Source organism: Octopus sinensis, linkage group LG25 (genome assembly GCF_006345805.1).
Source record: "Octopus sinensis linkage group LG25, ASM634580v1, whole genome shotgun sequence".
NCBI classification, from domain to species: Eukaryota; Metazoa; Mollusca; class Cephalopoda; order Octopoda; family Octopodidae; genus Octopus; species Octopus sinensis.
In genome coordinates this window covers 1,935,560-2,007,648 of record NC_043021.1, presented here as the reverse complement: position 1 = coordinate 2,007,648, position 72,089 = coordinate 1,935,560, and the positions used below count along the sequence as shown (strand labels likewise).

Here is a 72,089-nt window from a genome sequence, read left to right as displayed (position 1 = left end):
TGCTTCTTTGTTTTTTCATGTATGAAATAAAACTTAAATAATTTAAAGGAACTTTAAAAAATAACGAGAACACATACCTCTATATATAATATATATCTATCTATATATAAAGTTATACCTTTTATACTCTCTTTCTCTCTCTATAGATTGATATATCGGTATGTGGATATTATATAAATGTGTGTTTGAGAGGCGGTATCTGCCGCCGGCGGCACACATTCATCAATTTTTGTACAACTGTTAAGAATGACAGTGAAACTGCCGCGGCTCTGGGGAGGTGAGGCAGATTTCCTCTCCTTTGGCCGCCTTCCTTACACGCTCGTTTCGCTTAGACATTTATTATACATCATTACAAGACACTTAATAAAGCATAAACGGGGCTCATTACACAAATAAAATATGGATATACATATATACTATATATTATATATATATATATATAACCGACAAAACGGCGATGGATATTAAAAAAAAAAGGGGGGGAGAGAGAAGACATCTTAAAAAGACTTTCCCCCCCCTCCACACTGAAAAAAAAAAAAGTATTTTCGCCCCATCGCCGCTACTTATATCCTTTATACACACACACGACGGTGTATAGGGTGTATATATACATAAATACATAGATATAGAAGAGATGGAGACGTATATATACGATGTAGCTGATATATATATATGGAAATAACCGACAAACGACAAAACGGTGATGGATATAAAGAGAGGGGGGGGGAAGACATCTTAAAAAAGACTTTTCCTTTCCAAATCTATTCTACATTTATTCGCCTCCCCAACAAATAAACCACCACAATGTAATTCTTTTTTTTTTTTAATGTAGTATATACATATTTTTCCCCCATCCATGTATTAGATACAATATACATACGGCTATATATATACATATATATATGGACACACAATGATGTGGATAGCATATATAAAGCCACACGAGTTACATATATATATATATATGTATGTATATATATTTATACATGGAGCTGATTATAAATATATTTTATGGCTAGTTATATATAATATATACATACGGCTATATATATATATGAAGATTGCCTTATATACATATATATATAGACACATACAATGATGTGTAGAGTATATATAAAGACACACGAGTTACATATATATATATATTTATTTATACATGGAGCTGATTATAAATATATTTTATAGTTAGTTATATAGAATATACATACGGCTATATATATATACATATATATAGACACACATAGAACGATGTGTAGAGTATATATAAAGACACACGAGTTACATATATATATATGTATGTATATATATATTCATTTATACATGAAGCTGATTATAAATATATTTTATGGGTAGTTTATATATATAATATATACATACGGCTATATATATAGACACATACAACGATGTGTAGAGTATATTATAAAGCCACACGAGTTACATATATATATATATGTATGTACGTATATATATATATATATATATATATTCATTTATACATGGAGCTGATTATAAATATATTTCATGGCTAGTTTATATAATATTATATATAATATAATATAATATAGTATATATAATACATAGATACGTATGAATATAACCGACAAACGACAAAAACGGTGATGGATATAAAGAGAGGGGGGGAGAAGACATCTTAAAAAAGACTTTTCCTTTCCAAATCTCATCTATTTCTGCCTCCCCAACGAATAAAACCACCGCAATTCTCTCTTCTCAATCCATATTTCTCTTCCCATCCATGTTCCACACACCACATACACACCAATATACACCATATATACACACACATATCTCTCTCCACACACAGCATTTTCGCTTCATGCCTTCTTCTTCTTCTTCTTTATCTAAGAGCAAAGATCTCACCTTCTGAATTCTTTTCAATGCCATTTCTGTTTTTGTTTTGTTGTGTCTGTTATTTTTGTAGACTTTTTTTTTTTTTTTTTTTTTTTCAAAGGGAGGGGTGTGTTGTTTTGTTGGGGGGTTTGCTGGTTTTTTTTTAAAGGGGGGTTTCTTCTTTTTTTTGTCTTTTCAACTGAATTTAAAGCAAGGAAGCAGAATTTTTTTCTTTCCTTTTTTCGCCGAAAAATGTACGCAGCTTTTGCCTTTTTATTCCGGAATACTACTTAGGCCTCGCTTGTCATGCGTGGAACACACCAGCGGCATCTACCGGCATAGGCAGCAGCTAACGGACGACAACTCCGTACAACATTTTTACGCATGCATATATGTATGTGTGTATGCGTATATATATATGTGTATGTATGTATATATATATATATATATACACACACACATTAATATGTATATATACATACACACATTTATATGTATATATATATATACATACATACACACACATTATATATATATATTCACACACACACATATATATATACATACACATATATGTATATATATATATATACATTTATATATATATTTAAATATTCTCTTGTATATTACATATGTAAATGTTTATATATATATATACATATGAACATATACATATTTATACATACATACACATGCACATATATGTAAGCATATACATATATAAACGTACCGACATTAACGTATTTGTATATATATATACATATATACTCACACACACATGTATACACTCACATACATAGTATATATATATATATATATATATATATACATACACACACACTATAATACATAGTACATATATATATATATATAATTATTTTCTATTTATATATATATACATACACACGTATATATATGTACGATGTGGAGGAGCAAACTCCCGATCGCTCCACCTTTCCATCGTTCCGCCGCGTCTCTCTCGATCCTTCCTTTCTTTCATGTTTAATAAATTTTTCCTTTATTTTCTTCTCTTTTTTCTTTCCTTTTTAATTACCAACACGAAACAAACCTTTGCAGATCACAAACCGACACACAGCAGTTCACTTGAACTATGGAAGACGATCGGGGTTTTAATTATTTCGACACTCCATCAACACCGTCACCATCGCCCATTATTATCATTCGTCACACACATGCAACCGGACTCGCATTCAAATGTTAATACTCATCGTGTAATTTTTATATTCCGGAATTACAGGGGTGGGGGTGGAAAGATAAGAACTTAGGTAAAATTTAAAGATTAAAATAATTATAAAATCATACTAAAATAAATAGATCTTTTTACGTTTCACTCCTTTAAAATTTATGATAAAATTTACATTAATTTATTTCTGGTATTCGTTTTAAATAATTAAAAAGATTTGAATATATATATATATATATATATATACATATATATATATGTATATATTTATATATATATATATACAAATATATATATACATACATACTTACATATACATATATGCATTCATACATACGTATACACACAGTATGTTGAGTATAACAGATACACACGTTTAAGCTTTATTTCAATGAGCGATAATACCCACATTTTAGGGACAGTAAATATTAATTACTTCGTGATTTATTAAAATAAACAGAAATACAAAATTTATTTCATTCGTAAATTTTTCTTACGAATACAAAAAAAAATCCAACCTACATAAAAAAAAAATAATTTTTTAAAGCGCGAATGTTATACCATATTTTTTTGGTAGAATTTCCCTCCCATACATGGCTTCTAACAATTTTTATAACAGACACCATACTTTAGAGAAATTATTCACCGAAATTACCCCCCATTATCATTATAGCTAGCCCTAATATAATTATTGGAGATGAATTTCAACAGAGGTTAGAGATTTAAGAGATAAATCGATGATACAGTTAATAAACATGTCACGGAAAAAGCCATCACTTATTCAAGACTGACGAGGTTATCTTTCCTTACTTTCAACCGTGTGACTCCAGCATGCATTCTCTCTCTCTTTCTTTCTCTCTCTCTCTAACCCTCTCTCTTTCTCTCTGACCCTCTCTGTCTCTAACCCTCTGTCTCTCACACACACATTCTCACTTGCTCTCCGGTCTGGCCTTCATAATTGAACCAGCCGCTCCTATCGCTTTCTACCTTCTCACATCAGTTTCTCATTTAGTTGTCTGCTTCTCGGAGTTTAAGAAGAGAGAAAGAGTGAGAAATAGGCTTTCGAATAAATTCGATAAGCGATCACTTATTCCACACCGACAGGGTTATCTTTCCTTGCTTTCAACCGTGTGACTCCAGCATGCATTCTCTCTCTCTCTAACCCTCTCTGTCTCTCTCTCCTCCTCTCTCTCTCTGGTCTGGCCTTCATAATTGAACCAGCCACTCTATCGCCTACCTTCTCACATCAGTTTCTTATTTGGTTGCCTGCTTCTCTGAGTTCAAGACCCGAGAGAATGAGAAGTAGGCTTTCGAATTCGATTTAACCTCAAAAAATCTTTTAAGATTATTTACACACGCAAACCTACCTACATTTCTGTCTGTGTGTGTATCTATCGATCTGTCTGTGTATCTCTCTCTCTCTCTCAGTATGTAAACGTGTGTACGTATGTATATGTGTGTCTATATATACATACACATAAATGAAGATGAATATATGTATGTATGTGTGTATATATATATATATATATTTATATATATGCATATACTTATATATAACATCATTTTACGTTTGCTTTCCCTTCCATCGTTTGGACAGGCCAGCCTCAGTGCACATCTGCAAAAGTATTGGTTGCTACTTTCTGTATATAAGAACAGGAATTCCAGCTTAGCTCCAAATGAGCAAGACCACATCTGCCACTGAAGAGGAGATATCACACCAAAACACTGTGTCTGGTAGTCTCCTGGCATCACTCAGTGCTTGATTTGATGTGTTTTCACTCACAAAGTCTGGAGGGAGAAAATTTTTCTACAAAACACAATCCTGCACCAAATGCTTTTCACATTCTACTGTAACTCATCACTGCCATCATTTTAGTGCCCACTTTTCAATGCTTGCATTGGTCACACTGTTATGAAATACATACAACCTTAACTTATGGCTTGGGTGCTATTTTCTTTCATTTATTCACTCACTTATGTATGTGTACGTATGTATATATATATAGGGAGAATTCACAAAAAAACAAAAGATGAAGACAGGTGGTGTAGAAAACAAACAGATGTATTAGTATAACGCTCGGGAATTGAAAAGTCTTTAACGTTTCGAGCCTACGCTCTTACACAGAAGAAAACAAGGAGAGAAAAAAATGTGTGTAGTGCCTAACACTCTATCATGGAGAATGCTGGACAGAAAAGTCACACAAGAGAGCTAAGAAGTAGGGGAGATATCAAAGTAGTATTGATCCCAAAATGAAGGTGTGTGTGTATGTAAGAGAGTACGTATGTGCGTGTGAAAGAGGGCTGGTGATCTTGACGTGTGTATGTGTAGGTGTGAAAATGTGGGGATGGGAATTGGTCAGTGCTGGTGTGTGGGTGGTGGTGTGTTGTGTGGTGTGGTGTGATGGTGTTGGGAGGTGAGAGTGAGGAAAGCACAGGTGGGGTGTGGATTAGGCTGAGGGTTGGGGTAGAGGTGGAGTATGTGGGTAGGCATACATATATATATATATATATGTATATACACACACACACATCACCACATATTTAACATATGGTTATCAATGAAAAGCCAGGGGCTGCAGTTTTGGGGCCAGGAGAATCCCTTTATAGATGTATGGTATTAATAAATCACAATGTACTTCAAAGCAATGCAAAATGAAATCAAACCCAGAAGTGATCACGAGAATAAGAAGCTCATTTCCCTGTTGCTGTGGTTTGTCAGCGACAGATAATCATGTCACTTCTGAAACGTGGGTGAGTCAGCAGGTCTGAAGTACGCAGAGAAGTACATAGTCTGAAGTACGCAGAGATAGTGTCTACACTGGTTTTTAAAGGCACTGCATAAGCTGAATAAATTCAAACTCTGCAACAGAACCAGCTCCTGAGCAAGATCATTATCTAATTAACTTACTTGACATAAGCCAGAGGATGCAGTGTTTCACCCAAGATAGATCCCTTTATAAAGGTATTGCATTGAATATATATACACAGATACATACATACATACATATATATATATATATATATATCATCATCATTGTTTAACGTCCATTTTCCATGCTAGCATGGGTTGGACGGTTCAACCGGGGTCTGTGAAGCCAGGAGGCTGCACCAGGCTCCAGTCTGATTTGGCAGAGTTTCTACAGCTGGATGCCCTTCCTAACGCCAACCATTCTATGAATGTAGTGGGTGCTTTTTTACGTGCCACCGGCACAGGTATCACAGCTACAATTTCCATTTGATTTTTTGATGTTGATGTACTTGACTCAATAGGTTTCCTCAAGCACACATATATATATATATATGTATGTATATATATATATATATATATATATTTTATTTTATAGAAGGAGCTTCTACAGGACTAGAAGTGTTTCATTCAAATGAAATCATCAGGAAGCTTCCTGATGATTTCATTTGAATGAAACAGTTCTAGTCCTGTAGAAGCTCCTTCTATAAAATAAATTAATTTACTCTGCTATGTATTGAGTACCTTATTTACTGTGGTTAACCCCGACTCAACCCAGGACCTACATATATATATATGTATGTATGTGTATATATATATATATATATGTATGTATATATATATGTATGTATGTATATATATATATATATATTATATATATATATATATATATATATATATATTAATAATCAAGGTGATTAGCAGCAATTTAAAACCAACAAGGAAACAATTCACCATCACTAAGAGTAACAAGGGTGCAGTGAGCACCAGCATTGCTAGAAATAGGAGTTAGAGACTCCTTAGCCCAAAAAGAACATATGTGTGAGTGTGTCTGTGTGGGGGTTATGACATAAGTGTACAGAATAACCTTTTGCAGAATTAATATGTTCACACAAAATTGTAGTTATGATACCTGTGCCGGTGGCATGTCAAAAGCACCATCCAAATGTGGCCGATGCCAGCGCCGCCTTGGCTGGCTTCCATGCCAGCACAGGTATCTCAACTACAATTTCCATTTGATATTTATTTTAATGTTGATGTACTTGACTCAATAGGTCTCCTCAAGCACAGCATGGTCATGTGCCACTGGCACCGAAGCCAGTCAAGGCGGTGCTGGCATCGGCCACGTTCAGATGGTGCTCTTTACGTGCCACCGGCACAGGTATCATAACTACAATTCTGTCGACCTCGGCGGAATTTGAACTCAGAATGTAACACCAGACGTAATACCGCTAAGCACTTCACTTCGCGTACTAAAGCTTCTGCCAGCTCACCGCCTTTCAGTTTCTGTCAACCAAATCTCTTCACAAGGCTTTGGCTGACCCAGGGCTATAGTAGAAGATACTTTCCCAAGGCACTATGCAAAGCAAACTTCTTACCAAACAACCAAGCCTGCACATTTCTTCCACATATTTTCCTCGTGTGACCAAGCCTGTCTCTTATATTTTATAGCTTTATCTACAGCACTTTTCTACCACAATGTCACCTTCCAAATTATTACTTCCTTACACCAATCACAGATCTCTCCTGTCTAGCTTTCAGCAGGTTGCCATTTAGAAATTCCCAGTTTTTCTCTATGGAGTCAGTCTCAAACTCTATTTGATTTTTCAAATACCATATTTTCAGTGCATTATATAGTGTGAACATGTAGCACAAACATTCAAACATCATCACTATCTTTCCAAATACTGCTGCATTCCACATGGAATTTTTTGGTCCTCCAAAGTCTTCTTTGTATCATAATTACAATTCTGTGTGAACATATTAATTCTGTAAAAGATTATTCTGTACACTTATGTCATAACCCCCACACAGATCACTCACACATATGTTCTTTTTGGTCTAAGGAGTCTCTAACTCCTATTTCTAGCAATGCTGGTGCTCACTGCACCCTTGTTACTCTTAGTGATGGTGAATTGTTTCCTTGACCTACCTTTTTTGGCTAAAAAATTCAACTAATGTATCAGAAAGTATGGCACTCCAAATACTTGTCCAAGAACTCTTACAGCTCAATGGTGCATTAAGCTTTCATATCTTCCTTCTCCAAACCATTTTGTTTGTATAGGTCCAAAACTAGTAACCACTAACCTATACTGTGAGGTACATTCATTGACAGGAAAAGACTATCCGTCTGTTCCATTTTCTAGCAAGAATAAACTTTACCCAAATTTCTTTATTTTCGCTGATTGGGAGGTCATAAGATGCTACAAAAGTTACTTTTATTCATGTTTAGGTCATTTATGTTGCAGAACTAAGACCCTTGATACTTCCACACTCATTGTACCATATCCATGGCCTTCCTGTACACATTGGAAGCTATTATTGTGTTGTCCTACATGTTCAATAGCCACATGTTTGTTAAAGTTTCCAGGGGCAATAATGAGATCATTGTCATTCATGATGGAGGTCATCTGCGGAAAGGCCTTTTACAAGTTGTTCCCCAGCTCACATACTTGTCTGGTATTGGTGTGTATATATGTCACTATTGAATTGTTGAACTGTCAATAAGTAGCCTAAACTTAATTATCATGTGTGTGTGTGGGGTGTGTGTGCATGCCTGTGTGTGTGTGTGTGTCTCTCTGTCTATCTAACTATCTATCTATCTCGATATAGGCCTTAATAACTATATGTTTGGTTGGTAAGAAGCCTGCTTTCTAATCACGTGGTTCTAGGTTCAGTCCCACTGTGTGCCACCTTGGACATGTGTCTGAGGGAAACTGAATGAAGCTTCTTGTATGTATGTATGTATGTATGTTTGTATGTATGTATATATATATATATGTATGTATGTATGTATGCATGTATGTATGTATGTGTGTTTGTGTCTAGATATGTGTGTGTGTGTTTGTGTATATGTTTGTCCTGCACTGTTGCTTGACAACCGGTGCTGGTGTGTTTATGGCCATGTAACATAGCGGTTCGGCAAACAGGACCCAATAGAATAAGATCGACTTGTTCAACAAAACCCCGAAAGAGAGTGCCCCAGCTTGGCCACAGGCCAATGACTGAAACAATTTAAAAAAAGAAGATACATATATATATATCCACATTCATATACCTATATATATATATACCTATATATATATATATTATATATATATATATATAATATATATTATATATATATAAGAAGCAACATTTGAGCGTGGTCATTGCCAGTGCCGCTGGACTGGCCCCCGTGCTGGTGGCACGTAAAAGCACCCACTACACTCTTGGAGTGGTTGGCATTAGGAAGGGCATCCAGTTGTAGAAACTTTGCCAGATTGGATTGGAGCCCGGTGCAGCCTTCTGAATTGCCAGTCCTAAGTTAAACTGTCCAACCCATGCCAGCATGGAAAGCGGATGTTAAACGACGATGATGATGATGACAATGACATACACACATATATATGAATATATACATATAAATGTCTATACATATATGTATGTGTGCGTTTAAATATATATATATGAGACCTATGGAAGTATGCTGTGTGTGAGAAGACCCGGCAGGACAGGTGAGACCATAACCCATGGCCTCTACCTGGGATGTAGCCAGTCCACTTATGCATACCTTTCCTTCTTGGGACACAAAACTCTACTTGTGAAGACCTGTTGAGGCAAGTGAGAGTCAGAATCAAAATCGAAGTCGATCAACATCAATGGAAATTGTAGCTGTGATACCAGTGCCGGTGGCACGTAAAAAGCACCATCCGACCGTGGCCGTTTGCCAGCCCTGTCTGGTACGTAAAAAGCACCCACTACAATCACAGAGTGGTTCGTGTTAGGAAGGGCATCCAGCCGTAGAAACATTGCCAGATCAGACTGGGCCTGGTGCAGCTTTCTGGCCTCCCCAAACCCCAGTTGAACCGTCCAACCCATGCTAGCATGGAAAGCGGATGCTAAATGATGATGATGATGATATATATATATATATACATATATATACATAGACACAGGAGTGGTTGTGTGGTAAGTAGCTTGCTTACCAACGACATGGTTCTGGGTTCAGTCCACTGCATGGTACCTTAGGTAAGCGTCTTCTACTATAGCCTCAAACTGAAAGAAACCGTCGTATATGTATATATATATATATATATATTTGTATATATATACATATATATATATATATAGGTGAAGGAGTGGTAAGAAGCTTGGTTCCAAACCACTTGGTTCTGGGTTCAGTCCCACTGAGTGGAACCTTGGGCAAGTGCCTTCTGCTATAGACTCGGGCCAACCAAAGCCTTGTGAGTGGATTTGGTATAATGGAATTTATATTTGCACTTCCCCCACCCCAACTCGCTTGACTACCGATGTTGGTGTGTTTACGACCATGAAACTTACCGGTTCTGCACAAGAGACCGATAGAATAAGTACTAGACTTACAAAGAATAAGCCCTGGGGTCGACTTGTTCCGGCTAAAGGCGGTGCTCCAGCATGGCCGCAGTCAAATAACTAAAACAAGTAAAAAAAAAGGAGGAAAGTAAAAAGAATATCTGCTTTTATTTTTAATTAATAGAACATCACAAAAATCAACATAAAAACAAAAAAAACCTTATGTAATATATTCATCTAGTAAGTAATATTTCTGTTTGTTCCCCCAAAGCTCTGCACGTCTGTGTATAGAAAGAGAGCTGGAGAGAGTCAGAGAGGGAGAGGGGGGAGAAGAAATATCGTAGTCGGGTCTTTGCACTTCCTTGGTTTTAAATCCACCAATGCATGCAAATGACAATGTTTTAAAGTGCAAAGCACTCCGAAGGAATGTTTTACAACGATTTGTACCCTAATACGTGCGCGCGCGAACGCACTGTGTGCGTGTGTGTATGTGTGTATATATATATATAGATTTTTACTCTTTTGCTTGTTTCAGTCATGTGACTGTGGCCATGCTGGAGCACCGCCTTTAGTCGAGCAAATCGACCCCAGGACTTATTCTTTGGAAGCCCTGTACTTATTCCATCGGTCTTTTTTGCTGAACCGCTAAGTTACGGGGACGTAAACACACCAGCATCGGTTATCAAGCGATGTTGTGGGGGACAAACACAGACACAAACATATGCACACACACATACACACACATATATATATACATATATACGACGGGCTTGTTTCATTTTCCGTCTACCAAATCCACTCACAAGGCTTTGGTCGGACCGAGGCTATAGTAGAAGACACTTACCCAAGGTGCCACGCAGTAGGACTGAACCCGGAACCATGTGGTTGGTAAGCAAGCTACTTATATATATATATATATATATATGATTTGATTCTAGTTTCAGCTTATTAGCTGTGGCCATGCTGGGGCACCGATATATATAATATATATCTCTATATATAATATATATATATAATTAAAATTGTATGTAACAATTTTTAATCTTCGGATTTTTAAATATGCTAAGCCACTGGTTTTAATTGATTAACAACAATTTCTACCCTTATTATTTAATTATATATATATATATATATACTTTTTTTTTTAATGGGGAAGGCCTTCCCCATTGAAATATACACTGCTCTACATCTTGGAGTGTGCTTCTCCGGATTTAGTTTCTACAAACTATGTGTGTGTGTACAATGTTATATTAACAAGCGATGTACTGATTGCCCTGCATACACACACACAGACATGTTATATTTAAATCTGTAGCGAATTACACATCTTATATTATTACATCATATCTTTCGTTTTAGCGAGCACCCCGTTGTTAAGTGTGCGGGTGGTTGTTTTGGCGAATTGAAACGCGTTAACCCACTCCACTTTTGATTCCCTTTTCGAAGGAACCACCTAATATGTGTGTGTGTAACCCTTAACGAGCTTCAATCTTATCTTGTTTGGAGATTCGCATAGAAAATAATTACAATATTAACTAGGTTAAAAAACAAAAACAAATCCAATTAGGTAGGTAAATACAAACAAAAAAAAATGTTCTTCACACGATTTTAAAATTAAGCAAAAATTATTAATTTAAATAGTAAAGGTGGTTTTAATGAATGTGTGTGTGTGGGTATTTATATAACATGCATTAAGAATGAAGTCTATTTAGAGTTTAACGCCACAGCGGTATTTTTTTGTCAGTAAGTTCACTGCTTTTAATGCCATTCCGAGTTAAAATCCGGTTTATATAAATTTCTAAGAATTTTACGAATCGATTACAAGTTTACTCAGAAATGCATTCACGATTTGAACCTGGTTCACTTTGTTCCAAGTTAAGCGGAAGCACTGTTTGTCTACTTGGCCAACAAGCGATGTGTGTGTGTGTGTGTGTATACACATATATTTATGCATACACAATTTATCTATCTACACACACACACACACCTATATATATCTATATATATATATATATACATACATTCACAGGAACACCCACATGTATGTTTCTATCTCTCTCTCTCTCTCTATATATATATATATGTGTGTGTAAGGAATGAATATTGTGCTTATATTGAGAATTTTCATCGCGTATGTAAAGGAAAAAAGAATGTTTATAGTTATATATAAGTTTGTGAATGATACATGTACGCTCGTGTTTGAAAAAAACCACCCGGGTGTAAAGCGGGTCACCAGAGAAGGTTCTAGTTTGTTGAACCGTTACTCAGTGTTTGCTGCTTGTCTTTCTCATGCGTTTCGGTCATCACCCTCCCCTTTCATATACGGATTCTTTCTTTCACTGCAGACCTGACTTATTCATGAGGAACAAAAACCAGTTTGAAATGAATGAGAAAGTATGTAATGTACATGTGTCTTGATAACAAAACTGAACCCTCGTTTAGGCCGCACGTTTACTCCAAGATACTTTAAGCATTTTGATATTAATTTCTTTCGGGGCGTACACGATGAGCCGGTGCGAAACGAGGATCTGGGGGCGTTCAGTCTCGGAACTTTTATTTTCTGTATCTCCTTTTTATATTTATTCCTTCGTCTCACACACCCTTTCATTCACGGTACCCCTGTCACTTCCTATCTCTCTATAAAGCCATATTTTTATCTGCATATCTTTCGCTTTCCACTTGCAGTCTGTTTCTCTCTATCACTCTGGCTTTATCTCACTTATGCTTACGTGGTTTCTAATTTTTCATTTCCCCCTCTCTCTCTCTCTAATTGTTTACTCTCGCGCATACCATCTCTACATCACTAAATTCTTTGCAGAAGAATTTAAATTTAGAGGTAGAGAGTGGGTCGTTGAGTTGACGTGTATGTAGAAGGAAGAAATGGAACCCTTGTCTTCATCTATCAACGAATCCGTTAACCATCACCACCATCTACATTAGGATCACAACCTCGACCACCACCTCGGCCCACGAAACGGTAAGAAGTATGGTAGACCTAACATGCCATCTAGTTTGAAGGGAAAGCCTAAGTGATCATTCCATCCGGCTATAAATACTCTACTCTCTCTTTTTACTCTTGTTTCAGTCATTTGACTGCGGCCATGCTGGAGCACCGCCTTTAATCGAGCCAATCGACCCCAGGTTTTATCATTTGTAAGCCTAGTACTTATTTTATCGGTCAATTTTGCCGAACCGCTAAGTTACGGTGACGTAAACACACCAGCATCGGTTGTCAAGCGATGCTGGGGGGACAAACACAGATACACAAACATGTATACACACACATACATACATATATATATATATACACACATATATATATATACATATATATACACACATATATATATATACATATATATACACATATATATATATACATATATATATACATATATATATATATATACACACATATATATATATATATACATATATATACACATATATATATATATATATACATATATACGACGGGCTTCTTTCAGTTTCCGTTTATCAAATCCACTCACAATGGTTTGATAGAAGAGCATTGTCCAAGATGCCACGTAGTGGGACTGAACCCGGAACAATGTGGTTGGTAAGCAAGCTACTTACCACACTTCCACTCCTACGCCTAAATAGCAGCCAAATCTCTCCCAAAATGCACCCTACGAAACTTCCCAAAAAATAAAGAACATTGTAGATGTATAGTCCGAGATATGTTAGGCCTAAAATTAAGATGGCAGGAATACCTATTTCTTTACTACCCACAAGGGGCTAAACACAGAGAGGACAAACAAGGACAAATGGATTAAGTCGGTTATATCGACCCCAGTGCGTAACTGGTACTTATTTAATCGACCCCGAAAGGATGAAAGGCAAAGTCGACCTCAGTGGAATTTGAACTGAAAACGTAGCGGCAAACGAAATACTGCTAAGCATTTCGCCCGGCGTGCTAACATTTCTGCCAGCTCACCGCCTTTATGGCAGGAATACCTTTAAACAATAATAACACCTAACTTTGGTGATTTTAGTAACCTTTGATGTTTCAAAATTATGCAATCTGCTGCTGCCTGTTAACTGTACCTACTTTTGAGTGTTATGGCCAAATGCTTCCAACAGAAACGGAATCACCACAAAATATGAGGCGGAAGTTAAGAATATGCATACCACCTGTTTTCTGTGTAACTCTAGCCCCTAACCCTATCCCTAAACACCAGGTGTGCATATTCTTTACCTTCGCCTAAATATGGTGCCCAGAAATCGTGGCTATTATGATCTTATATTTTTCTACAAATTCCTCAGACTACAACAGGTGTTTATCGTCTCTTTTTCTGCACCATTGAAACTGTGTGCCCCAACACACTTCCTACAGAAAGCAGAACAATGGACGAACCAACAAGCAGCGATCAGTCTTGGTTACTTGATTGCTTAGAAATGTTGTTGAATTCGCCTTCAAATCACATCTTGCCATCTTGAGAAAGGAAAGGACACGGAATATAATGTAGGACATGTCACTTTAGTGTGCAGTCTAACTGGCCATTTGCACTTTAACATAGCGCCTAATCCTGACCCTAACAATAACCATAACCCTAAATTGTAAGTCTAACCCTAACTCAAGACCTTGACCGTAACACTAACCCATACCTCTAACCCTAACCTTAAACCCTAACACTAATCCTATCCCAAATCAAGTTGTTTTGCAATATAGACTACAGCTAAGGCGTCGAGCTGGCCGAAACATTAGCAATCTGGGTGAAATGCTTAGCTGTATTACGTCTGCTGTTATGTTTTGAGTTCAAATTCTGCCGAGGTCGACTTTCGGGGTCGATAAATTAAGTACCAGTTATGCACCAGGGTCGATATAATCAACTTTGTCCTTGTTTGTCCCCTCTGTTTAGCTCCTTGTGAGCTATAAAGAAATATGAAACATTAGCATGTCAGGTGAAATGCTTAGCGGTATTTCATCTGCCTTTACATTCTGAGTTCAAATTCCACTGAAGTCAACTTTGCCTTTCATACTTTCGGGGTCGATAAATTAAGCACCAGCTGCATACTGGGGTCAATCTAATCGACTGCCCCACTTCTAAGTGACTTAATCCGTTTGTCTGTCCTTGTTTGTCCCCTCTATGTTTAGCCCCCTGAAAGAAATAGATATATATGTATGTATATACATATATACAGCATGAACATGAATTGAGAAAATCACATCCTTATTTGATGTTTGCATCATACATTACTGACTATCATTTCTACTGTGCTAACAGGCATAGGAGTGGCTGTGTGGTAAGTAGCTTGCTTATGAACCACATGGTTCCGGGTTCAGTCCCACTGCGTGGCACCTTGGACAAGTGTCTTCTACTATAGCCTCAGGCCAACCGAAGCCTTGTGAGTGGATTTGTTAGATGGAGACTGAAAGAAGTCCGTCATATATATGTATGTATATATATATATATATATATATATCATCATCATATATATATATATAAATATATATCATCATCATATATATATATATATATATATATGCATGTGTGTGTATATGTTTGTGTGTTTGTGCTTGTCCCCCCAACATTGCTTGACAACCAATGCTGGTGTGTTTACGTCCCCGTAACTTAGCGGTTCGGCAAAAGAGACCGATAGAATAAGTACTAGGCTTACAAAGAATAAGTCTTGGGGTTGATTTGCTCGACTAAAGGTGGTGCTCTAGCATGGCCACAGTCAAATGACTGAAATGAGTAAAAGAGTAAAAGAAAATATTTAGATATAGAGAAAAAAATACAAAATACCGATGAAACCAATATATTGGGGAAATTTGTGGTAACACAATGCCATGAAGGTTTAAGTTAAAATGAACTGAAATAATATCTCTAAAACGTGAATGCATACAAAAAGGAAGTTAAGAAGTATAATAGGTTAAGAAAAGCCAATTTGGAGATAATGAAAGAATAAAAAGTAAACAGAGAAATTCTACATTTAGTTATATAGCTATTTATATATATACTCTCTTTTACTCTTTTACTTGTTTCAGTCATTTGACTGCGGCCATGCCAGAGCACCACCTTTAGTCGAGCAAATCGACCCCAGGACTTATTCTTTGTAAGCCTAGTACTTATTCTGTCGGTCTCTTTTGCCGAACCGTTAAGTTACGGGGACGTATACACATCAGCATCGGTTGTTAAGCGATGTTGGGGGGACAAACACAGACACACAAACATATATGCACACATACATATATACAGCGGACTTCTTTCAGTTTCCATCTAGCAAATCCACTCAATAGGCTTTGGTTGGCCTGAGACTATAATAGAAGATACTTGCTCATGGTACCACGCAGTGGGACTGAACCTGGAACCATGTGGTTCATAAGCAAGCTACTTACCACACAGCCAATTTTTTTAGAAAATTTTGCTTATTAGATTATATGAAAAGCAATTATAATTAAGGCATTATTTACTGTTGGAATATTTAAATGCCTTTCTATATTTATAGGAAAATTTCATCACAAAGCTAGTTCTACAATTTAATGGTATCAATTTTGAAGTAATTATATAATACATTTCTTCTGGCAAAGATCACATTCAAAATTCCCCTTATTGTACGATGGAGAGTATTTAATACTGGACCACTTTATATTGTATGTTGCTGTCTTTCAAATCCCAAAGGCATTTACTAAGATTTGTAGAATTACATTTTCTTCTAAACTTAAATGAAGAAGAATGGTTATGTAATCTAGTTTTCTGAATTCTGGCAGAAGAACCTCTGTATGACCTTCTGCAATTACCTTACATTAAGATACTATATTCTTCTTTGAACACTGATTTATAATTTTGCTTTTTGAAATTACGAAGACATTTACTCACTCTTATGTAGCATTCTTGGTAAAGGAATTAGTACTAATTCTACTCTCAGAATTAGGTGTTAAATCAGGATTATTAGCAGTATGCAATCAATTTTATTACTAGGTGTTATCTTAAAGGTACTCTCAATTTCACAGTTGGAATTACCTTCACCTAAAGAATTAAAAACTAGTTCAGGGAAATTATCATTAGAGCTTATATCACAATTATCCCTTCTGCTTTTATGCGAACCCTACTTTTAGCATCATCAGAGTTACATCTATGCTTATTAATATTAATATTTTTATCCCCAAGGCTCCCTTTTTTTACCAATTTTATTTGTATCACTATTCTTACTATTACTTAGCTTACTTAAATAAGACAGCTTGATGTATTCTTGATGCACTCTTTATCAAGGCTCATCATATTTAATAGTCTATCATTACCAGGAGGCCACACACACACACACACACACATGTATATAATTTATAATAAAAACTACAAGTCTTGTTAATTACAGCTACTCAGAGGTTCATGGCTGAAACATTTATTTTGCTATTTTTGAAGCTGAACTCAAGACACTTTGACAGTCACATTAGAGAAGATGACGTCTAAACCAAAGAATGGTCATCACTTTAATGCAACTGCTAATCCCTCTTGTTCTCAGCTTGAAAAATGGCAAAATAAATATTTCATCCATGAAACCCTAGGTAGCTGAAATTAACAAGACTTGCGGTTTTTATTATAACATCTTTATTCTCTTTGCTGATCAGATGCTATTCCACTTGTTGGAGCCTTACCGTGTAATTATATATATATATTTATATGTCTGACTGGCACCTGTGCTGGTGGCACATAAAAAGCACCATTCCAGCATTAGGCCTTATGGTGGCAGTGACAGGTGACCAAGACCTTTGGTGACATTCTGTCAAACCATCCGACCTATGCTAGCATCAAAAACGGATGTTAAAGATGATACACAAACACACACACATACAAATATACGTGCACCCACACATACCAGCATGGACAACAGATGTTAAATGATGATGATGATACATGTCTATCTATATCTGTTCTTCTTCATATATCAATTTTGTTTCTATGTAAAAAGCACTATTTGAGTGTGGCCATTGCCAGTACCGCCTGACTGGCCCTTGTGCTGGTGGCATGTAAAAGCACCCACTACACTCTCGGAATGGTTGGCGTTAGGAAGGGCATCCAGCTGTAGAAACTCTGCCGGATCAGATTGGAACCTGGTGCAGCCATCTGGTTCGCCAGTCCTCAGTCAAATCGTCCAACCCATGCTAGCATGGAAAGCAGGCGTTAAATGATGATGATGATGTAAAGTTATAAAAGCTTAACTAAATTCCACCTAAAGTCTTCTATCGTACCTTCCCAACATGTCCATACTGTTGCCCTACCCAACATCTCCTGATGATCCCATTACACTGCAAGCAACAAGTCCTCACCAGAACACTAAATCCCTTATGTGTACCCTGATTGCTATGCTACCACACTAAACCCCTCACTGCCACAAACATTCTAGTTTCAGCTTCTTTTAGTAGAAATAGCAGCCAAATACCCCTGAAATTTAATCTTATCCTAAAAAAAGTAGAAGGATGCATGGCATTATTACATCAGCCTTGATAGACGTTGCCAACTCACCACTTCTATAATAAACGTTGTCATGGATATCCGTTATATCATCATCATTTTAATGTCCACTTTTCCAGGCTTGCCTGGGTCAAAAGAAGTTTATTGAGGCAGATTCTCCCCCAGCTGGATGTTCTCCCTGTCGCCAACCTTCTATTTCGTTGCACAGCAACATGCCCAGACCTGTTCTCCTAGAATATTGGAAACGAATTACATTGCTTGCTTGACAGTGAAAATCATTTTACAAGTATCATGCGATGTCTAGACAAGCACATACACGAAGGGCTTCTTTCGGTTTCCGTCTACCAAATCCACTCACAAGGCTGTGCGTGTGTGTGTAGTTTTGTGTCGCGTATCGTCAGGATTAACAAAGAGAACACGGGTTATTATTTTTTATAATGAACTAGCAGTATCGCCTGGCGTTGCTCGGGTTTGTAAGGGAAATAACTATATAAGCATTTTTAGAGAGTTATAGCCAAAAATTAGCAAAAAAATGCATTAAAAATGGAAAAAAATGATGGTAAATTTTTTTAAAAACCGTTGACTCATCGTAGACATTTTTAGAGAGTTACTTCCCTTATATAGCGAAAAATGCATTAAAATGGAAACAAATGATGGTAAATTTTTTTTTTATCGTAGACGCGCGCTAATACCCAGAAGGGCTCGTTATGAATCACGACTATAAGATACCCGGTTTTGGTTAAACTGCACCGCAAAATGTGGGAGTAGTTAGGAATCTAAATCGTAGGAGACAGACACACAACTTCACTTTTATATATAAAGATACTGCCGAGTAGTTTAAATATTCAGCTAATTTTTCACCTTACAGTTTAGGGGCCAAATACTTGCAAGCTTAGTGGCTCATTCCCTTGGCGATTTAGGATTTTCGATAATCTCCTTTGTTCTTCCTTTCCTGGACTACATATTTGAAAAAGAAAGGAAAAAGAAAACAAGACGATGAGCTGGCTTCCTGGCGTGAATAGCCAAGTCGGGTCCCACTATCACCACCGGCGGATCTCCGTCGATCGACAACGAGGATTCTTGTTTGATCAACTGAATAACCTGCCCCTGAATTAATCTGTTAAGTGGCTTCCTACAGACACGTGTAGCCTTAATGTAATTGTCAGCCAGAAGCGGGATGTCACAGTGTTGTGTAAATGTATACCTAAAACACGGCGATGTTTCGCCCATAAAACTATCATGTATCACAAACCACATTAAATGCGGAAGGCGAGCTCACTTTGATTACTGTAACCCACATACTATTATCCAACATAGGCATATTTTTATAATAGTGACGTCCCCTCCACATCCGATAAATGCCATCCATGGCTGACACCTTCCTTCGCAGTGGACGAACGAAGTGGGTAGAGAAACCTCTATACGGTTGCAAAACCGGCAAGAAATAATCAAATCTCTACTCGAATCCGTTTAAATCTAAAACTAAAGGAGGGACACATTGGGTAATGTAGTGCGAGGTATATTGTTTTGAAAATAAAAATAAATATATAAGGTAAAGCTGACTGGATGCTCACGGTTGGAAAGCTTTTGCTTGGGGCTTTGTTCTATGAGGACTGGATAATGTGATCACATATCACGAAATAAAGAGATAAAGGAAAGTATTAAGCGAAAATAATATCGGTATTTGTTGTGAGGCCTAACTAAAATACTCATTTTAATAAATTATAAATAATTGCAGCAATGGGTTGAATTGGGAAAAGAGGAAGAATCGTGGATTAGATCGGTAATAAGAGAATCTTCGATCATCATCGAAGGATTAAATTATCGATATACAATGTAATGGGAATAATGGTAACATTAAATACGATTTAAAATAACAGCCCCTCAACATATCTGAAGTATATATGTGTGTATGTGTGTGCATGCGCCCGCGCGAACACACACGTACATACACACACCCATGCACGCACACACACACACATACGTACAAACACACTGATATATTAGTTAATGTTTAATTTCAATATACAGAAATTCTTTCGTGATTAAAAAAAGTCCTTTTGGATCCCTTTTGTTGCATTTTAATATTTTAAATTTATTTAGTTCATTCATTTCTGCATGTGTATAGATGTGTGTGCGTGTGTGCGTATAATATATATATATATATATAAAATATAAAATAATATAATATAATATAGTATATTACGGAGCTTGGATCTTTTGTGACATTTTAGAAAAAATGTCTAGAATGAAAAAAAATGAAATTCTTTGTTTTTTTCGTGAAAACGTTGGCATTTCGCCAAATTCAGTCCGTATTGTAACGGAAGTTCCAGGCAAGAAGCAGCGGCTTATTTTCAAAATCTACCAGAAGCCACTAATGTCAAGGTCGACCCCTTCATTGCTTCGTTTACCATAAATCGTCAGCATTGCAAATCGTTAGATCACAACCGAATCGAAACATCATGAACATCGTTTCGAATCTGGTGACAGTCAGTCTTCCAAATTACCTCAAGAGTTTACCAGTTCCGAATTCCTTAACAGATTTTGCCAAACTGTCAGGTGAGTTTCATTTGTTGTGCTCAGTTCTTTGTAAACCAAAACCAGAGTTCTTCTTTCACAGTCCTGATTTATACTCACCAAAACAAAACACACACACATTGCGTGTATGCACATGCAATCTAGAGACACACACAAATAAAATATACATCTCATTCTGTGTGTGTGTATATATATTCAAAAGTATATATACACACACTTTCGCTTGTATATGTATATATATATATATTATTTATATATACAAAGCGAGAGAGAGAGGTATTGAAGGTGAGATAAAGAGAACTTTAAAAATGGGCGTACACATGGTTAAATTTAAATAGATTTATGTACGTAAGTGTGTGTATATAATATATATATATATATATATATATATATATATTATATATATGCATACGTGTATATATATATGCATGTGTATATATAGATATGCGTGCATACATGCACGTATATATATATACACACATGTATATATATCTATATATATATATGCATGCATGTGTATATATACATATGCATTCCTATATGTGTGTGTTTGTACTAAACTGTTAATGATGAGTTATCGATCTATCATCTTCATCTTATTACATCTATTTGAACATGTATTTTATAACTATCAAACCGTCTCTCTCCTTCATAGGTAAATTTTCCATATATATATATATATATAGTGACTCTGGCTTAATTTTGTTTATACCTGCATACAAGCACTTAGTGTTATACCTATAGGCAATCTTCCGAGAACCAAAAATGAAGGAGACGAGATACACAAAGGTGACTAAGAATGGCTTAGCCTTTTTTTATTTTTAGTTTTAATATTTTAACAAAGAAGCACCCCTTTCGTTAGCTCCTGAATAGGCGAAAGATGAGTGCCAAAAAACATTAGAACTGTAAAAACACGTAGATACTTCGAAGTCACTGTCAGCACGATACTTGTAAAAGAATAATATGGGATTGAGTAATCTTTCATTTTAATATAAAATTGTTTTTATAACTCGACATAAAAACAACATATATATATATACACATGCACACAAAAAAGTCAAGGTAGAAAATGCTAAAATAATTTTATAAAATACATATGTACGTATATATATATATATATATATATAGATATATATATATATATGCATATGTACATATTTTCCCTGGTGAAGGCCGGTTTATGGGGTTACCCTGGGTTACCTGTCCAGAAAGGGTTTAACCTTATGGCGTATCGTCAGACCCTAAGTCCTCTTAGCCTATGACCTCTTTAAAATACCTACATATGTATGTGTATATAGCATTTTCTACCTTGACTTTTATTTTTCCATATATATATCAACTCGTGTGTTCCTTTTCAACTTTTACATATATATATATATATATATATATAATATATATATATATATATATATTATATATATATATAAAAATCAAAATAAGCAACAAGGATATCCAGCTTCAAAGGCAGAAGGACAAAGAGAGACAAATGCGAGGCGGGTGTGTAACGAGAGAGAGAGGGAAAGAGTTACAAGAAGAAGTAAAAAAATGAGCATTAATTGCCTCACCCTCATGTATTTAAGTTTATTCAAAAACATTGGTTTTGTAATAATTTTTACAAAGGGAAAAATGTTTTTCTTTTGTGTGGCGGTTGCAATTGATCTGTGGAATCTATTTCATTCACTATTTTAACCCGATTAACTGTGTTCCATTAAAAATATTCTATACATTCATATATTATCTATTTATATAATCCTCAAAGAGACAAATAAAAGGCGTCGGGGTGGTTTAAATTACTGGAACAATCTATTATTATCCAGCAGGCTTTCACACTGGGTCTGTTTAACCCACAGTTTTTACTCACAAAGGGCTTGGGCCGATCAAAAGGATTGACCGGTACTCGGGAAACCTCCTGACTCTGAAGTAAACATTGATCGCTCTTAGCCAAAACAACAAAGTCAGTTGGAAATTCTTTAAAGGTTAAACATCGCCAAATACACGGAACCTATATATATATATTATAAAATATGTTTAAAGGAGACGTGGGTTCGTGTCCCACGGGCAGCCATCGACCTTTTCTATCCAGAAAGGGTTATTCAACGCAATATTTACATGCTATTATTTATAGCTTCATGGGTCTCGAGATCTAATGTTTTTTTTTAAAAGTATATATATATATATATATATATATATACACGCACACACATATAACTCCTACATTTCATGCCAATATATGGACAGCTCAGGACAAACACTCGCACATCGTGGGGTTAAAAAAAACTAAACTCCCTTAGATCAGGCATCCCTATATTTTTTTTGCTGCTGGACATTTCTTCATTCATCAGTTTCTTTTTTCCAAAACTTTATCGAGCAATATAAAGTAATATTAACCAAGCGATTACTTCTTGCGAACATTTTTTTTTAATACGGCATTTTTCTTTTTGAAGGTTTTCATATTATTTACTTTAAATTGTGTCGAGAGAGTTCTATTTTCGGATAATATATATATTTAAAATTATAATTTAGGGTATCTAAGAGATACCTCCACGCTGGAAATAGCAGTCAAAACTTGACTCTAAAACCACATTAAATGTTCATATAGCACCGGTGCTGTATGAATATTTAATGTGGTTTTAGAGTCAAGTTTTGACTGCTATTTCCAGCGTGGAGGTATCTCTTAGTTACCCTAAATTATAATTTTAAATAATTATTACCCTTGAATGGTTTTTATTCCCATGCTGGCCACCTGATAAGATCGGTATTTTAAATATCGATCTTTTAATGCCTTATCACTTAACACACTCACCGGTTCGATTTCTGTTCATTTATTTTTTTCTAAAATTTTCGTTGCGACTTGCAACATCTTCAATGGTCGTTGACATATATATATATATTGTGTTATATCGTCTTCACCTTTAGTATCTCGTTGTGTAACAATTTTGCTTGTGACACTCTCCCCACCACACACTTTTTCCCCCAACGTCCTTTCTAATTGTCCTCAAACAAAAAAAAGAAAGAATTAGGTGAGTTTTTCCCCCTCCGTCGCTATCTCGTGGTTCGCATATCTATTAGACACTTATCCATATCAGTGTACCTAATGTAGTATGTGGGTGTAGAATATCTATTTATCAGAGAGAGAGCGTGTGTGTATGTGTGTGTGCGCGCGCGTGGGGCTCTATCTTCACGCGCACACACACACATTATAATTTGGGTAACAACCTCGTAGTGTGCATTGAAGAAGAACTTCTATACCGTTATTGGCCGTGATATGCCACTCTACAGCAGGATATTTTCCCACGACTGGATAAACATGTGGAACTCTGCTACTGTATAAGAGTAATTAAAGAATAATATAGCCCGGGGCTGGAAGGGACCAGGCTTTAATAGCAAGTCACATTTGTTTCTGCACTGGACACCAGCTTTAAGTTGCTGCGTTCACATCTATATATCATTATATAAAATTATTTAGGGTCTAAACATAGAGGGGACAAACAAGGACAGACAAAGGGGTTAAGTCGATTACATCGACCCCAGTGCATAACTGGTACTTAATTTATCGACCTCGAAAGGATGAAAGGCAAAGTCGACCTCGGCGGAATTTGAACTCAGAACGTAGCAGCAGACGAAATACCGCTAAGAATTTCGCCCAGCATGCAAACATTTCTGCCAGCTTGCTGCCTTCTTACAGTTTCTGTCCAGAAAGTTTTGCTTGGGGCTTTAGTTAAAGACACTTTCCTAAAGTACCACACAGTGGAACTGAACTCATGACTCTGGGCTTGCAAAGCGAACTTCTTAACCACACAGGCATGCCTGTGCCTCTGTGTGTGTGTGTGTGTATGTTTATATCTATGTATGTACATATGATAATATACACACCAACACATTTAGCGATCACCTCATTGTTATCTTGGTCGAGTGTCTTCCACCAAAACTTTGAGTTGATCAATTCCTTGAGGACAGAATTTGGTAAATGGAAACTGGGCGGAAGCCCATTAGTTTTATTCAAACCAACCTGGAGGAACCTCTGTTTAGTCACTTGACTCACTAGAAATAGTTGTAGCCAAATCTTCCTCATATATATCTTCCTGAGATTGTAATTGTTGCTGGTGGTGGTGGTGGTGTTTGGGTCAGCCGTCTGTGAGTAGGCTTAGAACCAATAATGTTCCAAACCCATTTCGTCTGTTTGCATATGCAGGTGTACATTTTCCAAAGTATTCTTTAATTTTCAAGATGGGTTGTGTGTAATTTAAGGTCAAGCAGCTGTGTGATGGGTTATGGTTGTTGGTTTCTCTAAGAAATCTATTATTACGGTTTGTGTATGCTCTTTGAGTATCGATCAGGTTCATCGCACGAATAACTTGTTTTCCTGTTTTGTTCCATTGCAGTTAAAGACTGGCTGAGTCTGGTGCCATTTGTCGGGACTGTGTCCCTTATTGTCTACGTCACGTCTCACACATTCCAGGAGAAATGGGAGCAGTATCAGGGACGGAATCGAGATAATCTCTGCAAAGTCAACCTGTCCATCAAGAAATGCAGCGACAAAGTGGTTGACATGGTCGACATTGAAGACCTCGGGGATAAGGTTGTATACTGTCGCTGCTGGAGGTCAGCAACGGTCAGTTCTGCTCCTGTTCAGGATTTTCTTTATGCTTTAAAAAATAACTTTTTGTATTTCATTTTGTTTTATATCTTTTCTCTTGTTGCAGTCATTGTATTGTGGCCATGCTGGGGCACCACTTTGAAGGGTTTTTTTGAATAAATTGACCCCTTTTTTTTCCCTTAAAACCATGTATTTATTCTACTGGTCTCCTTTGGTGAATCACTAAGTTGCAGAACATAAACAGACCAGATCTCCAAGAAGCTTAACGTCACCTTGGAGGATGCAGAGGACTTGGTACAAGACCTCCAGTGATGGAGAGCTCTGGTGAACCTGTTTGGCTGTACACATAATGACACCCCTGGGACCACTAGCTTGGAATGATCCCAGCCCCATCATGCAAGATTTGTTTCTTTGTTAGAAGCCAGCTTTTTCCTTGTGGGAAGAATTCAGATAATTTAAAAAGAAAGGAAAATGCATTGCCTTCTTTTAACTGACTCATCTTCATCACCATCTTCTCTTTTTTTCCAACTGGGTTAGCCATGTGTCTATTCTACAGCGAGACACTTGTTACTGTCCCTCTATTATACTTCAACCTCTCATTGCCTGGCTTGAAGCTACCTCCCCCAATACTACACACAAGTAAACCGAGGGGGGGGGTCTTGTCTTGCAATGTGAGTTACCTGGTGACCTCACTGGTCCAGGTGCCATGTATGAAGCACTCCATAGAGTGGTTGACACTTGGAAGGTCTTTCAGCTGTAGAAACCGGTTCTCTGGCTTGCCAGCTTCTTTTGAGCCATCCAACCCATGTCAGCATGGAAGATGGATGGTAAATAGTGGTGGTGGTGACGACAATGATAATTATGTGGTGTATATATATATATATATACATATATATATATATTTTACCATAGTGTATATATTGCATGCTTCTTACTGCATGAAGAGTTTTTCACTCTTATTTCTTGCATTATAGATGCTTCGGCACCCTCAATCATAATTAGGTGTATATATATATCACGTGATCACCATGACCGACCAGGCTATCAGATGTTGCTACACATCGCTGATCACAATGCACTTCGCATTATTTTAGCCTTCAAATGACGCCACCCCACTGGCAAAGCGAGCAGGCCAACAGAAGAAATTTGTGGCAAAAGAGTGCAGCAGGGATCGCCCCCCCCCCCATCCCTGCCAAAGCCTCGTGGAGCTTTAAGTGTTTTCGCTCAATAAACACTCACAACGCTTGGTCTGGGAATCGAAACCGCGATCCTACAACTGTGAGTCCTCTGCCCTAACCACTGGGCCATTGCGCCTCCACGTATATATATATATCTTCTTAGCTTTTGCTTGTTTCATTCAGTAGACTGCGGCCATGCTGGGGCACTAACTTGAAGAATTTTGGTCAAACAAACCAACCTGAGTACTTATTTTCTAAAGCGCTTATTCTATCAGTGACTTTTGCCAGACTGCCAAGTCATATGGACGTAAACACACCAACACTTCTCGTAAGTCCACTCACAAGGCTTTGATCAGCCTGAAGCTGTAGTAGAAGATGCTTGCTGAAGGTGCCATGCAGTGGGAATGAACCTGGAACCATGTGGTTGGGAAGCCAACCTATGCGACCACACAATGGGTCACGTAATAATGGAACACATTTAATTTGTAGTTTACGAATCATGGATACCCACCCATGCCTGCCCCATTCCTAATTACTTATGTTTAAAATGTATCTCATTAATACCAGACACCCTGCATTTTGTATCTGTTTGTTTGTGTTTATATTTATAATATGCTTTTATTTATTTGTTGATTTGTTTTTCCATTTCAGTTCCCTTTCTGCGATGGCTCACATGCCAAACACAACAAGCTTACATCTGACAATGTCGGGCCTCTTGTCTTGAAGAGACGGGAATCTGGACAATGAAGTTGACCTGGCTTAGTCTCAATGTTTTTTGGTGGTGGGGGAGGGTTATTGTTGCCTAAACAACTTTTTCTTTGACCCCCCTTTTTTTTTTTTCATTGTAGTTGTGAAAATAGAAGTATGTAAAGACATAGTTCTTGATTGAATGAGGTCTTTTATTTGCTCTGTGCTACCTCATTGGCCAACTTTATTTAATTCAAAATGCTATTGCATTGTTCCTGTTAGGAATTGTGAAGAAATCATTTTATATCTAAAGTATTACATATATATATATATATATATATATACATACATTTCATATATATTATACCGATATATATGCACATATATACACATATAATTGCATATATATGTATGTATATTTATGTATGTATGTCTCAAGTATTATTTTTATTTCATTTTCTTCTTTTTTTTCTTTTGTATTTATATAACAAAAATGTTAAAAACAACCATAAAACAGTGAAAAAACAAGTGCTTACACCGAGAGAAAGAACATTGTTGTTTCAGCTCAGAGGCCTGGGCAGACCTGTGATCAAAGGCATTCCAGCCATGATCATCTTGTCTTAGTCATGTCTAGGACCACATTGTCGTATGTGTCTGTCCTTATTCAAGATGACAGGGTTCTGGTTTATAGGCAACCTCTGCATGTCCCGCAATCACGTAGACATGTCCAATAGTCTATTGTTTGTTACAGGAAACTTTGGAAGAATTTCTCAAACATTTTGGTGGGGTTTTTTTTTTGTTTTTTAAAAGAAATTAAATTTAAACTTTCAACTGGTTAGTGCTTTCTTTCACATATCATTTCCTAAGAGTATTCTTTATATATCTCTTGGGGTAAAAAAGGAAAAAAAATGTTAAGAAAACATCTTTTAATAATAATAATTTAAAAATTCTTTTTTTCTTTTTATTATTTATTTATGGTACTAGCTGAAAAATGTGAACATTGGAAGTGAGGCATATAGGGTACTAAAAACACACCGAACAGTATTCCCATCTATTCAAATGCTGCTGCTGCTGATGATGTTCTTGGGCATTGGAAGGGATATGTTTTTATCTGTCTCAGTGGTTGGTTGGTTGGTTATACCAGTTTCTGATGGTATAAAACTCAGAGATAGAACATATTCATTACTATGTACAAGCGTATATTTATGTATATATATGTATATATATATAATATATATAATATATCTACTATATATTGGAGTGTTTGGCATTAGGAAGGACATCTAGTTGTAGAAACTCTGCCAAATAAGACTGGAGCCTGGTGCAGCCATCTGGTTCCCCAGTCCTCAGTCAAATCGTCCAACCAATTGCTAGCATAGAAAGCGGATGTTAAACGATGATGAATATATATATATATATATATATATATACACAAATGATGTATGAAGTATGACAATCAGAATGAATAGCATTCTTTGTAGTTTCAAGTTCAGGAACGGTAAACGTTTTTAGCCTGATTTGTCAGTTTTTTAATTTATTTAATTATCCTGTTATTGGAGGAGGGCCATGTGTTTTAGTTTCAAGTAAATGCTTTCAGATAAGCTTTTCATAACATGATATTGTAAGGGAATTTCTTTTTTTTTCCCTCCCAAATCCATTGCCTGCCATCTTAGGTTCATCATCACTCTGTTCTAGTTTAAATCTGTACACTCGGACAATTATACAGCAGCTATGCTAATAAAATGTTATTCATACTTTCCATTTTACAGCCAATAGTGGTAATTGTTGCTTTCAGCTCCAGGTCAGTCTCGAAACAGCAGACCAGTATTCAAAGTTGCTTCCATCTTTTTGTATGCTCACAATTGCATTAGCTAATGTGTCCTTCCTTTTTAACTAAAGTTAGTGTGATTTGAGAGAGATTTGGCTACTTTTTGTTTGGCCGAGTGTATTCAGGATCCTTCGTTAGCTTGTTCATTTGCTCATCACAGCTAATGGTTTCAGCCAGTGATAAATCCATCCACAACTTCAACATTACAAAATCTTTTTTCACTTTACCCCTAACCACTCCCTCTGATTCCTATGTCAGTTACTCTTTTCCTGGCAAGCTTCCCTCTTATAAAGAAATGTCCATGAACAAACCACCAAACATCATTTAACCCTTTCGTTACTGTATTTATTTTGAGATGATCTGTGTTTCTTTCAATTAATTTTAAATATAACAAAGAATTTAGTAAAATAACTTAGTTATCATTAAATTGGTGTTAGGAACATAAAATGTGACTAAGGTTTGGTGGAAGATTTTAATTCTAAACTTATGAAAACAAGACATTTGTACAACAGAGCCAGAGGTGGTTTCAGCTGGGTTGGTAACGAAAGGGTTAACCCTTTTGATACGGACCTGCACAAGACCACACCTGGTTCTCTGATACACATTTCCTGTTTAAAGAGATCTTGAAAATTCCCCCATCAAAGTTTGATGTTGATTATCATCCAAACACCAGTTTAATAATCACAAAGTCATTTTGCTAAATTTGTCCTTATTTTCAAAGTTAATTGAAACAAACATGGTGTATCTCAACAGAAACATAGTAACAAACGGGTTAAGGACATTATTCTATGAAAAAAATTAAAAAAAGAAACGTGTCTGTTTTAAGACATTTACTGGACTCATTAAACATCTGTTGACCAGAGGTTGACCAGAGGTTAGTCTTCAATGTCTTCCTTGAACTGAGCACAGATGTTGCTGCCCTATTTAAGAGGTTTGCTTCTCAACCATGGGGTTCTGTGTTTGACCCCATTGCATGTTATCTTGGGTGACTGACTCTACCATCATTTTGGATTGACCAGTAACTTGAGAGTAGAATTTAGTTGATACAAGCTATGTGAAAGCCTATGTATAAAGGATTGAAAGTCCTTCCCAAGCCATAGGCTTCAAGGCCAGTTTCCTGTATTCTGTGGTGTGGAATAATATATATATATATATATATTTATATATATATATATCCTCAGACAGGATGCCAGTATTTTTCAGGATTACTCAGTTTTGTAAGCTCAGTGGACCAGAACAACGTGAAATGAAGTTTTTTGTTCAAGAGCACAATGCATTGTGCTGTCCAGGAATCAAACCCACAATCTTACGTTCATGAATCCAACACTTTAACCATGAAGCCATATACCTGCATTCTATGTATATATATATATACATATATATATAATGTGGTAAGGCTTCAACAAATAATGTTATAATAAAAAAAAACTACAAGTCTTAACAAGTCTTGTGGGTTTTTTTTTATTAGAGCATTATTTATATACCCCCCCCCCCACCACACATACACCAGTAGATTATAATCTTTTAATGATATTAGCTAAAGGTATAAATACTGGGGAGAAGAAGAAACAAATATTTATTTTAGGCCTGAGGTCCATCGAGTGAGAGATAGTCTGTTGTCAATCCTATCTTCATAAATGCTGTGAGTCAGTGATTGGCCTGTTTGAAAATCTGTAACCAATGACAACACATTGTGATGTAAAATAACATTTAAAAAGTGAAAACATACACAAACAACCCCACCAAAACGACTGAAGCTTGTTTTCAATTATTTATAATAATTCACGTAATTAAATGAAAGATAATTGCTAAAATGACTGTCTTTCTTCTGGCACCAACGGAAGGTTGCTCTAGTCTTTTTGCACCTTAATTATTAGTATTACTTAATTAGAAAAGTCAGTAACATGACATAGAATAATTTATGTTCTAAGTTCAAATCTTGCTATGATCGACTCAGCCTTCCCATTTTCCAGGGTCAGTAAAATGATTACCAGTTAAAAGGGACTGCTTCAATCATCTCCTAGCATTGCTGCTCCTTCCCAAACGAGTTTCTGGGATTGTACCCATGTTAGATACCAAAGATAATACTTGCTCAAGCTAACGAAGGAGACTGTGAGTGAGTGCTTGAATTTGCTGAAACAAACAGCCAAATCTTGTTGGAAACACATCCTAACCCTATTGTAAAAGAAGGATATAGTTATCAGATGATGTAGTTCTAGATACACTGTGTCTGAAAGCAAAAGAGGGGGTGTCACTGATGGATTGCCTTAGGATATGTTGGATAATGAAATCAGGAATCTCCTTTGTTAGAAAATCAAAAATAATACTTCAAACTAATGAGAGAGCCGCCTTCAAATCTCACCTTACCATCTTAAATAAGAAAAGGACACAATTAGTTTAATGTAGTCCAAGATAACCATGGCTGGAAAACCTCTTATCCCAGGTCTGCTCAATCAGAGCTGGCCTGGTGCTAAACAACAATAACAAATAATGTCTTTACTTACCCAATCAGCTATTGATCTTTGATCTAGTCTAAAGAAGAAGGAAAAAAGAAAAGAAAAATATTTTATTGTTATTCAGAATTTTTTCTGAAAAAAAAAATATTTATATTTTGAAAAAACTAATCAAAATAAAATTGAATTTTTAGAAATGTTTTAATGTATTGTTATTCTTTTTTTATTTATGTTTGTATATTATGTTGTCTTTCATTCTTTTACTCGTTTTAATCTTTAAACTTTGAAGTCGTTAATCAATCTTAGCTCCCCTCCCCCCCAGGCTGTTGCTTATATTAGAAATTATAGGCACCAGTCAGGTGGTTTTGGGTTCAGTTCCACTGTATGGAATCTTATGTCTTCTACTACAGCCCCAGGCTGACCAAAACCTTGCAAGCGAACTTCGTAGACAGAGACCTTGTCATTTATGTGTGTGTGTGTGTATTTCTGTGTCTTAATATCATGGAATCAATGGTAAACCCGTTGGGTTATTTCTGAAAACCTTATCCAAAAGACCTGAAAGCGAGGCCTATGTTGTGTCGGTATGGAAAGATAGTCACTCATCTGCTACTCTTAGAAAAGGAAAAGAAATTGGAATTGTGTGGCACCTTGGGCAAATGTCTTCTGCTAAATGACTTGGTCCAACCAATGCCTTGTGAGTAGATTTGGTAGACAGAAACTGAAAGAAACCTATCATATATATATATATGTGTGTATGTATGTATGTATGTGTATATATATATCTGTATGTATGTGTATATATATATATATATGTATGTATGTGTGTATATATATATATATGTGTGTATGTATATATATATATGTGTGTATATATATATGTGTGTATATATATGTGTGTGTATATATGTATGTGTGTGTATATATACTTATGTGTATGCCTGTTTTCCCTCATCATCACTTGTCAACTGATGAGGGTGTGTTAACTTAGCAGTTCGGCAAAAGTGACCGATAGAATAAGTACTAAGCTTACAGAGAATAAGGTCGATTTCTTCAACTAAAAACCCTTTAAGGCGATGCTCCAGCATGGCTGCAATCAAATGTCTGAAAAAAGTAAAAAAAAACACAAGATAAAAGAACAAATGGTACAACATTAAAAAAAGCATCCAGGACATTCTCTGAAGTGGTTGGCATTAGGAAAGGCATCATCCAGCTGTAGAAGTCAGGCGAAAACAGACAATGGAAACCGGTACAGCCTTGGCCAATCCAACTCACGCCAGCGTGGAAAACGGATGTTAACGATGATGACACATGAAACAACGTCGACAACTGCGAAGATGCCATCCCGCCACCAGACTACAAAGTATCTTAGTCTCTTTATCCTTTTTCAGAGCCGGACCTCTGCAATGATGAGCCTCGCCCATTCATCTCAAGCTAAGTCGTAAAATGAAAATATGATTTTTAAAAAATTATACCACTACTGGGCTTCCATATAAAAACCAAGGGAGCTAATTGAAGGAGTATCGTTAGCAGAATCTGTTTCTTTCTCTTTCAATTATGTCGACTTTCACGTTTTACGCGATTTATTTCTTCTCGCTGGTCTTCGCCATCGAAGCTAATAAATACCTGAAAGATAAACAGAAGGTCAACGTCGACGCAAACAATCTTATGTATAATGCAGCCATCGGACGTCACTTTCGAATGATTAAGGTCCAAGAGATTTGGAATAAAGCCGAAAAGGTACAAGTGAATTAGCATCTTCCTAACTTTTGGAGAGTAAATGTGTGTCCTTGTGTGTGTGTACGTGTGTCCCGATCTTTACAAAACATCATTGTTGATGCTTTCTTTTTTTCGTTTTTATTTTCTTTTATTAAATGAAAGTCTTCTGTTATTGCTTAGAAATCGTAAATTATTGTTTGTGTCGTAAAAGGAAGGAAGGCCAACACATTGTCTTCGCGTAGTGAAACGGAATTAGTTATTCTGACCACAGAACAACACGCCCTGGTCTGAATATTTGCCAGGGTGGATTCGGAGGCTAAAGGTACATAAGAAAGAACTATGTGATGGCATTAAATCTGGTGATAAACTCATTATTTATTATTATTTGGGAGTCTCTGCGCGTCTACGCCCTCTTCTTCAGAATTGCGAGGTGCATCTTAAAGGAACACACCCCCATAGTCGAAAATATATGGGCTCCGAAACTGTTTATTATTGTTATTATTTCCACATCTTCATTGTTATTGTTTGTTGTCGTTTCTAATCACTGATCGAGCAAACCCACGATCAAAGGTATTCCCGCCGTGACTATCCTATCTGTTTACTTACCACCACACATCTAGAAATGAAAATAACCAATATGTCTTGGAATACCTACACAAGTGCCCATACTCGACGTTGTTTCCTCATAACTCTAAAAAAAACAAAAAAACGGATGTTTTGAAATGAAACATAGTGTAGGCATGACGATGTGTTTATACTATGTTATTCAACTGTTGTTCGTAGCATCTTGAGATATCAGATAACGGTTCCTTCAAGTGGGTGTGTTCTATGGTACAATGTCTCCATTATTGTTATTTCTTTACTACCCACAAGGGGCTAAACACAGAGGGGACAAACAAGGACAGACAAACGGATTAAGTCAATTATATCGACCCAGTGCGTAACCGGTACTTATTTAACCGACCCCGAAAGGATGAAAGGCAAAGTCGTGTCTCTGTTATTGTGTAGAGGTATTCTTCGTCTTCGTGAAAAACAAGAACCTAATACATTTATCATTAATGTTTGAAACTGTTAAACATTATAAATAAGAGAAACTGCTATTATTAGTGTTATTTTATCGTTAGAGGGTCGAAAATAAATACTTTGCGTAACTTCTTCTGGCTCTTTTTGTTGTCAGTTTAAACCCCGTCGAGGTCTGTTTTGCTTTCCATTCCTCCAAGGTCGATAAAATAATTTATCGGTCTAGTACTGGGGTCGGTTACATCACTTGACTCCCTCCCTTCAAAACTGTTGGCCGTTTGCCTAAATTAGAAACCATTATTATTATTTAGTACTGAGCTTAAGTATTGAGTTCATATTCCGTCGGAGTCAACTTTGCCTTTCATCGTTTGGAGGAGATCAATATACAATAAAATAGCCAAATATTGATTTTGAATTGTGGCACAAGGCCAGCAATTTAGGGGAAGGGGCTAAGTCGACTACATCGATCTCAATGTTCAATTTATACTTATTTTATCGGCCCCGAAAGGAAAAAAAAACAAAGAAGACCCCCGGTGGCATTTGAGAATAAAGATCGATTATACCCTTTGAGAGTCTCCTGGTTGTCTGAGGGATTATGATAGAAGACCAAGACACTTTCCTCCTCTCTCTTTCAAGCCCATGTTTTTGTTGTTATTTAATCACAGGTTAGCTATGAATAAGCAACCCTATTATCGACGACAATCCAGCCATGCCGTCCTGTTTTTGCCTCTCTGTAGAGGGAAGTACATGAGCCTTGTCCTTTTTTTTTTTTTTTTGATACAGCAGAATATGATTTGAGGGAGATTCGGCTACCATTTCTAGAACGTCAAGTGAACATGTAAAGCCTCCCTCGTTGGTTCGTATCTTTGTATTGTTTAACACCAAGCCAATCGAGTAGATTTATGATCAACGACATTCCATCCGTGACTATTCTCTTTCTCTCTCTTGATATATATCGTCTATAAAAAAACATAATAGTACATATTAAAAATGGGAAGGGCCGGTTTATGGGACTACCTTAAGATTCCCGTCCATAAAGGGTTTTCAGCTTTATGGCGTATCGTCAGATCCCAAAACCTTTTGGCCCAAGACTTCTTAAAAATATGGAGAATGAAATCTTTTTAAGAGGTCTTGGGCCAACAGGTTTTGGGATCTGACAATACGCCATAAAGCTGAAAACCCTTTATGGACGGGAAACCTAAGGTAGTCCCATAAACCGGTCTTCCCCATTTTATATACATATATATATATACATATGTATATATATATATATATAATATATATATATATATACATACAGGAAAGCCGGGATCCCATATAACACGTTCGTTTGTTTTAAAAGAGTAAGATATGATTAGAGGGACATTTCGCTGCTATATCTAGCTAATTGAACACCCGCATAGGCCATCTGTTGTTAGTTAAGTATATTTTTAATGTTGGCATGGATGTCCACGTGTGCGCGTGCGTGCTTTATTGTTTGGACATCATAACGCTGACAGTAGACTTTGTTATTGTTACGATTGATGTGTTCTTTTCTCCTTCCTCTTCTCCTTCCTCTTCCCCGTTGGCATCAAAGAGTGAAATGATTCTAATAATAGACTTATTGATGTTAATCATGGCGTTAACTACAAACATAGGAGAGAATCCCCACCACCAATAAAAAAAGAAAAAAAGAAAAACCTATTGTTATTTACGGGGAAACAATGGTGGTCTTTGACGAAGTGAGTCAGCATTAAGCAAATACTAAGTAGAAAAAAAAGAGAGAGATTGAGGGGCGAAGAGAGAAACTGTAATAAATTATTCGGCTGCGAGGTGCCTATTATTGTTATTTAATGTTGAGGTTGATTTAATGGGGTGGGGGGTCAACTATCACCCTCTCATCTCTAAAAGTCCTTTGTTTCCATGTAAAATAAAACATAATATTGAACAAAATCCCTGGTAATATTGGTTCCAGTTCTTTAGTCTGAATTCGAAGATTTCGTCACAAGGGTTTCCATGAATCTTCCTAAAGAGTAATCAGGGGAAACCTAGTCAATGTGTGTTGCACTGACTGGGTGATGCATTCGGTTGTAATCTTGAAGCCTGAGGAAAAGGGGAGAAAACAAACAGAGTTTGTATCCCGTTCCACATTTGCCTAAAGGATGGTGTCACAATATATAAAAAGTTGAATCGCAAGGGTTGTGGTCAGAAACATTTGTTTCTTTATCACCTACAAGGGGCTAAACATAGAGGTGGCAAACAAGGACAGACAAACGGATTAAGTCGATTACATCAACCCCAGTGCGTAACTGGTACTTAATTTATCGACCCCGAAAGGATGAAAGGCAAAGTCGACCTCGGCGGAGTTTGAACTCAAAACGTAACAGCAGACGAAATACGGCTACGCATTTCGCCCGGCGTGCTAATGGTCAGGAACATTGGTAAGGGCGTAATAGGTGCAGGTGTGGCTGTGTGGTAAGAAGCTTGCTTCTCAACTACATGGCTCCAGGTTCCATCCCATTGCGTGATACCTTGGGCAAGTGTCTTCTACTATAGCCCTGGGCTAACCAAAGCCTTGACAACCAGTGCTGATGTGTTCATGTCCCTGTAACTTAATGGTTTGACACCAGAGACTGATAGAATAAGTACCAGGCTTTAAAAAAAATTAATTACAGGGGTTGATACATCTAACTAAAAATTCTTCAAGGCTGTGCCCCAGCATGGCCGCAGTCTAATGACTGAAAGAAGTAAAGGATAAAAGATTACTCTTGGTTTGTCATCAACTTTTGTGGTATGGTAAGAGCAGGTTGTGGGTGCAAAAGTGATCGGTACTAATGCGTTGTCTTGATGACCCTGAAGACCTGGTGTTGTAATCTTATGGGGACAGAGTGGAAGGCAGCCACAGGGCAGAAATCCCAGTTGTGACGCATACAGGAGACAGAGCCATTTGAGGGGCTTTCTCCTCAGAGAAATAAAGAGGAAAGTGACAACAATAACAGCATCTGTTGAAACATAAGGAGGTGCTAGTACAGAAGAAATCATCTCATTCTCAGTGTTATAATTACTAAAGAGATGATGAAAAGGTTGGTTATGACTTTAAGTGTCCTGGGTATGACTCAAGGCTGCATTTGGTAGTTGAGCCCTGGTTTGGGAATTTCAGGGTGTTGAGGAATGTGGAACCACTTCCTTGCCACTGTTGTTCCCAGGTCTACTCTGACCAGGAGCAGCAGTACCTGACAGGTTCCCAATTACAATGTTATGGAAGAAACTTCACAGAAAAAAACCTCACTGTCCTGTGAGTGCCTTGGAAAAGGAAAAAGCTTGGGGAGTTAACCTGGACAGTATATCAAAGAGGAGAATCCCCTAAGTGGTCTCTTTAACATCTTTCTAGCCACTCCAGGTTGGTGGAGGTCTCCAGCCCTGAAAAGCCATTCACTAAGGAGAAGGCTGGTCTCCACAGCCGTCCTTGGCCCAATGAGCCACTGTGGTCAGACCGCCAAGTCTAAAGAATGAAACTGGTTTGTGCAGACTGACTTTCACTTTAAAACCACCAAGTGCAGGCAGGAAGAAAAGTCCTGCAGCAATGGAGAAGGGGCAAAAACAACAGGTGTTGCATGGTGCCAACAGTTACAGCCTCAACTCCACATGTAGATGGACTCTTTCTTCCTCATCATCTTTGGACATGAAGAACTGCCATCGTCATCATGAAGAGGCTGAATACAAGATATCAAAAGAGTCTCTGCTAATAGCATGGAGCAAACCAAAAACAGTGACCAACTGCGTTATTCCATCTTGCCGAGCCCCCAGAAACAGTTGTTGGACTTATAATACCTTTCTTCCACCCCTTAATTTTCTATGTCCTTTGTACCCTATGTAAGTTGGACCTGTTAATATAAACATCTATGTAATATAACGTCTTTTGCTTTCTCTCATTTTGCATGTGTACACACATATACATATTTTGTATTTGATGTAGTTAATATATTCTGTACATTTAATGTGTCTAATTTGTTTATCCCCATAATTGCTTTTATGTATATATATACACACACACACATACATACATACACACATAAACACACAAACGTGTTTACACACACACTCATACACATTTGCAGGGAATTGAATTCGTGACCTTGCAGTTGTGAGCTGGATACTCTAACCACTAAGCCACGCGCCTTCACACACACACACGCACACACACACACACACCACACACACACACACATTATGCATATACATAGGTGTAGCTGTGTGATAAGAAGCCTGTGTCCCAACCACTTGATTTCGGGTTCAGTCCTATTCCATAGCACCTAGAACGAGTGTCTTCCACTATACCCTCAGGCTGACCAAAGCCTTGTTAATGGATTTGCTAGAAAGAAACTGAAAGAAGCCTGTTCCTGTTGTATGTGTGAGTGTGTGTGTGTGCGCGCGCATTTGTGTCTGTTTTCGCCCCCCCCCCGCTTGCCAGCCGGCGTTGGTATATTTACGTCCCCGTATTTCAGCGGTGTCGGAAAAGTGACCGATAGAATAAGTGTCAGATTTAAAAATGGAAAAATAAGTACTGGGGGTCGAATCTTGCGACTACAAATTCTGGAAGGCGGTGCCCCAGCATGGCCGCAGTCTGTTGGCCGAAACAAGTAAAAGATAAAAGAATATGTATATGTACACACACACACACACATACATAACATTATTTAACCCTAGGTAAATTCTGGTCAAGCAAACCCGGGATAAAAGTCATCCAAACTATTTCGATCCCGTCTTAAGTTTTATTCCATTTTCTAAAGACATAAAATATCTCGCCTTGTATTACGCAACATGTCTTTCTTGCCCCACCTTTTTTTAATTTGGAAAACGGTAAGGTAATTATTTCAATGAATATCGGAATCAGGCGGGGTTTTTTTTTTTTAGCAGTTTGGTACAACAACGTGCAGTATCTGTCGTTGTACTAGTATAATTAATAGTTAGTTGTGAATGGGGGCGGTGTCAGACATGATGAGACGAAGCCATGTGTTTTATTATCTAGGACGTAATTAAGAAACTGAGAAGAGTCGCGTTGTTGCTAATTAGCCCTAGGTAAGGTAATCTATGAGTAAGCAAATCTACCACGATCTAGCTGCGACCTCCCGTCTATTTCTTTTATTTTTATTTTCTCCCATTTTCAAATACATTCATATTCAGGTTTATACTATCAAGTATATCCATTTTTTTTTTGAGGAATCAAGGTAGTGATTTAAGGTAAATTTAACTGCTATTTCTAACAGTGTTCAGCTGGCGGGTCGGAGGAGTCGTGTCTCAGCAAGATGCGGGCCGCAGTATTAAAATTATTGAAGGTAATTTTTTGTTAGGCTTGTCATTCAGAAAATCCCGTGGGTCGAAATTTGTCAAGTCATTGGAAATGGCTTTTGTTCGGTGTTACCCAAGACACGTAAGGTGGACGAACTGGCAGAATCGTTATTACGCCGATCATAGTGGTGTTTAGCGGCCTTCCGGCTTTTGTAACGTTCTGAGTTCAAATGCAGCCGAGGTCAATTTTGTTTTTCATTGTTTAGGGAGCGGTCGATGTAATCGACTCGTCCCCGCCCCCGAAAAATTGCTGGCATTGTACCGAAATTTGAAATAATTATCCAAGACACGTGTGTTGTTTATTCAGCCCAGGGCAGCCTTGTGATCAAACAAGTCATATGATCAAAAGTATTTCGGCCTTGACCATCCCGAGTATAAGATCTGAATGTTTTCCCCCTCTCAAGACAGTTGTAAGGTGTGATTTGAAGGAAATGTGTCATCGAGCGAACGTGAACAAACTTCCTGCCTCCTCCCAATGAAGAGAGAGAGAGAACGTATACACACACTCACTCACACACATAGACACATACATACATACATACGCGTACACACACTTGTGACCTGAAAATGATTTTTTATTACTAATGGAGATCTCGTCACCGGCTTTAAAACCTGATAATGGTAGGCGGCAATCAAGCCGTGACCATCCACACTTTCCACGATCACTGTATTCGAATGGGTACAGGCTGTTGTCGTTTAACCACAGATCAGTTCTATAAAAGCGTTTCAACCGTGACTATCCCGCCTTTCTGCACATCTCCGATTGCATTGTGTTCGTTAGTTCTAGTCGTTTAAACGTGTATTCTAGCCAACCTTCAACTTTTTAATACGACGTCCCCTCCTGGTTTTTTTTTTCCTTTTCCATAATCCACCCAACCCGATGTATGTATCCTTATATTTACAGAATCTACAGAAAAACAAAAAAGCTTTTATAAAGTCGTGTAAACTCCGACCCCCCCCCTCATAACTTTCAGAAAAATTCATATTCTATAATGAAATTTTCTACCAATACCTTTCGGATGGTGTAGGTTAACGATTATATCGGAATAACGGCGGGCGGAGGACCGGACCCACTTTCTTTTATTTATTTATTTATTTATTACAGAATCGCCCATTTTCGAGTCCGGAAATTCTGATTCTGTAAAAAAAAAAACCGGTATTTTAATTTTTAATCCACCCCCCCACCAAATTCTTCAATTTTCAAATTAAAAAAAAATAATTGAAATTTTACAATTTTTTTTTTCAAAATCATTATTTCCGTATTTTTCTACGCATTCCCGCCCCCCGCCCCCCCCAAAAAATTCTGAAAAAATTGAAAATGGGAGAATTTGGTGGTGCTGGTGGATTAAAAATTTTAAATGGCGTTTTTTTTTTGGCAGAATCGAAATCTACTTACTCTAAAAAGGGTGTTCTGTAAAAAAAAAAACCCCAAAAAAACGAAATAGGGTGTGGTCCACATTCTTTAATCTAGCTGTTCGGCAAAAGAGACCAATAGAATAAGTACCAAGCTTACAAAGTACTGGGGTCGATCTGTTCAATTAAAACCCTTGGTGGTGGTGCTCCAGTATGGCTGCATTCTAATGACTGAAATAAATAGGAGATTATTTTATTCTTTTACTTGTTTCACTCATTTGTCTGCGGTCATGCTGGAGCAAATCAACCCCAGGAGTTTTTTTTAAAGCCTAGTACTCATTCTATCATTCTCCTTTGCCGAACTGCTAAGTTACGGGGATGTAAACGCACCAATACCGGTTGTCAAGTAGTGTTGGGATGGACGGACACAGACACACAGACACAAACTCTCTTTTATATATATAGATTATATTTTGTTTATAGGTAGATAGAGTAGCCTGGGGTAGTCTTCTACCTGGCCAGCTCCTGTTGAACCACCCAACAGATGCCTGCATGGGAGACGGACATTAAACATCAATTTAGATTTTGTTTGGGTGACGAATTCTTCAGCTTGGAAAGTGTCCTGGTAGAGTGGGGTGTGGGGTTGAGTGGGGGTTGATGAATCTTCAGGTGATAATTTTTCAGGTGCGGATCAGGGGTCTGGCCAGAATACTGACGCATTTCATTGACACAGCAACCAATGCCTCCGCAGGCTACCACCGCCAACACCAAAACACTACTATTACCACTACCATTGTGATGATGGTGGGTGGTTGTGATGATGGTGTCAATGGTCTTCTGACTCATCATCACCACACCTGAAAAACTTAATCACCACCATCACTGTCATCGGTCATTATCACCAACACCACCACCGTCATCATCACCAACACCACCACCACCATCATCATCATCATCACAATCACTGCCACTACCACCACCACAATCACCATCACAGCTATCACTATGACCACCACCACCTCCACCAATAACAACAACAGCAGCAACACCTGCACAACTCCCACTACCACTGGTACCCTCCTCCTCCCCACCTCACTTAAGGGAACCACTTTATGGTTGTTTGCAGATAGATCTCCCTCAAATCACACCCTACACCTTAACTAAGAAGGATATACATATATATATATATATATATATATATATATATGTATAAATTAAATAATGATGGTAGAAATTGATATTAATCAATTAAAACCATTGGCCTAGCATATTAAAAAAATCCGAAGATTTAAAAAATTTTTTACATACAAGATTTAAAGGACTGACCACTAAAAGTGGACGGTCAATATGCTAGATATACACGTCAAAATCGCTATTTTCCACGAAGAATGGAAAATAGCGATTTTGACGTCTATATCTAGCATGTTGACCGTCCACTTTTAGTAGTCAGTCCTTTAAATTTTGTATATATATATATACATATGTATAGAAATGATGTAGTTCCATGATGAGATGGTCATGGCTGGCACCCCTTTGATCACAGGTCTGCTCGATCTGGGCTGATGTGGGGCTAAGCAACAACTACAACACCATCATTGTACCATAAAGCAGAGATGATATTCTTGCAGTTTTATGTTTGTTATTAAGATGGTGAGCTGGCAGAATTGTTAGCATGGTGGGCAAAGTACTCAGCGATCTTTCTTCTGTCTTTACGTTCTGAGTTCAAATTCTGATGAGGTTGACTTTGCCTTTCATCTTTTCAGGGTTGATAAAATGAGTAGCAATTGAGCACTGGGGTCAGTGTAATCCACGCATCCCTTCCCTTCAAATTACTGGCCTTGGGCAAAAATTTGAAACCAATTTTGTCTTTATTATTATTCTTAATATTGTTCACCTCATTCATCGCCTTGGAAGCAAATAAAAGAAATTGAGAGAGCAGTGCATGCCATCAAAATGACACTGGGGTAAAATATACAAAGCCCAGTACACCCATCATGACTGCCCGTCTGATAAGGGTACACAAGGCACATGCATCACAACCATATATGCGCGACATGGTGATCTCATATCAAGATAAACAGCACATGTCCTTGCAGGTGGGGCCCAGTTAGAATTTTCTTCTGGTCGAGTAGACCATCCGGCTCAAAAGGTCCCTGAATAAGGATGCAGTACAAGGCAGTGGCTCTCATGGCTTCTGATCTTACCTGATTGGAAGTGTTATTGTGTACATTGTTTTGTCTTGGTATAAAAGATGGGATACAGCAAATATTCTGCTCAATACCACAGATTTGCTATGCCCTTATTATTGTTGTTATTAATACTTACAGCCATATCGCAATGAAAGCACTGGTTCTTGTTTAATCACCAAACTTAAGCAATGTCAAGCCTAGTTAGTACTTAGACAGTTAACTTCTTGGAATCACTTAGAGCTGTAAGCTTCTTGTCTAAGGCAGTGAGCTGGCAGAATCGTTAGCATACCAGGCAAAGTGCTTTGCAGTATTTCGTCTGTTGCTATATTCTGAGTTTTTTATCCTTTCAACGTCGATTAAATAAGTACCAGTTATACACTGGGATTGATGTAATAGACTTAATCCCTTCCCCCAAATTTGAGGCCGTGTGCTTTTCAGTAGAAAGGATTATTATTAATATTATTAATGCTTACAGCCAGATTACGCTGAAAGCACTGGTTCTTGTTTGATCACTGAACTCAAGCAATATCGAGCCTAGTCAGTGCTTAGACAAGTAATCGCTTGAGAAAACCAAGTGTTGTAAGCTCCTTCTTTGAGGCAGTGATTTGGCAGTATTTCATCAGTCTTTATGTTCTGAGTTCAAATTCCACTGAGGTCAACTTTGCCTAACATCATTTCAGGGTCGATGAATTAAGTACCAGTGAAACACTGGGGTCGATCTAATTGACTAGTCCCCTTCCCCAAAATTGTGCCTTAGTAGAAAAGATTATTTTAGGTGACCAGCTAGCGGAACCGTTAGCATTCTGGACAAAATGCTTGTGGTATTCTGCACAATGGGCTTCTTTCAGTTTCTGTCTGCCAAATTCACTCACAAAGGTCTTGCTCAACCCAGGGTTATAGTAGAAGACACTTGTCCTGGGTGCCATGCAGTGGGACTGAACCCAGAACCATGCGGTTGGGAAGCAAATGTTTTACCCCACAGCCATGCCTGCATCTAAGTTTTTGATTATTTTTTTTTTTTCACCTTAATGTAAATTTTTCCCTGCAAAAGCGCCAAGATTAAATGCAATCTGTAGAACTTTGCTGTTGTTCCCACCTGTTACGTTTATTAATTCTCTCCACAATTGTCTCCCTTAGCGCCTTACCGGTCAGCCATTGGCCGACTGCTATGCCGAGCTGAAAGTTCAAGACAAACTCCAGTATGACCTGAAGTGGCTGAAACATAAAAACAAGCATAAAGCTTTGGAGAAAGAACACGAAGTGGACACACAGCTAATGAGTAAGTAGGATGTGAGTGGGGAAAATGGTCGAGAAGGGTGGGTGGTGGGGGCAGCTTGGGTTTTCTTTTTCTTTTCCTTTTCTTTTGGTTTGCTACCATTTAACTCTTTAGCATTCAGATTACTCCATCAAAAGTTTTAATTTAACCCTTTAGTGTTTAGATTAATGTAGTAATGCTTATTAATTCACATCATTTTAAATTAATCATGCATTATTTCATAGATGGGAGATTTTAATGATGTATCATCATCATCATCATCATCATCATCGTTTAACGTCTGCTTTCCATGCTGGCATGGGTTGGACGATTTGACTGAGGTCTGGTAAACCAAACCCGCTTCCTGTGGTTCCTCTTATCCTCCCAGCTCAGAGATCTTTGTCTCTCAAGTTACCTGGTGACTCCGCTGGTGTTGGTGTCACGTGAAAAGCACCAGTGCTTGTGTTATGTGTAAAGCAAACCATTTGTTGGTGATTCCGTACTACTGCTTATGATGATGCCTTTGCACCACTCAAGCAACACCCCTCCTACCCTTGGGTCTGTTTGGGTAGTCATTACTGGTGAGGATTTTAAAAGTTCAGAGTGCAAATCCTACCTCAACTTCTCTTTTTAGTTGTCTTTTACAACATGCAGAGGAAATGTTGGGTCTATTCTTTGGCATACAGGTCCCCACACAGCACTAGAGCAATGTGAAATGAAGTGGCCTGCCTGGGATTGAACCCACAGTCTGGTGATCACGAATGCAACATGCTAACCACTGAGTCACAAACACCATGTCCCCTTGATAATTGCTCTTTCAACTTCCTAGGTTCCTTGTTTTCCGAAACTGTTGTTGCTAAACCATTGCTATTATCCTTTCAGCTATTGCAAGGAAGTACGACTTGGGTGAGTACCCTGGCATGAACAAACTAAATATCCCAGATCCCCACATAAATAAGGATGCTGCAAAATTGAAGAGTAAACATCTAAAGAAACTCTGGAAACAAGCCCATTATTCAGGTTTCACAGGTGAGTCAAGAGATTTTGAATGTTCTTTTCATTATTATTTTATGTTTGGTTTTTGTTTTGTATTTGCACAAGTTGATACCAAGTCTCACCCAGGGACCTCAAGAGACAACAAGTTAGAAGTTCAAGTTGGTGTTATGACTATGGTGCCATATGTTTGGTTTTGCACAGAGTTTGGTTCCAGAGAATGTCTGTGAAAACATAAAAAAATTAGAAGTTTGTTTTATAAGTAATTTGATGATAAGAAGATAGTGTGATCTTAAAATGACAGTAAAAGGTGTTTATTATTATAATTATTATTATTATTATTATTATTATTATTATTAAAGTGGTGAGCATGCAGAATCATTAGCACTCTGGACAAAATGCTTAGCAGTATTCCGTCTGTCTCTATGTTCTGAGTTCAAATTCCGCCGAGATTGACTTTGCCTTTCATCCTTTCAGGATCGATAAATTAAGTACCAGTTGGGGACTGGGGTTGATCTAATCGAGTACCCCTCCCCCCAATTTCAGGCCTTGTGCCTATAGCAGAAAGGATTATTATTATTATTATCAAGGTGGCGAGCTGGCAGAATCATTAGCATTCTGGACGAAATACTTGGTGGTATTTTAATCATCGCTCCATTCTGAGTTCAAATTCGACCGAGGTTGACTTTACCTTTGATCTTTTTGGGGGTCTATAAATTAAGCACCAGTTAAACACTGGGATCAATGTAATTGGCTAGTCCCCCTCCCCCAAAATTTCAGGCCTTGTGCCTATAGTAGAAAGGATTGTTGTTGATGATGATGATGGTGGTGGTCATGGTGGTGGTGAATTTTTATGTCCTGGATTGAAATCTTGCTAAAGCCAACTTCACCTTATGTCATCTTTCTGGGGTTCAAAGAAATAAATTCCAATTAATTACTTGGAGTTGATTAACATCCCCACTCCTCCTCCCCCTCCTCCTCCTCCTGCTCCTCCTCCAATAGTTATCATTTTTGTGTCCAAGTCAGGACTCTGCAACAACAACAACGACGACGACAACTTTCTCTTTGTTATTTTTATGCAAAATGATTTCCTGGCAACAACAAAAGCAAAACTAAGAGCAACAATAACAGCAGCAGGTGTGATGCCTAGCAACAACACCAACAACAACAACAACAGCAACAACTCTGTCGCGACCAACCAACCAACCGACCGACAAACCAACCAACCTAACACCAATCCTGCTAAACAAGATCAGATCACCAGGCCGATACCACCCCCCCTTCACTGCACATAACCTTTCTCCACTGCAGCTGTTGGCAACATTACCTTTCGACAGCATGGCTGTGAGCTGGCAGAATCGTTAGCACGCTGGGCAAAATGCTTAGCAGCATTTCATCTGTCTTTACGTTCTGAGTTCAAATCCCACCAAGGTCGACTTTGCCTTTCATCCTTTTGGGGTTGAGAAAATAAGGACCTGTTGATCGCTGGGGGTCGATGTAATCAACTCAGCCACCTCCCTGGCATTGCTGGCCTTGTGCCAGAATTTGAAAAACCTATATTGACTTCAATAACAAGAACAACTATAATACAAACGGTGTCATCAGTTGTCCGTTGCAGGTTGATGTTGACTGTTCTGCTCAGGGGCAGAACCCTTTTGGAGGGTGAGTAAGGCAGTTGGCATTGTCCCCTGCACCCCACGAGACTGCCTCCCTGGGACCCCGTGCCAAGTATCAAGTGGTGTACAAGAGCACAACGATCATGGGGAACAATGATGCTGCAGTGATGCCCTCCTGATTATTATTATTATTATTATTATTATTATTATTATTATTATTATTATTATTGAGTGAGAGAGTAGTGCATGCCTTCAAAGTGACACTGGGGTAAAATATACGAAGCCCAATATACCCATCATGACTACCCGTCTGATAAGGGTACACCAGGCACATGCATCACAACCATATGTGCGCGACATGGTGATCTCATATCAAGATAAACAGCACATGACCTTGCAGGTGGGGCCCAGTTAGAATTTTCTTCTGGTTGAATAGCCCATCCCACTCAAAAGGTCCCTGAATAAGGGTTGTTTAAGGATGTTGAAAAAACCACCCATGTTTCCAGAGGTGAATTATTCAAACCCCAAAGAATCCCTCTCAGCACATGGCTATGATGCTCCCCCACTACTTCTGCTTGTAATCAGAGATGCACATATCGTCAGCCACTAAGGGACATGCTCAACTGGTTATGGTCAAACAACTGACAAGCAAATCTGTGGTATTGAGCAGAATATTTGCTCAAAATATTTGACAAAACAATGTACGTGATAACACTTCCAATCGTTTAAGACAAGAAGCCATGAAAGCCACTGCCTGGTATTGCATCAGGGCATTTATTATTATTATTATTATTATTATTATTATTATTATATTATGATGTTGATCATCAATTCTTATGTCCTGGATTGAAATCTTGTAATGCCAACTTTGCCTTAAGTTGTCTTTCTGGGGTTCGAAGAAATAAATTCCAATTAAATACTTGGAATTGATTTAATTGGTTGGCCTCCTGCTTGGCCATAATAACCTTCAAGTTGTTAGTCTGAGAGATCTGTAGTTGCATACCTCCAACAGATGTGTAACTACATACCTATCTATTTTGTCAGTGCTGCCACCTTTCCACTCTCTAATGATAACTCGTTACATAATGATAAAAACTAATTAGGATAATGTTATTGTTGCAGATGAAGAATTAAGTAAATTGCAGGATGAATTCCTGAAACACCAACAGAAACTCGATGAATATGAAAAGATGAAGGAGAAACTTGCTGACTTAGAAAGTAAGTAATTAAATAATTAACTTGTTTGTTAATTAGTTTGTTGATTTATCAATCAAATAATTTTAATGGCAGAGAAGTTTAGGTACCATAAATCCTTGAGTATAGTCTGCCCTTGAGTATAATACGCAGGGGATTTTTAGGGGGCTGTACCTCTGAAAAACCTAAACCTTGTGTATAATACGCACCACTTCTCTAACTTGAGCCATGTGTAATTAAGCCAGCAACACCTAGTTGAACAAACACTTCTGTGCATGCGTAATACAATAATGGTGATGTTCTTAACTGTTATATGGGAATGTGCTATTCTCCACCCTCAGTTACTTGATGACCTTACCAGTGCTGGTGTCAATCATAAAGTACCCTATACACCCTGTAAAGGGTATTCAATCATAGAAACCATACCAAAACTGAAAGTAGAGCTCGGTATAGTCCGCTGGTTTTCCAGCTCCTGCCAAGCCGTCCAACCCATGCCAGCATGGAAAACGGATGTGACATGATGAAAAGAAGAAGGTTTATGCCTGATGTAGATGATTCCTCATTTGCTTGTTGATTTTTTTTCTTGAAACCTTTATTGTTGTTTGTTTTGCAGAGGTTACTCATAACAACTTGGGTAGCGATGACGAATTGAGACTGGTACATAAAGAATTCAAGGTGAAAAATAAAGAAATGAAAGCAGTCCATCGAGAACTTAATAAGAAATTTGATGGTTTGACCAAACAGGTGAACGAAGGGAAAGTAGATGAGGATTTCACTGATTTCCGAGTGTACCAGTTATACGCCATGGCTAAAAAGACAGCAATGTCTAAGAACGAACTGGAAAATTTTAAGGTCTGTTTAAACATTCGTCTTTATTTCCTTCCTTTTAAATTCGATTTCTTTTTTTTTTTTTGCAATCACCTTTTGTCATCATTGTCTTGGCAGCCACTTTTCCATGCTTGCATGGGTCACAGGTCAGACAGATTATTGAAGCAGGTCTTTCTACGGCAGGATACTCTTCCTGTCACATACACTCATCTGTTTTTACATTTTTATCTTTTATTTATTTCAGTCATTGGACTGTGGCCATGCTGGGCCAGGGGTTCTCAACAATTTTTTACCTATTCTTTCATTTGTTTCAGTCATCTGACTGCAGCCATGCTGGAGCACCGCCTTTAGTTGAACAAATTTTATTCTTTGTAAGCCTAGTACTTATTCTATCGGACTCTTTTGCCGAACGACTAAGTTAAGAGGAAGCAAGCACACCCACATCGGCTGTCAAGCGATGGCAGGGGATAAACACAAACACACACATGTATATATATATATACACACGATGGGCTTCTTTCAGTTTCTATCTACCAAGTCCACTCACAAGGCTTTGGTCAGCCTGAAGCTATAGCAGAAGACACTTGCCCAAGATGCCACGCAGTGGGACTGAACCCAGAACCATGTGGTTGGTAAGCAAGCTACTTACCACACAGCCACTCCTGTACCTATGGACCCCTTTGATTACTATTTTATTCTGCTGGACCCCTATAGCCATTCAATGTTTAAAAACTAGTCTTATAGAAACTTCTTTCAAAATTCCTAATTTGTTTTTCACATATTACCTTGTGTAGGTTGGACCCTGTAAAATGTTAGAGAAAGAAACCCAGCTGTTTCTTGCAATACATACCAATACATGCATCTAAAGTAGGGGTTCTCAACCATTTCTCATCTATGGACCCAATACATACATCTGAAGCAACATTTTTCAGGGACCCTTAAAATATTATTCTGAATCTCCAGTTTACTATTTTGTTGGCGTGAGCACCCCTAAATTCTTAAATGGACCCCAGTTGAGAAACACTGTTTTAGTCAAACAAGCACTTTCAGTGCATTTTTTGCCAAACCATTAAGTTATAGGGATGTAAACAAACCAAGTCCAGTTGTCAAACAATGGTGAATGACTAACACAAACTGAAAGACACAAACATATATATATTAAATATATATATATATTAAATCCACATCTTTGTCTCTATATCTACCTTCTCTATAATGTTGCCACTTGATTTGAAAATTTTTGTATTAATGGAAAACCTCTATAATTGGCTGATGAGTACTCAGCATCTTAAATATGTTGTAATACTTACAACATTTAATAAAATGATGTAGTATGAAACGATCGTACCAAATTACCGGAGTCATTCTTGTTGCTTATATTGAGAATATATATATATATATATATATATTATATATATATAATATATATATATATATATATATATATATATATATATATATATATATATATTTGTGAAGGCACATAGCTCAGTGGTTAGAGCACGGTACCTTGGGCAATTGTCTTCTACTATAGCCCCCAAAATCTTGTAAGTGTATTTGGTAGACAGAAACTGAAAGAGATGTGTGTGTGTGTGTGTGTCCATGCATGTGTGCATATGTATGCATGTCTGTGTGTGTTTCTGTTTCCTTATCTTGACTTCATGTGATAGTTGTAAAAAAATGTCCCCGTCATACAAGCGGTGTCGTTTGCTTCAAATCTTCTCTGAAAACCTGTCTGGTCATGTGGAATATTACTTTGCTTGGTGACAGGAAGGGCATCCAGCTGCAGATAATCTCCCTCAACAAATTATTTCTGATCCATGCAAGCATAGAAAAGTGGATGTTAAGTACTGATGATGATGATGATGATGATTAAACTCTTAGCTGATGATTAATGATAAATTGTAAAATTAACCCTGTTGTTTTCTTTTTCATTTGTTTCTTCATCTTCAGGAGGAATTAAAATCTTTCCAGCAGCGCATCACTAAACATGAGACTCTGAAAGAAATGGTGATGCAGTCGAAAGAGTATTTTGACAAACAAGTTGATGATGGCCAATATCCGAAGAAACACACAGACTTAGTTAACAAGGCAAACCATTATGAACATGTGGTAAGTTGTTTGGATAATGGAAAGGGGTCAGTGGGGCTAAATAAACTACACACAGTGTGTGTGAGGGCTGTTGCTTTTGTTTTTAACTCTAGATCAGGTATGGGCAACCTTTTCCAAGTGGCAGGCTACAGGAGACATGGTTTATCATCAGGCTGGCCAAACTATTAAAAAAATTCAAGGCAATTTTATGTTAGGCATGTCATTCAGAAAGTCCCATGGGCCGCAGTTTGCTCATGGCTGCCCTAGATCACAAATAAACCTATGATCAATGGTATTCCCTCCATGACCATCCTGTTCCCTGAAATATTGGGCTACATTGTCCAATGTGTTCCTCCCTTGTTGAGGCAATAGGGTGCAGTTTTAGAGCAATTTGACTGATATTTTAACATTTGAATCGCCACAAATAGACTCCTTTGTTGGCTGTAAGATATCTGACAGTCTAATCAATAAGATATCTTGTAACCAAGTAGTTCTGGGTTCGATTTCTCTCCTTGGCACCTTAGACAAATGTTTTGAGTTAAAGGCAGGCGGAGTGACTTTTCCCCATTTGTGGAGTGGCAGAGAAAGGGAAGATAATTTCAAGAATTGATTTCTCAAGTCAGTTTACATGATCAAGGGAAGTATAGCCCAGTGGTTCCCAACCTTTTTAGTGTCAAGGATTCCCTTTTATTTACATGAGTTTATGATTCTGTCCATTAGTTTGCCTGCAATTGTTACCCTTGAGCTGTGTATGCATCTATTTATATTTTTGCTCAGGAGCCCAAGTGAAGGGTAAAGTTAGACACCGGGGCCCATGTCTGAGATGGTTAGCTTTCAATAAAACATTGCTTATTGTTTGTTTATTCTGGACGTAAATGTTAATTGGATTACGTTTTTAATTTCAGGTCAAGAAACATCACAATGAACTTTATCATCGAGTGGACAGCATGATATTTAAACACACAGAACTTTAGAATTCCCACATTTTGTTTTTTTTTTTTTGCCTTTTCTTTTGTTTTTGTGCCTTTTCTATTTTTTGTCTCTTTCTCAATCTTCTACCCATGCCATGGAAGGACTCGGTGGCCTTCTGCTCCATATGAAATCTTGTTCACTTCTTTCTTTATAGAGACTGTTATCCGATAAAAGTCTGTGGAACCAAAGAAAATGCTGATGTTCTGTGCATCATCAGTGGCAGTTATATTATTCCATAGTTGGAAGTTTATAAAAGAGTTTCACAAGTCCAGTTGCTGTGAGGGGTCAAGAATCTAATATTTTGGCTCAAGCGAAAATGGGGTTTTGATTTTAATTTTTCTGACTCTCAAAGAAAAAGCAAATATCCGAAGTCATTAAATTCTTGACTCCTTGCACCAATTTAGGTTTATCTTCTACAAACTGTTATACATCCTTCTGTTTCATAATTTTAAATCCTCCACTGGGGTCTACTTTGCCCTTTATCCATTTAGGGTCAATAAAATAAAGTATCAGTTGAACACTGGGGTCAATGTAATTGATTAGCTACCCCCTCCCTCATTTTATAAGCAGTTATTATTATTATTATTATTATTATTATTATTATTATTATTAATAAGGTGGCGAGCTGGCAGAATCGTTAGCTTGTTGGACGAAATGCTTAGTGGTATGTCGCCTGTCACTGCGTTCTGAGTTCAAATTCGACCATGGTTGACTTTGCCTTTCATCCTTTCTGGGGCGATAAAATAAGTACCAGTTACACACTGGGGTCGATGTAATCCCAAAACTCCTGCCCTTGTGGCAAAATTTGAAACCATTATTATTATTATTATATTATTACTATTTTATTTTTGTCTTAAAGAATCTTGCTTATAATACAAAATAAAAGATTATTTGCAAAGTTCAGTGTTTGGGAAGCAAATGTGGTCGTAGCTTATCAATCTGTCAAACAGCAATCTCTGTCTGTCGCATTTAATATTCAAGCACCCAGGAGAACAACTGATGGGTTAAGGGATGGGTCTGTTTTTATATTGTTATTTTTAAAGGAAAAATGAAAAATATTAAAAAAAAAAAACAAACAGAAAATGAGATTATTTTATGAGTTTAAAGGAGAAAATTCATCTAATATTGAAATTTTAAAAAATATTTGCAATAAGGGAAAGTTTTTTTTATATTTGCTTTGTCTTTCTTTTAGATTTTTGTTAACAATGTTTCACAGTTGTAAATGGCAGTTGGTGACTGGGTAGTGGTTGGGTAGGGGTATGTCTGAATTCAGTGAATAAATGAACAGAATGCTTTGTTTTGATAAATAAACGGAAGAAGATTATCACTTTTAAATCCTAAGAGTTCTTGTCTCATTTTCTTTGTATATTCTTTCCTGCTTGATGAGGGTAATTTTACCTACTACTACTACTACACACACAAGAAGGATAAGCATCAATGCATTTGGGGTAAAAGGAGGCATACTGTAAATCCTCGAGTATAATCCGCATTTTCCCCCTCAAAATTTAAAGGTCAAAATCCCTAGTGCGTACTATACACGAGGTTAAAAATGAAAAATATCTTCTAAACAATGTCCGAATCTCTATTTGCTGTCTGGCAATGTTTATTCAGACACATTTTGTGATGTCGGGCTCGAAAATACCTTAATCTAAGCCTGAAAGCAATGAAGTCATAAAAGAATCATCCACAAATTGCAGTAAGCAACATTTATTAAACGTTATTATTGTTATTTCTTTATTTTCTGCAAACAAAATGCACAAAAAAGCTACATGTTTGCATTATGTTGCAGGATTTCTGAGAGTGGAGAAAGGAATAGAGAAAGTTGCCTTCAGCTTGGAGACAAAATCCTTTCAACTGCTAAAGGTAACCAGGGACCAAGTGGTGGTGATGATGATGGTGGTAGTGATGATGATGGTGGTGATGATGGTGGTGGTGATGATGATGATGGTAGTGATGATGATGGTGGTGGTGATGATGATGGTGTTTTAAATTAAGCAGCAGACCAAGTCTATGATTTCAAAACAGAAATGGTGCCGGTTTCAGGCTTTTGTCTACCAAATTATACTCTCAAAGATTTCGTCTACTTGAGGTTATGGTAGAAAAGACTTGCCCAAGATGCTGCACCGTGGGATCAAACCTCAAGCCATATACGGCCGTAAAGTAAACTGCTTAACTACACGGCCAATGGCCTGTTTGATTAGGGGTCACCTGGGGTAAACAACAACAACAACAGTAGCAGCAGCAACAATTTTAAGCATTTGTAATTGAAATACAAAGAAAACAACTGAAAAACACGAAGATAAGTTTTATTATAACCTTTTGTTGGGTAGACTATGTACAATAAAGAGGGTGGAAAACAGGGATTTTGAAGAGGGAAGGCTTCCTTATCTTTTCTCTTCTTCTTCTTCAGATCTTCATACATCACCAAGTTTCTCTTCAACTTTCTGGAATTCTGAATTGGAAACTCGATCCATTTCATCCTCGACCTACACCAAAGACACAACGCAATGTTTGAATATCCATGTGGTTTGTGAACCTGCTAGCAATAGTAACTAAATCCTCACTTGCTGTTTTAAAGAGAAGTCTCACACTGGATAATGTACTTCCAGCTACATTATGTCTACATATAAAATTAACGGGATGGTCATAAGCAGAACCCCTATGATCATACAACCAGGATTGGTCTGGCTCTAATTATTAATGTCACAAGACAATAAAACAATCCAGCAAAGGAACCTCTTATGTTATTACACAACCAGCAAGAAATAACAACCAAATTCCCCTCAAATCACATTACTAATAGAAAAACAAACACTACATAATGCAGTCTCTTTCTCTTTTACTTGTTTCAGTCACTTGACTGTGGCCATGCTGGAGCACCGCCTTTAGTCGAGCAAATCGACCCCGGGACTTATTCTTTGTAAGCCTAGTACTTATTCTATCGGTCTCTTTTGCCGAACCGCTAGGTGACGGGGACGTAAACACACCAGCATCGGTTGTCAAGCAATGCTAGGGGGACAAACACAGACACACACATACATATATACGACAGGCTTCTTTCAGTTTCCGTCTACCAAATCCACTCACAAGACATTGGTGGGCCCAGGGCTATAGCAGAAAACGCCCAAGATGCCACGCAGTGGGACTGAACCCGGAACCATGTGGTTGGTAAGCAAGCTACTTACCACATAATACAGTCCTGGATAAATGATAACAGAGTTGCAGATAAATTATAATAATATATATATATAATGAGTTCACTTCTGCTTTCCATGCTGGTATGGGGTACCTGGGTATCACAATTGCTTTCTGTAGTCTCAATGGTTTTTATTCTTTTCTACTCTAGGCACAAGGCCTGAAATTTTGGGGGAGGAGGGACAGTCGATTAGATTGACTCCAGTACACAACCGGTACTTAATTTAACGACCCTCCCCCCCTTAAAGGATGAAAGGTAAAGTCGACTTTGGTGGAATTTGAACTCAGAATGTAAAAAGAGACGAAATACCTATTTCTTTACTACCCACAAGGGGCTAAACAAAGAGAGGACAAACGGATTAAGTCGATCATATCGACCCCAGTGTGTAACTGGTACTTATTTAATCGACCCCGAAAGGATGAAAGGCAAAGTCGACCTTGGGGGAATTTGAACTCAGAACGTAGCAACAGATGAAATACTGATGAGCATTTCGCCCAACGTGCTAACGATTCTGCCAGCTCGCCGCCTTAATAATAATCTTTTCTACTCTAGGCACAAGGCATGAAATTTTCTACTCTAGGCACAAGGAGCAGTCAATTAGATTGACCCCAGTGTTCAACTGGTACTTAATTTATCAACCCTGAAAGGATGAAAGGCAAAGTCGACCTCGGCAGAATTTGAACTCAGAATGTAAAGACAGACGAAATACCGCTAAACATTTCGCCCGGCGTGCTAACGTTTCTGCCAGCTTGTTGCCTTAATAATAATAATCTTTTCTGCTATAGGCACAAGGCATGAAATTTTGGGGGAGGGGCAGTCAATTAGATTGACCCCAGTGATCAACTGGTACTTAATTTATCAACCTCAAAAGGATGAAAGGCAAAGTCGACCTCGGCAGAATTTGAACTCAGAACGTTAAGACAGACGAAATACTTGCTAACTTTTCTGGCAGCTTGCTGCCTTCTCTTGATGGATTTTATTAAGCCATTGGCACCAGAGATGCTTTCAGCAGCAGAATTAAAGACATCCTTCCTTTCCAAATAAGGTTTTATTTACGGTAACTACTCTCTGAGCTAGATGACCTTTCTGGGCTATGACTTGCAGACTAAGTCAATCTTCTGCATTTGTTTCCTATCTTACATAAATGATTATAAGGTAAGTCTATCTACATATGTAACCAAAATTTTTGCATCAATCGAAAGTGATAGCAAAATCTTAAAAATTCCCATTTCAATATAATAAAAATGTGGGCTTTTATTTACATTTTTAACACTCTCTTTGCTCAAATTCCATTGCCCGTTCTCTTCTCCAAAGATCTTATTCACTGCAATCCACTTCTCACTCATTTGTTGTCTCTAATCCTTAACCGTTTACCATTCCGATTCCCCTGTCAAAACTAATGCTTATTTATTCACATTGTTTTGAAGTATCTGGAAGTTTTGAGATTTCAATAATGTGATGGTTTATTTTTAGAATGACATTATAGGGTAGGTGTGAGAGGCTGGATCTGACCAATTTAAACATAAAACAGAATATTTGAGCTGGGTGCGGCCAGTTTAAATGTTAAAGAGTTAGTTAAACTTAGCTTTACATTATTGTAACCTCTGCCAGCTATTCTAACCTGCAAAATAATGGTAAAAGATTCTGTCAATGTTGGAAAATTTACCTGTTCTACTTCCTTGACTTCTGGGATATAAAACTGTAACATGTTCTGTACACCACTCTTTAGAGTCACAACTGAACTTGGACAGTTGGTACATGAACCTTGCATTTTCAGCTTGACAATTCCATCTTCGAATCCCTGCAGTTTGTAGAACAACAACATTCCTGATTATTAAAAAGGCAAAAAACCCAACAAAATCTACCCCACCCCAACAAATAGTTCTTAAATTAATTTTTTCTGAAAAATAACTGAGGATTAATCATCATCATCATCATTTAACGTCTGTTTTTATATGCTGGCATGGGTTGGACAGTTTGACTGAGGACTGGCAAGCCAGGAGGCTGCACCAGGCCCAGTTTGATCTGGCAAGGTTTCTACAGCTGGATGCCTTTCCTAATGCCAACCATTCCAAGAGTGTAGTGGATGCTTTTTATGTGCCACCGGCACGTAAATGATATATAATGATTAAATGATATACACACACACACAGTGTTCAGATTAAACTTGACAGTCTGCATAAAAAGAAACGAAAATGTCTCATCCAAAAATAAAACCATTTTTAAAAAATCAAAAAAATATCAACTCGATTATGGCTGGGAGATAAGTTTACTCAAAGTAGCCACCCTCAGCTTCCAGCATGGCTCTAAGACAGCTCTGGAACTTGGCACATAGTTTCCTTACTGTGTCCTTAAGATCTTTGAACACCTCCTTGATCTTGGCTGCTAGGATGGGCTTTTGGCTGCAGGCAGAGCTGTTAGTGTCCTTCTCAACTGTGCTGCACATATAGTGATCCATGAGATTATAACTGGGGGGATTAGGAGGCTAGAGACTACATGGATATTCTCCAACATCTGTTTCTGCCTTTTTCCAGGGGTATGATAAGGAACTGAAACCTACTGCCACACATATGGCCTTCCAGCAGAATCCCTCTCCATCCAGAATTTGACAACAACCTCCAGCAGCTTCACATAGCTGTCTAAATTGAGCCCAAGGCCCTGTTCAAAGACGTGGGACAGCATGACGTCACCCTCACCAGAGAGACACACCCAAAGAACATCAGTCTTGGGGGAATTTGGCTTTCACAATGTCCATGTCCTGGCTTACAGCCTTTATAATGTCCAACGAGCATTGAGCAGCAGTAACGATGCTGGGATTCTGATAACCAGCACGAATCCTCATGATGCAGGGCTTTTCCCAACATTCAGACGGCTTTCAGTCCTCCATGGCAGCTAACTTTTTCTCAACTATAACTTGAGTCTTTATGCTCCCCAACGCCATTAATTGTTCACCGATATATTAAGCTGTTCCTGAAAGAAGGAGACATAAAAAATTCGTCAAGTATATCCCAAACACCCAGTATATATACAAGATGCATTCCAGAAGTTTCCAGACTGTTTTAGGAGAGACATTTATTAATTTCAAACAAGTACAAAACTCTAATCTCCTTCAATGTATGATGCTCCGATATCAAGTCACTTGATGTGGCACTCCATCCACTTTATGAAGGCCCCATGGAAGTCTTCCAAAGTGAAGGACCCTTGTCACAGCCTCCTTTATCTTCTTTTTCAGCTTGAGCAACAACCAAAAGTCACAGGGAGTAAGGTGTGAACTGTAGGGATGGTGATCAGGTACAGTCCAAAGAATTTTCTCAAGAGAGGGCACAAGGTCAGAAGGGAATACAATTCCAGGAGAAAAGGGTGTAATAACATTATTTAGAAGGGCACACTTCTTTTCTTGAGGGGAGGGGGCACTCGGGTCTGCCCCTAGTGATGGACAGTTTTGACACCCATCTCTGTTGAGTAGTTGGTTACCAGGACAGAATTGTGGTGCAGGTGCTCTGGCCTTTGGGGACGGAATCTCTTCTTGAACTCCTTCAAAACCTCCACAAAGTACTCTTTGTAGACTGCTTGGCAAGAGGGAACCCAGTGGATGTAGATGTGTCCTTAAGATCTTTGAACACCTCCTTGATCTTGGCTGCTGGCATGGGCTTTTGGTTGCAGGCAGAGCGGTTAGTGTCCTTCTCAACTCTGCTGCACATATAGTGATCCATGAGATTATAACTGGAGGGATTAGGAGGCTTGAGACCGGGGCTGGTGAAGTTGTAGCAACTCCATAGAGAATAGAAGAATATCTGGGGGTCACCGGTGTGTACTGGGGTGGGTGGGAGAGGAAGACCAGTAAACAATAAAAAAAAAACAAAGAAAGACAAAACAAACCATGAATACGATGTCTCCACCATCTTCTTGAACTGTGGGTCTAATCCGGGTGTCAAGCAGCTCCTTTATCATAGCTACAGTCTCATCATCTTCAGGGTCAATAGCTGAAATTAAGAAAAGCAGAGAAGCTGTTTGTTTATACACTGCATTCCTTCATGTAATTTTGAAGTTATTCCCCCTACCTTTCTTGATCACCATGAACAATTAAGGCCCTATAGAGTTCAGTACAACATAGGGCTACATTGGTTAACAAATCCTGAAATGCATGATATCACAAGATTCATACTAACCTTGTTTACATTCATTTTGAAGGAAGTGAGGAACTCTCTATTATAAGGGACAAAACTCTAATCTTTTATTGTATCATTCATTTCTGTTGTGAAAGAACAGAAAGAAAAAAAGATAAAATGTGTTAAGAAGTTATGTTTTTCTGTACCTGTTTCTGCAGAAGGCTGTTCTTCTGTCAGAATTGGGAGACCACTAGCAAAGAAATCCATTATGGTGGCATAAATATTAGGTTTAATAACAGCCCAATCTGTATCTTCAATCTAGGAAAACAAAACATAAAAAGAAGGATAATTGTTAATGACAGAAGCAGTAATAATAGCAAAGAGCAATCTTTACATCCAACTAAATGTAGACGTATTGTTAGAATGCCAAATGGTGTGCTTTTTATCTGGAAACGACTTCTCATATTCTTTTACTTGTTTCAGTCATTTGACTGTGGCCATGCTGGAGCACCACCTTTAGTTGCCCTAGGACTTATTCTTTGTAAGCCCAGTACCATTCAAGCCAGAACCCCTGGTCCCTGTGAGGGGCCTAACACACTGCTATCTGGTTTAGCACCAGCAGAACTTTGTTTAATCTCTGAACCAATGGAGAAAGCTTCTATATGATTGATCTTCAAGAAATAGTAGCCAAATCTCACACAAATGGTGGCCAGATATGTTTTACACAGAAGTGAACAACATTGCTTGTATGACAGCAGTGCTTATTTACAACCATGTTGTCAAGACAAGAGCACACACACACACACAACACACACACACACACACACATGCACGCACGCACACACACATGTATATACACAAGGGACTTCTTTCAATTTCCATCAATGGAACTCGGTCACAAAACTTTGTAGGCTCAAGGCTGTAGTAGAAGACACTTGCCCAAGGTGCCGCGGAGTGGGGTTGAACCCAAGACCCACATGACTAGAAAACAAGCATCTTAACCACACAATTGCACCTATGCCTATATATATATATATATATATATATATATATATATATATTACAATAGGCACAGGAGTGGGTGTGTGGTAAGTAGCTTGCTTATCAACCACATGGTTCTGGGTTCAGTCCCACTGCGTGGCACCTTGGGCAAGTGTCTTCTACTATGGCCTTGGGCCGACCAAAGTCTTGTGAGTGGATTTGGCAGATGGAAACTGAAAGAAGCCCGTCGTATATATGTGTATATATATTTATGCATGTATATGTTTGTGTCTGTGTTTGTCCCTCCCAACATCACTTGACAACCGATGCTGGTGTGTTTACGTCCCCGTCACTTAGCAGTTCGGCAAGACAGACCGATAGAATAAGTACTAGGCTTACAAAGAATAAGTCCTGGGCTCGATTTGTTTGACTAAAGGCGGTGCTCCAGCATGGCTGCAGTTCAATGACTGAAACAAGCAAAAGAATATACACACAAACACATATATATCCCTTTTCCATGCTGGCATGGGTTGGACGGTTTGACCGGAGCTGGTAACGCTGGTGGGGCAGCACCAAACCTCCATTGTCTGTTCTGGCATGGTCTCTATGGCCGGATGCCCTTCCTAACGCTAACCACTGACAAACAAATAAAGGTTAATTAGGAACATGAGAACACTTCGACTCTGGGCCCTGTTGAATGCATGCAACACGTCTCAATGACACAGTGCAACAAATTGTAGAAGTTGTAGAGATCCTTTATGAACTCCCCCTGGGGAGGAAGAGGAGGAGAAGGATAGGGTGGAGAAGAGGAGGAGGGGTGAAGAGGAGAAATGATGATAACAAAGTCTAAATTTGATGACAATGATGATGACAACAATGATAACAGCAACAACTGAAGATGAAAATAATAAACACAACAACAACAACAACGATGATGATGTTAAAGTTAAATTCTCAAACAACAACAACAACAACAACAACTTACCTTGTTGATGGTGATGAAATCAGAACCAAAAAACACCGACCGCACACCTTCCACCCGAAACAGTTGTCTGCGGAAGAAGAAAGGCAAAAACATACAAAAATATGTTCCGTACAACGTTTTGGCTGATGTATTCTTCAACTTTCTTCAGGTGTCCTGGTGGACACCTGATGAAGGCAGGAGAGTACATCAGCTGAAATGATGTGGTAACAACAAAGATGAGGACACCTATCCGTCCAACATAAATAATGAACTGTCTTTAAATGCTTTGAAGTACCAGCAACTGTGAAGTTTAAGGGACAAAAAGAAGGTCAAACATATCTTTTTTTGAAATTACAAACTATTTTTTCTTTCAGTTCTATATTTAAGAGATGAGGAATTATGTACATTATTTACATTTGATGGATATTTGTCCTCATACCTTAGGAATGAGAACCCAGGTTCGAAATTTCCCCAAGACACCTGATGAAGGCTGGAGGGTATATCAGCTGAAATGTTGTGTTAACAACAAACAAGATGAAGACATTAATAGTTATCGCCAAGCTAAGTCCATAAATATAAGACTAAAGCTGCCGCTGATTAGCTCCAAGAGGCCATCGCCTCTAGCTAGCTATATGACACATGAAATTAGGTAAATAAATCCTTCGAACAGACGGTTAGTAGCGATGCCTGTTGGGTCTGGCTACTCTGCATTGATAAAGGGCAAATACCCTGAAACATGTCTGCAAATGTCTGACCAGCAAGGGGAAGCGGCTGACCTCCCCTGTTTGAAGGTTATAATGGACACAGGTTCGTGTGTCATATAGCTAGCTAGAGGCGATGGCCTCTTGGAGCTAATCAGCGGCAGCTTTAGTCTTATATTTATGGACTACCATATTAGCTTGGCGATAACTATTAATATCCAGTACCACTGCCATAATCTCCTTTAGAGAGACTTAGAAATTTTAATATTTCTATAAGATGAAGACAAATATTAAGAAGGATGAAATAGCACTACATACGTTTTATATCCTGGTGCTGGATAAATAATTTAATGAAGCAGGGGGAAAAGAAAGTATTTACATGAAACACTATTATTACTGTTACGTGAGGTTAAACGCTCTCAGCCAACAGTACTTTATTTTATAGCAAGGTGTCAGTCCACTTTTAGTCACTTGGTGGTGGATGGAATCCTTCCACAACAATACGGCTGTCAACAACTGGAAATTTTAAAGACTTTATATTATACTCTCTTTACTCTTTTACACATGCAGGCACACACATACACACTAACAGAGGCATACACACATACATGTCGTGTTATAAACTTACCTGGCTAAGGGAGAACAATGAGCGGAGGCCATATTTGGAAAGTCTTTGGTACCTGCCTCAAGAACCTGAGTACCTGGGATGAATTTGAGGCTGTTCGGGTTTGGCGTATCTTGTGTTTGAATAAACATGGTTCGGACTGTAAAGAGAGACAAAGATGGAGAAGAGGAAAACAAATAAATATAAATTAAAAAAAAAGGAAATTTTCTTTGGAAATAGCACAGTAGAAATTAGAACCTTTCCCTACCATTCTGCTGGTATGGCGAGATGACTGGCCATTGTCTATGTTGGATTCTAGAGAGGCTGCTGGACAATGTCCTTGGTTTAGTCACTGAGGTCGCTGCCACTAAAGATGACAATGAACGGCTTCTGCAACAGAGAAGAAAACCAAATTCACCAAAGTCAACAAAAAAGGGCTTCTATGCAATCATTCATTCAGCAAGAAATAGCAGCTAAATCCTGCCCATCAAATCACACCCTATATTCTTAAAAAAGAATACGAAACAAAAGGAAGAACTCATTGGATAATGTTGTCTGGGAGACACTATGACTAGAAAAAGACAAAAGGAAAGAAAGTAAGAGTAGAAAAAATCAGGATGGTCGTGGTTGGAATATCCTTTGATTGTAAGTCTAATTAATCAGGACTGACCTGGGTTAAATAACAACAACAACAGTTGTGAACTTGACCCTACTACACACAGTTGTAGGGAGTTTTATGAATTCCCCAACTAACATAAATTATACATCTGCTCTGTTCCTTCCCATCTTCATGATTGTGGCTGTGTGGTAAGAAGCTTACATCTCAACCATGTGGTTCTGGGTTCAGTCCCACTGTGAGACACCCTGGCCAAGAGTATTTTACTATAACCTCAGGCCTTGTAAGTGGATTTGGTAGATGGAAACTGAAAGAAACCCATCGTATATCTATCTATCTATCGCTCTATTGATCTATATATATATATATGTAGGTCCCGGGTTGAGTCGGGGTTAACCACAGTAAATAAGGTACTCAATACATAGCAGAGTAAATTAATTTATTTTATAGAAGGAGCTTCTACAGGACTAGAACTGTTTCATTCAAAAGAAATCATCAGGAAGCTAGCTTGTCACCTAGCTTCCTGATGATTTCTTTTGAATGAAACAGTTCTAGTCCTGTAGAAGCTCCTTCTATAAAATAAAAAAAATAATTTATATATATATATATATATATATATATATATATATATACAGCAAAAAAAAAAATTAAAAATAGAGAGATAATTAAATTAATTATAAAACTGGACATCATCTCTGTCAGCTGTTTCGATTCAAGACTTTAGAAATTAATTGACATAATTAAAAACATACTGAATCTCATCAGAGTTGGCCAAAGATATACCATTACATTTTCCTGTTCCAGTGTGTTGAGTTTACAGTTTGGATGAAAAGATTCAGCTCGTTAAAATAACAGTTTCGCAGTGTCACTTCTCGTTTTGTATCTGCATGTGTGAGTCTTTGTCCCCTACCCCATCACTACTTGACAACCGGTGTTGCTGTGCTTATGTCCCTGGAACTTAGCAGTTCAACAAGAGAGACCAATAGAATAAGTACTAGGCTGAGGTTGATTCATTTGACTGAAAATTCTTCCAGTTGGTGCTCCAGCATGGCCACAATCAGATGACTAAAAGAGTAAAAGAATATATACATATACACACACATACATATATATATGCTCTTTTACTTGTTTCATTCATTTGACTGTGGCCATGCTGGAGTACTGCCTTTAGTCAAACAAATCGACCCAAAGACTTACTCTATTGGTCTCTTTTGCCAAAACACTAAATTACAGGGATGTAAACACACCAACATTGGTTATCAAGTGATGGGGCGGGGACAAATACAGAGACACACATACATATATATGTGTATGACGGGCTTCTTTCTGTTTCCGTCAACCAAATCCACTCACAAAGCTTTGGTTGGCTTGAGGTTATAGTAGAAGACACTTGCCCAAGGTGCCACACAGTGGGATTGAACCTGGAACCATGTGGTTGGGAAGCAGGCTTCTTACCACTCCTTTTAATCGTTTCCTTATTTCAATCTTCGACTGCAACCCTGCCTTGGAGAATTTTTAGTCGAATGAATTGACCCCAGGACTTTTTTTAAGCCTGGTACTTATTCTATCAGTATCTTTTGCCAAACCACTAAGTTATGGAGATGTTAACACACCAACATCGGTTGTCAAGCAATGGTGGAGAATAAACAAACACAGACACACACATTTATATATATATATATATATATATATATATATATATTATATATATATATATACACACAAACATACACACGACGGGCTTCTTCAGTTTCCATCAACCGAATCCACTCACACAGTTTGGTCAGACCGAGGTCATAGTAGAAGCCACTTGCCCACATCGTCCCATACAGTGAGACTGAATCTGGAAACGTGGTTGGGAAACAGTTGTTATATATATATATATATATATATATATATATAATATATATATATATATATATTATATATACACACAAACATACACACGACGGGCTTCTTCAGTTTCCATCAACCGAATCCACTCACACAGTTTGGTCAGACCGAGGTCATAGTAGAAGCCACTTGCCCACATCGTCCCATACAGTGAGACTGAATCTGGAAACGTGGTTGGGAAACAGTTGTTATATATATATATATATATATATATATATATATATATCTATATATATATATCGACTGTGGTAAGAAGTTTGCTTCCCAACCATATATATAAATAATTATTAGAAAGGTTTGAAATGTAATAAGCCTTTATATATATATTGTTTAAATAGAATAAGTTTTATGTTAAATAGTTTTTTTCCATATCTTTTATATATATGAAAATATAAATACAAAAATACATTTTCACATCAACATTATTATTCTATAATAAGTTTTACTGAGAATATATTTGAATATGTTTCCATAAGGTTAGTTTTACAGACAAAACACCTTAGAGAGATAGAGAGATCTTGTTACTTCAAGGGTTCTGTACGAAAAACCTTTAGTGCAAGTTGAGGCCAAAAGAGATTTTGTAGTCGAAGAAAAAATTATGTGTGTTTGTGTGAGAGGGAGAGATTTTTCAATGAAATTTTCTACACATTCTTCTGAAAGTCGCAGGATGCACATTTGTATAGCTATGATATTCTATGCTATGTATGTATGTATGTGTGTGTGTGTGTGTACGTATGTAATTACGAAGCAGACTAGCTGTCAAGGCTTACGTAATAAGTTTTGTAATTAGCTATATTATAAATGGGGAAAAAGATCCTATAAATGTATTTTCACATCACGAAAACTGATTATAAGCGGATATGTCAATAGCTAGAATTGCTGTAAGTAGAATACGGGAAGCTGCTGATTATAAACGGGATGTGACTATAAACAGAAGCTGAATAAATGTGTGTGTGTTTGTATTCACAAAATACTTTTCTCTCCGATATGACCTCCGTTGAGTTCTAATGTTACAGATGACAGGAAGACATGGGACGGATGCTAAAACAATTACTGAAGATTTATAGGGTATATCAAAGGTAAATTATAAGTTTCTATTCACCGAACAACATTGTTGAAGGAAGAATTCAGCGAAAGAGATTTTAGCAGACGTCGGAACACGACAGTGTTGGCCATAATGGTGAATAAACAACTAAAGCCAGCCTCCCAACTCTAGTTTCGAACAAACAGCCATTGCGTTTCATATCTGTTCGCGTAAAGAGAAAAAGAAAAGCTTCAAAAATGACCCGTAAATATCCATTGTAATATTTTAAAATAAAACGGAGTAATTATTTTCAAAATGTGCAGATATTAAAATAATGTCGAACTTTCTTATCGAACTCGATGTAAATTGACAGTTATAACCAGTTTCTGAGCCTTAGTTTCGAAATGAATCATTTTGATATTTTAAATGTCATTTTATAATAATTTTTGATCCTTACATATAATTTATTATTAATAATTTAAATAGATTAACGACTAATATCGATAAAATTGCTATATTTAATAAATGCAGCTATCTGTAATGATTAAAATTCTTTCTTTGACGATCTTTTACAAAATCTGTATTTATATTTTAGTTGAAACATCGATTTTGTTTAACCTCAAAAGGGCCCTGATCAGCCCCAGTCAGCCCTGATCAACCCCAGTCAGTCCTATCAGCCCCAGTCAGCCCTGATCAGCCCTATGATCAAAGGCCTCACAGCAATAATCATAGTGTACCACGGAGTACACCATCCAAAGTATCATTTTTAAGAGACAATATGGTATATAAACCCAAAGAAGATTTTGGTGGCTACTTCCAGCAGATGGAAAGGTTTCACGGTTCCCTGTTAGATCTGACTTTATAATCTTTGGATTATCACAGACGATTATCCCACGCATATTACAGACATGTTATGCAATCTGCCTGTCTAACACTATCGCTTACTTGTTTCAGTGATTGAACTGTGGTCATGCTGGAGCGCCACATTGAAGGGTTTTAGTCGAATGAATCTACCCTAATGCTTATTCTATCAGTGTGTCTTTTACCCGAACCGCTATTGTACGAGGGCGTAAACAAACCAACTCGGTTATCAAGCGTTGGTTGCACACACACACACACAATGGGCTTCTTTTAGTTTCCGTCTACTAAATATACACACAAGGCTTTGATGAGCCCGGGACTATATTCGAAGACGCTTGTCCAGTTGCCATACAGTGGGACCGAACCCAAGACCTCACGGGTGGGAAGCAAAACGTTTTACCACGCAGCCATGCCTTTGCTTAATCGTTAAATATGAGTTTTATTTCTTTCCAAATCAGACATTCCTAAGCGAAACATTCATTTTCTGTTTTTCTCTTTTTCGTAACAAAATAGGTTATACCTTCTTTGTAAAAGTTTTATTAAAATGTCTTTAAAAAAAAAAAAAAAATGTTACAAAGTAAATTCATTTACTGGTGTAAGGGACATTACTCTTTCCATCTCCAATGCGAACCCAAACGGTTTGGCATGACTTGCTGGAAATAGCAGCCAAACCTCACACGAATAACACTCGACCATGTCAAATAAGTACGTACACACAGCGTAGTTCGAGATATACTAGGTATAAAAAGATAGGAGTACTTGTATCTGGGGCGTCTTTTGATCCGCTGAATTTAAGTAGACCCCCGAGGATAAAAAAACAGCAGGACATCATCTGAAGGCCACGACTTTATCGGAGATAATTATTAAAATGAGAATATCTGAAATAAACTCGACTTCTCTCACAAACAAGAATATTAAAAATGAACCCGACCGCCCTCAAAAATTAAGCAAAAAGAAAAACAGGAAAAATAATCCAGAATCGTTGTCTGGTACTGGATCGATCTCAAAATTTAATCAGTTCGTACCAGTCACGAGGCCAAGCATCCCTAAAAGTTTCATCCGAATCCATCCAGCAGTTCTTGAGATATCTTGTCCACAGACAAACAAACAAACAACTGAAAACAAGACGGAGGTAATAAGCTTTTAATGAGCATGATGAGAATAAGGTGTTAATTAATAATGCACCTTCTTCTTACTATTAAGAAGGTGTCGTCCTTCTTAGTATCAGTTTCACACTGGGGTTGATGTAATCAACTTAATCCCTTCCCCCAAATTTGCAGCCATGAGCTTCCAGTGGAAAGGATTAATAAGAAGGTGGTGGTGATGGTAGTGGTGATGGTGGTGGTGATGGTGGTAGTGGTGATGGTGGTAGTGGTGGTGTTGATGGTGGTAGTGGTGGTGGTGGTGGTGGTGGTGGTGGCAGTTTTTGTGTAACCACCCAAAATAAGCTAGTTATTATTATTGCAGCCTATTCTTTCTTCTCTCTCTCTCTCTCCTTCCCTCTTTCTTTCTTTCTTTCTTTCCTTCTTTCTTTCTTTCTTTCTTTCTTTCTTTCTTCCTCCCTTTCTTTCTCTCTCTTTCTTTCTTTTTCTCTCTCTTTCTTTCTTTCTTTCTTTCTCTCTCTCTCTTTCTTTCTTTCTTTCTTTCTTTTCTTTCTTTCTTTCTTTCTCTCCTTCCTTCTTTCTTTCTTTCTCTCTTTCTCCCCTTCTTTCTTTCTTTCTTTCTTTCTTTCTTTCTCTCTTTCTTTCTCCCCATCTTTGTTTCTTTCTTCCTTCCTTCTCTCCTTCTTTCTTTCTTTCTTTCTTTCTCCCATCTTTCTCCCCTTTCTTTCTTTCTTCTCCCCTTCTTTCTTTCTTTCTGTCTTCCTCTTATCTATCCCCCTCCCCATCTTCATGCAAAATTAAAAACTGTGACATGTCGCCCTTACTCACTGCACAAAACTGCTTATTATCTCTTCATTTGTGACTTCGTTAACGACCACCCTGCCCAGACACGATGGTATCAGGCCTGAAGCGTTGGAAATTAGAGGTTCCATATCTTAACCAACACCTGATTGTCTCTGCTTGAGCGTCCACACATCCACTTGGCCATCTAACTGTGGATTTAAGGTCAGCAGTTACTGTGACCTGGCTTGACCATTCTGGGCCAAATATACAGTAGCTATTGTTGTTGTTGTTGTCTAACTCACGGTCAGCTTTTTTATTACAGTAATGCTGGACAAACGCAGACTTTTGTCTTTTGTCCTTCATGTTGTCAAACTGCCCCTGTTTTCTAAGCAAGGAGATATTTCCTCATGGCCACCCATGGTTCTATGTGTTCTCACGGAAGACTGGAAATGGTCAACTTTTGGGCCTCATGGAGGCACTGATGAATAACAGGCTGGATATTGTTGTTTGGGACAGAGAGGCAAAGGTATGTACCATCATAGAGGTCAGCTGCCCTGCAGATAGAAATGTTTCTCTGAAAATCAAAGAAAAAGAGGATATCTGTGGACAACTGCTTCGAAGCCTCCAGCTTCTATATCCAGACTATGAATTCATATTCATACCAATAATAACTGGAGCACTAGGTTTTGTTAGTAAATGCTTAAAGGAGAATCTGGATAAACTGGGATTTCCAGAAAGAGAAATTGACCGGATAATTCGTACGTTACAAGTGCAATCTGTGAGTGGAACAGTAAAGATATGCAAGACTTTTCTCAAGTTCCAAATGTGAATTTGTCTGTGTTAACTACATCCCAAAGTTGGAGCCTTGTATCTTTGTTGGAAACCGGCTCCCTCCTCAGTGGAAGATTTATAATAATTAAAAATTAGAACATATACACAATCCATTCACAAGGCTTTGGTTAGCCTGAGGCTGTTGTAGAAGACACTTTGCCTAAGGTTGCATTTAGTGGGATTGAACCCAGAACCATGTAGTTGGGAAGTAAATGTCTTACCATACAGCCACATACAAACACACACATACATACCTTGAAGATGCCTTACTTTCATAGAAGACAATAGCCTCTCCAGTGTTCATGTTATGATAAAATGCACCCAGTGCACTCTGCAAAATGGTTGGCACCAGAAAAGGTATCCAGCCGTAGTTTGCATCTGTCAAACCTACTCATAAGGCTTTGGTTGACTCGGGGCTACAGGAGGAAACATCTGTTTAAGGTGCCATGCAGTGGGAAGGAACCTGATACACACTTATATAGTCATGTACATATATGCGTGCACACGTGTGTGTGTGTGTGTGTGTGTGTATATATATATATATATATATATATACACATACACACACACACACACATATACATGCATATGTATGTGTCTGTATATAAATTTCATACATACATACATACATATATACATACACACACACACACACACACACACACACACATATATATATTTGTATATAGATAGATATAGACAGATAAATAGATAGATAGATAGATAGATAGATAGATAGATAGATAGATAGATAGATAGATAAGTAGATATATAAATATGTTTCTTTATTAGCCACACAGGACTGCACACAGACGGAACAGATTACAAAGTAGAGCTTTTCTTTTTTGGGGAGAGAAAAAAAAAGATAGATAGACTGATAGATAGACAGACAGACAGATAGATAGATAGATAGATAGATATTTAGATAGATAAAGGGAGAGAGTGAGAGAGCAGAAAAATTAGTGGATGTTAAGACAGTCGAGTAGTTATATGTTAAGGAGAGATAAGCAGAATCACTCAGAAAAAAAACGGGTCTAATGCAATAGTCTCCAGAGAGAGAGAGAGAAGGAGGGTGAAGGGTAGGGAGAGAGAGAGAGGGGGGAAGAGAAAACAAAGGGGAGATAATCATGTTGGATTTACTGTTGTAGTCAGCCGCTAGGTGGCTCAAATGACACTGTTTAAATGGCAATTGCTACGACACACCAATGTCACTGTGAAAAGCGATCCGTGCTTCGCCCCCGCCTCTTTTAGTGATCATCGCCTGGTCAGAGCAGTGAGGCTGCTGCTTTGTGCTGTAAATAACCCCTCAAAGGATAAATTATAGAAATATATTTATATTTATTTGTAATACAGACCCCACACCCTCGCAACCAGAAACCCAGCAAGTCTGTGAGACGTGGGTTTGCTTCGTTTTTGGAAACCGAACCCAACTTAGAATGGTCCAAAGATTGGCGCAGGAGTGAAATGTCGTCGAAAGCCAACCAGGACGATTGCCGATCGGCACCGAAGAACGTTTGTGTTACCTCGCGATGTTTAGCCGTGATTCTGAGCCCCACGAAAACTCAATTCGTGCAAGCCGATGGGCCCGGTTCGGCAGGTTCAGCAGGTGCTACTGGCATTTACAGCAATAGCAGCAACACCAACACGGCGACTACAACAGCCACGCCAAGCTTCACTTCGTCTTCCGCTTGGAACTCGCCGACTCGAAGTCCTCGTCAACCGCTGTCCATTTTACAGGTTCCTCACCACCACAACCACCACCACAACCACAACCACCACCACCAACATAACCACCACCACGGACTAAGGGGCGGCAGC

The 72,089-nt window shown here is 37.9% G+C and overlaps 5 protein-coding genes across 6 annotated transcripts in view; 3 read left to right on the top strand and 2 right to left on the bottom strand.

Annotated features, from left to right (window-relative positions):
- Positions 1 to 2,182, bottom strand: part of LOC115224213 (ubiquitin-conjugating enzyme E2-17 kDa) — a 59,708-nt gene extending 57,526 nt beyond the window's left edge. Inside the window, exon 1 of the mRNA XM_029794992.2 lies at positions 1,879 to 2,182. Within this exon, the coding sequence (XP_029650852.1) occupies positions 1,879 to 1,902 (24 nt within the window). The 5' untranslated portion in view covers positions 1,903 to 2,182. The remainder of the gene's footprint in view (positions 1 to 1,878) is intronic.
- An 18,905-nt stretch (positions 2,183 to 21,087) lies between these two features.
- Positions 21,088 to 28,706, top strand: LOC115224316 (CDGSH iron-sulfur domain-containing protein 2 homolog B). The gene is made up of 3 exons (XM_029795165.2): positions 21,088 to 21,328; positions 25,690 to 25,919; positions 27,734 to 28,706. Exons 1-3 carry the CDS (start codon positions 21,232 to 21,234, stop codon positions 27,827 to 27,829), a joined length of 423 nt encoding a protein of 140 aa, XP_029651025.1. The 5' UTR covers positions 21,088 to 21,231; the 3' UTR covers positions 27,830 to 28,706.
- A 4,841-nt stretch (positions 28,707 to 33,547) lies between these two features.
- Positions 33,548 to 52,783, top strand: LOC115224259 (alpha-2-macroglobulin receptor-associated protein). Its single transcript, XM_029795068.2, has 7 exons — positions 33,548 to 33,787; positions 44,794 to 44,935; positions 45,794 to 45,940; positions 48,643 to 48,738; positions 49,328 to 49,566; positions 51,496 to 51,654; positions 52,539 to 52,783. The coding sequence occupies exons 1-7, from the start codon at positions 33,605 to 33,607 to the stop codon at positions 52,605 to 52,607; spliced, it is 1,035 nt and encodes a 344-aa protein (XP_029650928.1). The 5' UTR covers positions 33,548 to 33,604; the 3' UTR covers positions 52,608 to 52,783.
- Positions 52,784 to 54,890: 2,107 nt separating this feature from the next.
- On the bottom strand, positions 54,891 to 66,929 carry LOC115224260 (NFU1 iron-sulfur cluster scaffold homolog, mitochondrial). Its single transcript, XM_029795069.2, has 8 exons — positions 66,772 to 66,929; positions 63,429 to 63,550; positions 63,185 to 63,320; positions 61,877 to 61,943; positions 60,117 to 60,228; positions 59,681 to 59,784; positions 57,468 to 57,602; positions 54,891 to 55,091 (listed from the first exon to the last, which is right to left on the bottom strand). Exons 1-8 carry the CDS (start codon positions 66,843 to 66,845, stop codon positions 55,020 to 55,022), a joined length of 822 nt encoding a protein of 273 aa, XP_029650929.1. The 5' UTR covers positions 66,846 to 66,929; the 3' UTR covers positions 54,891 to 55,019.
- A 4,478-nt stretch (positions 66,930 to 71,407) lies between these two features.
- Positions 71,408 to 72,089, top strand: part of LOC115224440 — a 44,058-nt gene continuing 43,376 nt past the window's right edge. The window contains exon 1 of one of the 2 annotated variants that reach the window (XM_036513156.1): positions 71,408 to 72,089. This exon is cut by the window's right edge and continues 436 nt beyond it. In XM_036513156.1, the coding sequence (XP_036369049.1) occupies positions 71,736 to 72,089 (354 nt within the window). In that variant the 5' untranslated portion in view covers positions 71,408 to 71,735. The other variant, XM_029795343.2, reaches the window with a different exon arrangement.

Coding starts and splice junctions, on each gene's coding strand:
- LOC115224316 (XM_029795165.2), top strand. CDS start 21,232: ATGAACATCGTTTCGAATCTGGTGACAGTCAGTCTTCCAAATTACCTC. Junction 21,329..25,689: donor AGATTTTGCCAAACTGTCAG/GTGAGTTTCATT, acceptor GTTCCATTGCAG/TTAAAGACTGGCTGAGTCTG. Junction 25,920..27,733: donor GCTGCTGGAGGTCAGCAACG/GTCAGTTCTGCT, acceptor TTTCCATTTCAG/TTCCCTTTCTGCGATGGCTC.
- LOC115224259 (XM_029795068.2), top strand. CDS start 33,605: ATGTCGACTTTCACGTTTTACGCGATTTATTTCTTCTCGCTGGTCTTC. Junction 33,788..44,793: donor TTTGGAATAAAGCCGAAAAG/GTACAAGTGAAT, acceptor TGTCTCCCTTAG/CGCCTTACCGGTCAGCCATT. Junction 49,567..51,495: donor ACGAACTGGAAAATTTTAAG/GTCTGTTTAAAC, acceptor CTTCATCTTCAG/GAGGAATTAAAATCTTTCCA.
- LOC115224260 (XM_029795069.2), bottom strand. CDS start 66,845: ATGGCCAACACTGTCGTGTTCCGACGTCTGCTAAAATCTCTTTCGCTG. Junction 63,551..66,771: donor TCCTTCAACAATGTTGTTCG/GTGAATAGAAAC, acceptor TCTCTGTTGCAG/AAGCCGTTCATTGTCATCTT. Junction 59,785..60,116: donor ACAGCCTTCTGCAGAAACAG/GTACAGAAAAAC, acceptor TCTTAATTTCAG/CTATTGACCCTGAAGATGAT.